This window comes from Cibotium barometz, chromosome 11 (assembly GCF_041138505.1).
Source record: "Cibotium barometz isolate CiBa-2024 chromosome 11, ASM4113850v1, whole genome shotgun sequence".
NCBI classification, from domain to species: domain Eukaryota; kingdom Viridiplantae; phylum Streptophyta; class Polypodiopsida; order Cyatheales; family Cibotiaceae; genus Cibotium; species Cibotium barometz.
This window is the reverse complement of record NC_141056.1, coordinates 49351398-49423486: the sequence shown is the minus strand read 5'-3', so window position 1 is coordinate 49423486 and position 72089 is coordinate 49351398. Positions and strand designations below refer to the sequence as shown.

General features: G+C 39.0%; 2 protein-coding genes across 3 annotated transcripts in view; both read right to left on the bottom strand.

Moving 5' to 3' along the window:
- LOC147634281 (uncharacterized) overlaps nucleotides 1–4154 on the bottom strand; it is a 5538-nt gene extending 1384 nt beyond the window's left edge. Inside the window, exons 1-2 of the mRNA XM_086805406.1 lie at nucleotides 3306–4154; nucleotides 2254–2462 (exon numbers count right to left, since the gene is read on the bottom strand). Of these exons, the coding sequence (XP_086661532.1) occupies nucleotides 2254–2462; nucleotides 3306–3618 (522 nt within the window). The 5' untranslated portion in view covers nucleotides 3619–4154. The remainder of the gene's footprint in view (nucleotides 1–2253; nucleotides 2463–3305) is intronic.
- Nucleotides 4155–29532: 25378 nt separating this feature from the next.
- On the bottom strand, nucleotides 29533–56870 carry LOC147634280 (uncharacterized). 2 transcript variants are annotated; one of them, XM_086804569.1, is made up of 4 exons: nucleotides 56537–56870; nucleotides 56138–56280; nucleotides 55639–55887; nucleotides 29533–29659 (listed from the first exon to the last, which is right to left on the bottom strand). In XM_086804569.1, exons 1-3 carry the CDS (start codon nucleotides 56658–56660, stop codon nucleotides 55660–55662), a joined length of 495 nt encoding a protein of 164 aa, XP_086660695.1. In that variant the 5' UTR covers nucleotides 56661–56870; the 3' UTR covers nucleotides 29533–29659; nucleotides 55639–55659. The 2 variants fall into 2 exon arrangements, with proteins under 2 accessions (XP_086660695.1, XP_086660694.1); XM_086804568.1 differs by lacking the exon at nucleotides 29533–29659 and having other exon boundaries at nucleotides 55557–55887.
- Nucleotides 56871–72089: the final 15219 nt, after the last annotated feature.

Below are 72089 nucleotides of genomic sequence, written 5' to 3'. Positions count from 1 at the left end.
TATATACACAGATGCAGGCATACATACATACATCCTGGCATCCTGCACATGCATGTTTGCACGCACATGGGAGGGGGGGGGGGTTGGGGGGGATTCACACCTTCATTATTTATTTGTATGCTTGAACACATGAATGTGAAAGAGTGCACAGAGCTGAAGCAGAGTGGCACTAGAATGTGCTGAACAGAGAGTGCAAGAGAGAGAGAGATATGGAGAAAACTATGATGAATATACTGAAGCAAAACAGTCCCAAGCAAGAGACACTACAAGTCTCATAAGTGAGTGAGAAAAATATGTACAAGATTGAATGAATAATGAGAGGCCAGCCCCACCTATTTATAGGTGAGGAGGGCTGGCCGACTGGAGCTGAATATGCTGGCCGACTGGAGCATATGAGCTGGCCGACTCTGGAAGTACCATTGTGCCGCCCCAGGCACGATCACGGACACACCTGATCACAATCCAAAATCCTCACACAGAGTAAGGGAAATAGGAACATTCACTGTACTAGTAACTGAAGTAGTAGTAGCCTCCTCAATAGCATTACACAGCGTAGAAGCAGGCTCCTCCATAGAAGGCAAAGGGACCAACAACACATCCTGGTCACTGGTTGACGAAGAAAGAGTCGGAGGCAAAGCAATAGGAGACAAATCCCCCTCATAAGTTGTGAGCAAAGATAACCCACTGTCCACATTACCAGAGATATCATCCTGGCAAGGAGAAGTATGCACAGAAACTGAAGGCAGGGCAACAAGAGAAACAAACTCCTCAGACGCAATGAGCAAAATTGACCCACTATCCTTCACTACAAGAACATCTCCAAAAAAAGTATCCATAAGATCACTGGCTGCAAAGCATCCAGAAGCAGAAAGCATCTGCTGATCATTGGCATCACCATACAGGTCACAAAGCAACTGCCACACATAGAAAGTAGAAGCATCATCAGGAGCATAGATGAAGTGTCGAAGAACCGAATCGTGACAATTCAAGAGGAGAAAGCCATAGATCTGTCCGTCAGTCTTCCTCCACCGACACATATCCTCCGCAGAGACAAGGTCCGGCAAGCACCGATTCTTATACGAGAGAAACTCCATCAAACAATACTCCCTGAGAATAGAAGTAACCTGCAACTTCCATGATTGAAAGTTACCACCATCCAACTTGTCTGCCTCATCAAGGAAATAACAAGAGAGTGGTACGGGAGCCAAATCTGAAGTTGTCATCATAGATCCAATCAATAGGACCAACCCTCAAAAGATAAAAACTATCCAAATTAGAAAACGCTGATATAGAGTCTTTCCTCCCACCAAAACGCAGCCCTAAGAGGCTGGATAGCACTCGAGAATATGTTGTAAGAGGGTGCAAGAGGGAAAGGCAACAACAAGGACAGTAGCTTGGGCTCTCTTCAAGAAAAACGCACAAACTCTGAAGAAGAAGTGTCCTCCATAGGTACCAAAAGTGCCACCAAAGCCTAAAATACCACAGACCCCCTCTGCAAAGGGGAAAGCCCACTGGAGAGGAAAACGCAGCACACAGAAGGCTGTTGTCTTGAAAAAACAGGCCGCCTATGTCCAATCTCCGCATGGAAAAGAAAACGCTGATCAAAGAGTACCTGATGGTTGTGTCAGTGAAGCCAAACTGTAGGAGAAAAGACCAGCAGGTGCTGTCCAAAAAACGCAGCAGCAAAGGACTGCAAATCTAAGAGAAAACGCAGAGGAGAGGGTGCTGAATCTGGGGCAGCAAAGAGGTTGCTAAACTGGGAGCTATGATACCATGAAAGAGTGCACAGAGCGGAAGTAGAGTGGCACTAGAATATGCTGAACAGAGAGTGCAAGAGAGAGAGAGAGAGAGAGAGAGAGAGAGAGAGATGGAGAAAACTATGCTGAATATATTGAAGCAAAACAGTCCCAAGCAAGAGACACTACAAGTCTCATAAGTGAGGGAGCAAAATATGTACAAGACTGAATGAATAATGAGAGGCCAGCCCCAGCTATTTATAGGTGAGGAGAGAGCTGGCCGACTGGAACTGAATATGCTGGCCGACTCAAGCATATGAGCTGGCCGACTGGTAAAACACCAATAGGGCTGGGAAAAATCCCAGAAAAATATGTAAAATAGGGGTGGCCCGCCCACAATCAAGGGCCATACAAATGGGACCAAAAAGACACCAAAAATGGGCAGAAACTGGGGATGAATGTGCCAGCAGAATGCAAATGTGTTGAAAGAAAAACCCTCCCAAATGAAAACATGTACCGTGTCGGGTGTGATATCAAAAAGACTGGACCTGCGCCTCCGTTTATTGAGATTGCTCCGCCTCAAGAAGTACTTCTGAGCATGACTGGCAACCTGAGTGGGTGTTCTCGAATTTACAAAATTCCGAGATATGCCTCTCCAATCACCTTTACCAAGATTTTGAAGCCCAAGTAGAAACAATTTATGCTCCTCCTCGGTCCAAGGTATTCCTGTTATCATGAATCAAACAACTTTGATTCACTATGAAACTTTAATACACATAGAAATTGCTTGCCCAAAGGTTAGAATGGTATGCCTTTTTTATTAAAATTTGGACCTTTACATATGCCTGGACATTGCTAAATGGACAAAAAAATTATTGAAAAAACATTTGAGAATGTCTTCTTTGATAGGAAATCAGCATTTTACAAGCAAGAGTAATAAAATGCAAGGACAGTTATAAGTAACAAGCATCTGGAAGATTCTTCAACTTCAAAAAATCCTACATGATGCAGAGGAGTCACAATTTCAATTGTAAGTTCTTTGCAGATAGACACAAATACAAGGTGAACACAGACAAACACACACACGCACACACATGTCTCATGAAATCAGTTAAAGTTCCGTCGATGCTTCACTCAAATTCCTGCTCTATCAACATTTGATGCTTCATACTCTATCAACATTTGATGGTAAAAATAAGGTTTGATTGAAGAGAGCAAGCCTGAGAAATGGCCACCACATCAGTAGACAGACAAGTTACCCAATTCCGATACCGAGAGGGTGCATGGACACTCACACACGGGGTTGCAGAAAGGCCCATGTTGCAAACTACATGTTAGGAGATCGCAAGGCACAAAACTCACAAGTGCGAAGACAACTGCAACTAAGATAATGGTACGGTAAAAATCAGACCTTTCTCATTCTACAGAGAGACACCTAGATTTGCACTTCTTTTTTTGATCCCTCTGCAGCTAGCATTCAATTTTGAAGCATTGCAACTTAAATTTCGATTTTCGATTTCGGTCTTTCAATTTCGAATTGTATTTCAATTAGGATTTGGATGGACTAACCTTTCTTTTTCTCACGGGAGCTACTGTTGGTGTGGACGAGATCATCGGAAGCGTATCCGTCAAGGGGTTCGCCCAGAAGGTCAGTGCGCTGCTCGTCTGCGGGGGGAGCAGAAGAAGAGGCCTCGCCATAGCTGGACAAGTTCCCCATGCTCATGCTCTTCCTCATCATCACAGAAGAAACAGCAAAAGAAGAACAAGAAGTCGAAGAAGAGGGCAGTTCTGACACACGAACCCCAAACAGCTTGAACCCCCTATCCACACACGTCCGCGCGTTGTGCCCATTATGGCCGCAATGCGAACACCGCCGGGACATGGCCTCCCAGGAACAAAACCAGGTGAGAAGCGAAATGGGCGTTCGCCAAATCAGAGTAAATCTTACTCTCCGTGTGGCTATGGCGTATCTGATGATGCAGGAGAAGAGAGGAAGACAAAGACGAGGGTTTTCTCACAGGATATGCATTTAGCATAACAGAAACGTTTTCGTGCACCCCTGGCCTTTAAATCCTTCTACTGTTTTTAATGCTCTTAAATCCAACCAGCATTATTAAATCTAGGCCTAATCCAGATTTTTTGTCCTTGATCTCTCTCTGTCCAAGTTAGCATTATTATATCTAATTATATCTAGATTCTAGGCCTAATCCAGATTTTAAAGTTTTGTCCTTGTTCCTGTATCTCTCTTCTCTCTCTATCCACTTTTCAAATGGTTTCAACTTTTAAGGCAAGAATGGGGTTAAGTGATATAGCGCCTAATAAGAATACCCATATTCAAAGGCATCTTTGTCAAGGGTTGGCTACCAATATCCCTTCAAGAAGGATCTCTCTCTCTCTCTCTCCCCTCCCCCCCTCCTCTCCTCCTCCTACCGACTCTATTATTATATAATGCATATGCCAACAAATGCCATCAACAAGTGAGGTAGATATTCTATGAGTGTGCATATTCACTTATTGTTGTGTATATGCATGTATAATAATGAGTGCATTAAAAAATTTAACTTTACAACTCAAGGTCCCCCAAACATTACAACTCAAGGGCCCCCAAACATTAAAAAATTAACCTTACAACTCAAAGTCCCCCATACATTACAACTCAAAGGTCCCTTGAACATTACAACTCAAGGGTCCCAAAAATATCCTCCACAACCTCTCTCACCCTAGCCTTCCTAACATTGTCCCCCCGCCCTTTTTGTTAGCAAGAGGTACATTGTCCCCATCCCTTTTTGTTGGCAAGAGATACATTGTCCCACCCCTTTTGTTAACAAACAGAGACATAAAAACATCATATATCACCCCCTACTTTCTCACGCTCCTTCTCCCTACAAAAAGAGGGACACACCTGTCATTGAATGTCAAAGCCAATGTGAGATCTCACAACTATCATTGAGATCCTAACATAGATTCAAATTTCCACAAATGCCCAGTACGATCCTCATTTACTTGATTATATGAGGCTAACTATATATAGTTAGCTTCACTAATTGTAATCTATATCTAAACTATAAAAGACTAGTTAGCTAAACTAGTTGCAATCTATATATAACCTATAAAAGACTAGTTAGCTAAACTAGTTGCAATCTATAGAACAACCTCTAGCCGACTATATTCCACTTGGTATGCTAATTCATAACCTTTAGTGTTGCATTATGTGACATACATTGTCCTCTATCCATTTCAACTCTAACCATACATCACATGTTGTCTAGCTCATTGGGATCCAACAAGTTGCCTCCCAAAAGTCCATGTACTCTTCATCATACATCTCATCCTTATCTTATCTAGACCATCTCTCTCTCTCTCTCTCTCTCTCTCTCTCTCTCTCTCTCTCTCTCTCTCTCTCTCTCTCTCTCTCTCTCTCTCTACTTGAAATCATAATGGCTCGAGTGGATAAAAGAAAATGATTAACTTCATATTAAAAGTCCATATAATTATAGAGTTATTAAGAAAGAGGCTTACCAATCTTGTTAATTAATAAGTTTATACTTATATTATCTTATAAAGGACGATCAGTACGTAGACGAGTTAGTAAGGGTTTTGAGCATGTTGGTGGATGTGCCGAGTTTGAACCTTGCTTGACACGACTGCTCACGTTACTGTGAAAGGGCGCGAGGTAGGGCTCGCATGTAGGTGTGTGTAACTCCACGTTTTAGAAAAAGGAGGCTTACCAAGATTGTAGTAAAGTGAGAACCCAACAAGTACATCCATTTAAGGAGCATAAATTACACACATGCTTTGTACACTCCATGTGACTAGCACACAACATGTGACCCCTTTACATCATCCATGACCTAATCGATCTTGACACCCTTTCATCTTTTCTCATCCATGACCTAATTAATCCTTTCATCTTTTCTCATCCGTTTATAAATAGCTCAAAAGGAGCATAAATTACATGTCTTAAATGAAAGATCTATCACTTTTACAAATACATCATTGTTCTTATAGTGAAGACGATACAACGATTTAAAGGTCCCCAATGAGTATATTTGACAACATTGAAAATAGTTTTGCATAAGTGGAAGTGTATGGTTGTTGTCAAATAATGAAGGGTCCCAAAATTATAAGTGAGTAGTAAAAATGAATTCCCACACTTTAGAAATCTATTTATAATGTCTAGATCCTCACATGCATGATTATTAGATCTTAACTACATCACATGCACTATGTCATGAGTTCGTAGAGTTAGTTATACAAGGGACTTATGAATGTAAAGCTCTCATACTATATTAAAATTATGGCATTGAAAGCCAAGTCAAATAGTGTAACAAAAAAGTGAAAGAATCCATTTTCTCAATATTAAAATCCTAATTACTCACATGCACTATGTCATGAGTTTGTAGAGTTAGTTATATAAGGGACTTATGAATGTAAATCTCTCATACTATATTAAAATTATGGCATTGAAAGCCAAGTCAAATAGCATAACAAAAAAGAGAAAGAATCCATTTTCTCAATATTAAATGATTATTAAATCCTAATTACTCACATACACTATGTCATGAGCTCGTAGATAGTTATACAAGGGACTTATGAATGTAAAGCTCTCATACTATATTAAAATTATGGCATTGAAAGCCAAGTCAAATAGCGTATCAAAAAAGAGAAAGAATCCATTTTCTCAATATTAAATGATTATTAAATCCTAATTACTCACATGCACTATGTCATGAGTTAATAGTTGGTTATAAATGTAAAAGCGCTTCTCTATCATAAATTATGGCACATGATGAAAGCTAAGTTAAATACCCCAACAAAAAGGGGGGGAGTCAAATTTTCTCAATTTAATTCAAAGAAATGTGTGTCTAAATGTTACGTTGGACTATGCCTCTTGTTCATGAGTAAAGCATTAATACAATTGTTCATGGTAAGTTCTTTGAGATATTATAGTACATGAATACATGTGCATATGCATATCTTTCCTCTCTCCCACACACAAACACCATATGCACATGCACACATGTGGGCACATACATAAACACACATGCATCTCTCTCTCTCTCTCTCTCTCTCTCTCTCTCTCTCTCTCTCTCTCTCTCTCTCTCTCGCTCGCTCTATGTGTGTGTGTGTGTGTGTGTGTGTGTTAAATATGTGCATGACTATCCCCTTCCATGGCTCTACTCGTCTATCATGTCCTACCCTTAGTTGCCCAAGTAGTACCATGACCCCTAGCTTAATTTACAGCAAAAGAGTATAATTAGAGAGGAAAAAATAAAATAATTGCAAAGTATTAATCACAAAGCATAGAATAGGAAATTACTCCACAGCACAAGATTGGGTCCAATTTGCCTCTACACAAGAGTGAGCCCATGCTTCCTTTTCGTGTATTTAAATATATTGCTTGAAATAACTTGTGGGGCTCAAAATAGTGTCCCACAAATATGTTAACAATCAAGTGCTTCCTCATCATATAGACACCCTTCAGCTCCGTCTGTTCAAAACAATCAAGTTCTTCCTCATCATGCAGCCATGGCAAAAAAAAGGGGGGCCCAAGAGCCCCCTAGACTTTGCGCTAAAACAGAGTTTATAAGGGCTCTCGGGCCCCCTTTTTTTGCCATGGTTGCACCACCATAGCCATGGATGACAGAAAGCTTCACAAGAAAACTTCAAAATCAAATGTTACATTCACAAAGATGAGAGAAATCTACCGTTTTTTGAGACTGCGGTGCAACTCACCTTCACAAAACACTCAACACTATTGTAGCTCGTCTCTTCACAAAACACTCAAAATCCAAAGCAAGATTTAATAAACTTCAACCTAAGCAATATTTAAATACCAAAAGAAATAAATTCTTGAGGACTAAATTGGAGCCTTTAGAAACATTTATAAAGCCTTACCGATATTGCTTCCCTAGTGTTATAAGAGAGTTTGTGCTCTATGGACCACAAAATTATAACATGGGCTAGTGGTTGGATTTTTCAAGAAAAGATAATCACTTCAACAAGGCCAACATATAGAGAAGAGTATTGCAATAATCATACACTTGAAGAGAATTTCATAACACATTTTAGAGTGTCACGTCATTACTTCAATGATCCTTACACTTGATGTGATGCAAAATATGGTCATTTATCACAAAAAATTGAGGCAAATTACAATGATTATTGCAAGGTTCTAGTGGCACGACGAGCTGCATAGATGAAGTGCACAAAGGTGGCTGCAAAACACTAACATAGTAGAGAGAGAGAGAGAGAGAGAGAGAGAGAGAGAGAGAGAGAGTGATAGGGCAACCTTCTCAGCTGCACGTTCTTCATCACCACAAGGGTTGCTGAGAGCTCCCTCTTCTCCACCCAACCATAGCTAAAAAATACTAAACCCTCTAATATTGGACCTAACCCTTTTATTATCTTATTGCTCTTCACATGTGCTCGACCACTCTCACTAGTGTCCGGCCACTCTTAGGTCAACACCTGGTCATTTTGGCTCCCCTAAACCCCACCCATGCCTTGCCCGTACAGTCGAGCTCTCTAGATTCCCACTAAATCCCATTGTCATGACATTACTCCCCCCTTAAAAGGAGTTTTGATCCTCGAAAATGAAATTCGGGAATGTCTTTTTGAGTGTGCTTACCTTTTCCTAGGTAGAAACTTCTGCTGGTCTATCCTTCCACTTGACTGAACACTCATGTCATACACAGTGTCGAGTTCTTTTCTCTTGGAAATCCAAGACTTTTTTTGGTTCATGTGGTAAGGATGGGGGTTCAATAAGTTCTACTAGGATCTCTTGACTAACGAGATTATCGTCATCACCAACTAACTTCTTTTTCAGTCTACTGACATGAAAAAATGGATGAACCTTAGAGCTTTCTAGTAAAGCTAACTTAGAAGTAACACTACCTACTATTATAAATGAACCATAATGTCTTGGAGATAGCTTTGGACTTCTCCCCGTTTTCAAAGATTTGGAGTGTGTGGGAACCTTTAAAAACACTTTATCACCTTCCTCAAAGATGATTTGTCTATGATCTTTGTCTGCATAATGTTTAGCACAGTCTTGTGCTCTCTTAACATTATCTTTCATAATTTTTGTCATCTTGTGGAGATCTTGAAGAAAATATTTAACCTTTTGTATCTTTTCTTTCTCGAGTCCAACGGCAATGAGAACTCTACATTGGACCCTCGTGTGTTGAATGTTGGTACAGTTTGTTAGCAAATCAATATGGGCAAATACACATCCAACTAGTTTGCTTCTTAATTATGCTCATAGCATATACTTTTGGATTTGATTGACTCTCTTGATTATATTCAATTTTAGCATAGTATCCAATATTTTGATCACAGTATGCCGAAACAACTATTAAACTTTATATCACTATCGCTTACTATATTGGAAACAATCATCCCACATATATGCGACCGATATACTCAATGAATAGCTGAACTAACTCTAGCATATTCACTGTCTTTTTGTTGGAATGAACCAACACCTTTTAGTCAACCAATTCCTGATTATCCAAACCAAATTGGCATGGTCTCTATTTGTTGTGGATAATCCCTTAGAACTCTCGAGTTCTACATCGTCTGACCATATACTTTACTTCCTTTGGTTAAATCTTTATATTTCAAGTGTAGACTAGCTTGAAATATCATTGGATGAGAAACTTCTCAACCAGGTACCGGTCAATCACTTTTTGATTACCCTACTAAGTGTCCCATACCACCTAGTAACAACAAGATACTTTTGGCAATCCGCTATTGCAACTAGACCCTCTTAAATGCGAACATCCTTTGGTCTAGCCAATAACTCCTTTTATATCTCATTAATTAAAGTGGGACAATGTCATCTTAGACATTCTTTTTATGGTAGTCTCATAAGCTTAACAATTCTGATTATCCAACATCATATCTACCATCTCTAGGGAATCATGTCACTTATCGGACACTACCCTCTTTATGAGACTTATGAGACTTACCGCACTAGTAGTTGTGCATGTCTCGACAATGGGGCCACTATACTTTAGGATGAGTACCATCTCATCACTATGGCACACCACACATGGGCATCATGCAGATCATCAACACACTACCCCTTATACAAGCAAGCACTCTTTTCTTTAACTCTTGACAACTCTGTTCAACGAGCCTTTCGACCTTTCAACTTCCTTTATCTAGATAGCCATTTGATACTCAAAAAACCAAAGGCTATTTCAAACGAGGTACCATACCAATGACACCATTGCCTTAACGTATGCACCATAGCATACGATTCTCTTTCATATTAAGTACTGTTCTTGGACCTTGTCCAACTTCTTGCGGAATAGGTTTACCATCTTACAAAGAATAGTTCCTATGCCATCATTAATCATATCTGTTTAGTTCCTATGCCATCATTAATCATATCTGTTTCCACCACAAAGGTTTAACTTGGATTGATCATGCTATAACAAAAGCTATCATAAGCTTCTAGAAACAGTAATATTGAGAACTTTACCCTTCCCTTAAAGTTGATATGTCCTTTGAAAAACTAACAGATAGAATTGCAAAGGAACATGCGATTAAAGCGGAACAACCAAAAGAAAGAAACCCACTCAAACTGCAAGAGTGAAAGTTTCCTAAATACATATAACCACATGGTTCTTTCCCTTCTCTTTGGTTTGTGAACCCTCACCCATCTCCAACAAACCAAGCTTAAGGTAGTGGGATTTATTATGTCCCTTGCCCATGCAATAGAAACCTAGATTCTCTTGCTTTGCTTTCTCATATTCCTCTGACCTTAAGAAACACATCGGTCCCTTAGTTTTTTTAGCTTGATTTCTCTTTTGCATAGGTATTTGTCGTTTCATGGGAGCTTGAAACATAGGACCGTGTGCCATCATAGATGACTTTTTTGCATCAACTGCACGCTTGCCTTTGCCAATCGTGTCGTCAATCGTGTCGTCAAATATTTGGGTAAACTTAATTGCCTCCTCAAGAATTTTGGGCTCGTTTTACTTTTCTTAATTCTTATAATCAACTTGAGAATGACTTTCCCTATAGTTGCTTATGTAATGAGTCAAAGTGATCTCATGCATCCCAATTTTGTTCCATCTCATTTTCTGGGAGGAACTCCTTTTTGAATAGATTCTCAAACCCACCCAAATCGTGGGGTGGGTCTTAGCCTCCGTGAGGCTCATCCACCATTTGTAAGCCTTTCCCCCCCAAGGGCGAGGCTTGATTTTAGGGCACAAAGGTGCCCTGGCATTTGATGTAAGCTATACAAATCCTACCACTTTCGCAAGAAGGTAGTCACCACATCTTTATTTCTTTCCTTCTCCATTGAATGTGGGAGGTTTTAAAGCCTTTAGAATGATGGTGGTGTCTCATGATAGAGACCCACTAACATTCACCTGGCCTCTAGGGGCAACAGGAACGTAAAACGTCCCTTCCTCACATGAGAAGAAACATTCAATGTACCTACCTTAGACATAAGTTGTGGGGATGATGCCCTCAAACTTTTCTGGATTTCTTCCAACATAAGAAGAATCCTATCATACTTAGCCTCTAGGCTAACCATACAAGACTCAAGAATTTTGAGTTGAGTTGTACAATAATTTACACATAGAATCCAGAGGAAGCCAGCATTGGGACTGCAAATAAAGGATGGCAACAATTGCATTGCTTGTCATTATTGTAAAAGCTAGCATATTGTGTGGGTACATGCAATTGCTGTGTTTATTATGCTATTCCCCATGACGTATCTTTAACAAGGTTGATGATACACATTGGTGCAAACATCTAGTGCAACCAGGGACTTTAAGGAGCAAGATAGACAAGACAAGAGAGTTGGTTGCAAATGTCTTGAGTGTAGATAAGAGTGCCCATCCAAGGAAGATTTTGATGACTGTAGCCAAGGAGTTAATCATGACTTCTTTGATGAAGGACTTTGAGGAAGACAATACAGAACAATTAGGCCAGCTTGGAGATGTGGGACTCACAAATTTTCTAGAGGAATTAATACCATTGGTTGAAAACTAGAGGTTTTTTGGATCGTTGTTTTATTATGTTAAGTGCATTTTTGACTTGATGTTTGATTGTGTTAAATGCACTTTTGTTAGATTTCGAAGACTAGTTTCACAAGAGAAAGAAGCAAAGATGCCTGCTGGTGAAGGATTTGATAGTTTGTTGCTTTTGAAGAAGCGATGCATGTACTCTTTTTTCCATGGAAGTCGGCTCCCAGGCCGCCAAGGTCACTCAAATGACAGATGTTTTATCTTTAAAATCTCCACCAAGGTATCCGCATCTAGCGTGGTTTAGTAAATGGCATGAGGCGTAATGGTGAGACGACGATTTGAAGTCATCTTGGGCGTAATTTGATCACACACATAGAGTAATAAATTGGTGTACCATGGTGGCTCACGTCTATGACCCAAGGAAGTAAATGGCATGAGGCGTAATGGTGAGACAACGATTTGAAGTCATCTTGGGTGTAATTTGATCACACACATAGAGTAATAAATTGACGACGATTTGAAGTCATCTTGGGTGTAATTTGATCATTCACATAGAGTAATAAATTGGTGTACCATGGTGGCTCACGTCTATGACCCAAGGTAGTAAGCTAAAAAGGGTTAATCGTGTCATTTATACTAAATATCAATGGAGAAAGATGTTTTAATATTGTTTTATGTATGCAGTGTGCAACTTGTGAGATGAGAGAAGAGGATACAACAAGTCAAATTCCATTTTGTGAGTTGTTAAATAGAACCATGGAGGAATGTGGCTATGAGCATGTTGATTTCCATGGCTTCATGGCAGATGAGGCAGGGGAAAATTGGACGGCCGTACGAACAGGCTACAATGGTGGGCCAAATAATAAAATGGAAGACTGAGGACACTCATGTCTATTTCATTGGAATCAATGCCTCCAATGACAAACTAAACTGTATGTTAATAAAGACTTGTAATAACAAGAGCACATAGCCATGTGTGAGAAGTGGCGGAATTGTAGAAATAAAGAAGAGGCTTTAGGACAAAGCCAATTGATAAGAAACTGGTGGTGGGAAGGAGCGGTCAAGGATTCTCAAATCCTTGCCATGGATATTTGGATGTCTCGGTGGGAGGTTTTGCATTGCACATTGGGGAAACTTAATGACTGTGGTATGATACACAATGTAATTTGACTTGGATTTGGAAATGTAATTGTTGGTTTTCTATTATTAGTTAATTAATAATGAGTTCTGGAATAAATGTTGTACCTTCAGGTCCAGAAGAGTCCAATAGAAGAGGAAAACATACCACGAACAAACCTGGCTGAAATCATGCATGGAAGCTGGTTAGCCAGTGAAGGCTATAAGCACAAAATAAACCTATACGATGCTTGTGTGTCAGACATGGCCAATGCACTGATGTAAAGTGCAAAATAATATGCAGACATGATTGGAAGACATGTGGGTGATGGGCCTAACTTGGAAACATTGCTCAACAGGGTTGTGGCTAGAAAATCACCATTGGCCGCTCAGGTGGCACATGTTATTCATACTACTGTTGTTGGCACTCCAATGTATGAGAAAGGTTGCCCATGGCATGGAGATAGAGAAACAATGCAATGAAAATCACATCAAAAGTGGAGTGATTGATGTAGAAGATGATGATTACCATTAACCAGGGTTTGTGATGGAAAATAGGGACCGAAAACAAAGGGGTCGCAAGAATCTTGACTTCTCTACTCCAGACCATGGGAAAAAGCAAGGGGTGTTCGAGAGATTGCTCTCATTACAATGCAATGGAAGCACCTACAAATAGCTCTCAAAATGAAGTTCCAAAGAGGATTTGTATTTTTGAACAACCCCTCAAGCATACATTTCTGGGCCATACGTCAAATCCCACCCAATTCTAGGTTGAAATGTCTTGGATGGACAACAGAGAAGTTCAAATGCATTCGTTATATTGAGAGCTCATCATCAGAAGGAGTAGTGGCTCCTTCATTTTATTCTAAGAGATGATATCCTAGTCGGGGTGGTGCAAAGGCACAATTTATATGGTTCTGCAATGATGATGTTACCCACACTTAGCATCCAGATCAAAATATAAATCATGTGCCCCCACTGCCTTCTATTTGGCCCTATTTGGCCTGTGCGAATTGGAACAAATATTACCCGTGCAGTAGAGATACAGATGATAGAAGTTTTCGGGTTTCAGTTGTAGAAAATAACTACTCCGATGCATGAGAGGCATGCAGCTCCAAACCAAGGTGAAGAAGTTTAAGAATAGTGTACAACAAATGCTGTAAGAAAGCCAAAGTAGAGACCGTTCATTTCAAAAGATGCCCACAAGAGAATAGAGACAGCTCGTCAAATGAACATTGTGCACATTGAAGATCAGATCATTGTTCCTTTGAATCATTCAATCTTCCATGTGACCACAAGTAGCTTTGAGATAACATATGAGGTCCATTTGACTAGCCAACCCAAGTGCAGTTGTCCAGATTTTCAAAAGAGGGAGAGTGTAAACAAGTCATATCTTGCTTGGTTGTTGCAAGCATATTTCTTACATCTTTTTGCATGTTCTAGGATTATCCCAGAATAAGAATATGTTTGTCCACCACCTATGTCTCTCTAGTACCAACCTAGAAACAACCCTAAGTCAGATTAGAACCTTTCCTTAAAGTAGAATCTTTGGCTCTTGCGGCCATCTTTGTTTACAAAGCTTGTCCTTGGATTTCTTTTGGGATTTTGGTTGTAATCATTTTTTTGCAGGCATGTTTAACTATTTTGCGTGACAGAATGAACGAGAATATGTTTGTCCACCAGCCATGTCACTCCAGTACTGACCTATATACACCCCTGAGTCGGATTAGAACCTTTGCTTAAAGCATAACCTTTGGGGAACTTCTTGTAGCCCTCTTTTTTTACAAAGCTTTTCCTTGGATTTCTTTTGGGATTTTGGTTGTAATCCCTTTTTTGTGGCCATGTTTAACTTTTTTGTGTGGCAAAATGATGTGATGATGTATTGTATTGTTTATTGATGCATATATATACTTTCAAATAATTCAAACTTTCCTTGAAGAAGCTCGTAAACATTAAAATTGTTGAAAAAAATCTTGATGTTAAAAGCTACCCGTCTTGATACTGCTATCATAGTTATAGCTTTGAACAAAATGATGATGAGGTTATAGTACGTGGTGCTTCCAATATTTATGGTAATAGAATTACCATAGTGCATACCTTGCCATTTTTAGGATTCTGTGATTGGAATGGCAAGGTGTGCACTATGGTAATTCTAGTTATAACTTGTAAGGGAAGCTATAACTTATAAGACCCCACTTGTAAGAGAAGTTATATAACAAGATAAGAAGATCTAAATAAAAATAAAAATCAAACAACTAATTTATCAGAACCATTGAATTTCAATAAACCCAAATAAATTCAATGGTTGGATTTTGGTCAAGTTGAACAAACACTCAAAATCCAAAATTTTCCCCCATCCTCACTATACCTTGCTTAGAGCAGGACTAATAAAGAGACTTCCTTCAACATTGAATTTATCTTCAAATTAAACAAAATGTAAAACAACAATCTTCATTTAAATTAGTGCTCAAATAACTTCTCAGTAGTAGTAAACTTTAAATATAACAAATTGAAACTATAATAAGCTAACAAAAACTTTGGCACTTCAAGCACAACACACACATCTCAGTAATCAAGAAGTATCATAATATATAATAGGGGTTAATTAGCTTCTTGATACTCTTTAATAATAATAATAATAATTAATATTATACTTAAAGAAAAATAATTATGGATATAGCAATACCGAAAATAACCTATCATGACTTTATGCCAATCATGATCAGATCCAACAGTTTAAGATGAAATCTAATAGTTTTTAAATGTGAAAAAATTAAATAATTACTCCTCTATCAACCTGATTAACATGGCGAATGTGCAAGACGTGAAGACGGAAAGGTGTTTCCAATATATTTACATTATTCTTGCCATATTGCGTAGCCTTCCATTGGAAATATAGAATATTGTCCCAAAATGTTTTGCAGTTACTCAAAAAAGCTTGCAAAATCCTAAAAAAGGCAAAAAAGCTCGCTAGGAAATGCTCGTGACGAAAAAAATCCCCCCAGCGCCTCCATTACTTAATCTAAGGATCTACACTTACATTAACTAATCCATTAATAAATTAATTCATTAAAAATACAAATAACCATACGAAAATCATAATAGCCAAATGATGTAACCAATACTCCTATGCATGTGCGGAGTCACCAGCATACACATAAAGTAAGCTACAATCACCTGGCGTCCTAATATAAACTCATCTAGGAGAATTCATAAATAATGAAAAACATGGGAATATAAATATTCCATGAATTCACTCCTCATAACATGCCCGGGGGGTGTTGGCAATGTGGTGCCAAGATGCTCAAGTTCTTGTACTAAGGGGGTTGTGAAGAGAGCATGTGAATCCACTCCTAGATGGTAGAGATGAGATATTATCAATGTGTGTGGAGGATAGAGATGATGAGGTTTTACCTTAAGGGTGCGTTCAGAAGTGAGGCAATGGACACCTTGGTTGCATGCCCCTAGTGCCTCCATTCTATTTGGCGGCACCATTGCACATTCACATGTGATCGCCATGTAAACACGTTTGGGCGTGAGGGCGAAACGATTTATGAAGAGCCGTCATCTAGTGGTGCACCTCCATACATTTACCCCAATGTGAATAGGCACCCCGAGCACACCCATGTATTTCCTTCTATAACCACGGATCTATTCCCACCCCCTACCCATGTGCCACCTCCCCTTGAGCCACAACTTGACATTCCAAGCTTAGTAGCACAAGCTCTAGGAAGGAGAGTGGCACAACAATTGCACCCACAGGCTTTACACACCACAACCCATGTGGGTGAAAATTTTCAAATTTATGCTAAAATTCCACAGAGTTGGAGACCTCGTATTCTACCTAGAGGTCTTTAACCAAATCTGCCAGGCATTTGAGATTTTTGATGAGATGCAACAAAAGTCCATGTCCTTGGACTCAGCCTTGAAGACAAGGTAGTGCAATGGTTCCGATCCTTGGACCCTTGGCACAAAGGAGATTTCAAAGCAGCGACGACGAGAGAGGCCTTCGTTCTTGGGTTTGCACCCTACAGGCCCAAATGGAGCCCTGTAATCCAACTATTCCAATTGGAACAAAAACCAAAGGAAACCTTAAAAGACTACATCGCACACATCACGTACGTTGTTGCAAAGAGAGGGAAAAATTAAGTTACAAGCACTTAATGGACCATTTCCTCTTGGGCTTGCACAATTCAAGGCAAGGCTTCACGACCACATGTTGGTCAAGGACAAGGACCCCTCCACCTTTGATCAAGCCTGTAAATGGGCGATCTTTCTTGATGACAACACGCGAGAAAGACATTCCACACAATTGGCCACTATGTCACAATGCCAACCCAAAGCTCATTTGTAACATTATCTTCCTCTCCTCCTGGGCTCCAAGCCTTACTAGTGGCACCACCCCCAACTAACTATTCACACATAGCGCCACCACGACCCTCTACAGTGCCCATCTTTCCATTCCAACTGTTGCCTCTTAAGGCAAACCTCAATGGAAAGATTTAAAATGGGTCCATTGATAAACCCTTGGAGCCCATGTGCTCCACCACCCTGTGGCACCCATACCACATCCTATTCCTTTGCCAGTGCCTCACATGGACCCTAAACCAATTGTGCACACCATCGGTGCACCCGTGGTGGCGGGGAAACCACCTCTCTAGTGTTTCCTCTGCCAAGGACCCCATAGAGTGGCTAAATTCCCTCAAAAGAAAAGCCTGCCAGTGACACCACAATGTCATGGCTATGGAATTGACCATTTCTTCAAGGATTTTCCCTTGTAATCAATTTCTCACTCCACAGTCGAAGACATGCCATCCCTCAATGTGTTAAGCGTTCAACATGAGAAGATATCTACTATCCCATTGAATGTCGAAGACATGCCATCCCTCAATGTGTTAAGCGTTCAACATGAGAAGATATCTACTATCCCATTGAATGTCGTCACATGGTTACATGCTAAACTCAAGAAGGCTAATAAACCCAAGCAATCCAACGCCTTAGCTCTGAATGTGTCCCATCTAAAAAGAAATAATGCTCGAAGAACACTGGCCAAGGTGACGATCGGGTTAGCATCTAGATTGGCTTAACAAAGACCACATCCTCCTCCTTCGAGAGTGATGATTGTGCCGAAATGCCACTCCCCCATGCAGCCCCCTAAAAACTCACCAAACGGTAAAAACATATGGCCGCATATCCCAATGCCATCCTCGAGAAGCAATGTTTGTAGGAGGCCCAAGCACTGGTAGAGCACTACTAGGCTTGACTTGAACCACTGGCCCATTTTTGTGACCTTTGACTCAGTACCTAAGTGTGCGTCGTCTCCCATACCTACTCAATGTATGGGAAAGGAACCTGAACTTCCGCACCAATTAGGCAAGAGCCCCTGCTTATGCTCAAGGCCAAGGAATATCCGTTTGCCACATGACATTGACAAACAAAGATCTTTCTCCACTTGTGCCTCCTAATCCTCCAGTGCCTATTCCACTGGTGGCCAAGCCCAAATCCTACATTCACAACATCAAACAATTGGATGTGATGCGAACAGTGACATAGATTCCCAAGAAGACTCATGAGATGTCCACATAAGATTTGTTGATGTCTTTTACCCTCCTACGGCACCCAAGTATCGACCTCCACCCCCATCAAGTAAGGACCAAATTGAACTTCCGTATACCATTGTGCTGGTCCACCCTATGAACCAGGCCCTGTACTTGAGGAAGCTCCTCATCAATGTGACCTTGTTGGCCTCTGAGCCTTTCTTTCTTCCCAAATCCAAATGCCTATTGGAACCTTATTAAAAGGAAATCCACATTTATGCAATGACCTCAGGGATTGGATGGAACAAAAACTGCAGGCTTCCATGGAGGAGAGAGCTAACTTAGATTCCTCGGATGAATCTAAGCCCCATTATCCTGAACTACTCCATCGCGCAACCCACAACCCAAAGGCGCACCAACAATTCGAGTAAATGCATTGGGCCACTACTTTGAAGGTGATGACACAAATGTAACCCTTCCCATTCCCTATAATGGACATGTGATCAAAGGCATCCTATGGAGGTGTTGGTGTAAGCATCCTCACAAAAATATGCTAGGAAAACTGGGGCCAACCACACCTTGATCCCACCACATTGCTAATAAAGCTTGTGGATGGCAAATCTACATGACCCCTTGGCATAGCGTGTGACCTCAAGATTAGAGTTAGTGACGACCTTCAGACTCACATTTGTAGTCATGGACTTTTCTCACGCGGCGACTATGATAGCATCTCGGAAGACCCTTCATGAGATGAACATGATTGGTTCATGACTGGGACACAAACCATGTCTACCTCCGTAAAGGGACCCAAATGCTCAAAGTAAATTTACATACCTGGCGCACATCCCATGGCTAAGAGGTGTTGAAATTCATGGATCAAGCTCCCTACTGACAATCAACTATCTAATTAACATGTGATTAGTGCTAAGCTAAGCTAGGGTGGGTGATACCTAATAACATGTGATTAGTGCTAAGCTAAGCTAGGGTGGGTGATACCTAATAACAAACATAATGAATGAACTAAGCTAATTCAGCTTAAGACACAAGCTCAATTAGGTTACAAGATTGAGACCTATACTCATAGAGAGGCTTGAGAGCTTGCTACATTTTACATTACTTGAAATGGTCCTCTAAGCTAAGCTAGGGTGGGTGATACCTAATAACAAACATAATGAATGAACTAAGCTAATTTAGCTTAAGACACAAGCTCAATTAGGTTACAAGATTGAAACCTATACTCATAGAGAGGCTTGAGAGCTTGCTACATTTTGCATTACTTGAAATGGTCCTCTTTTATATGAGGAGAGCACAACAAAGCTATGATAGCTCATGTGGGATAACTTGGCTAGGTGACTTGGCACTCTAGCATCACTCATTTCAACACCCTCCCTTGATGCTAGATTGGGTACAATTTTTAGTCTTTCACTCTTCCTCTCTCTCCCCTTGTACTAGGCTACTTTGGCCTTTATGCTACTTTGGCATTATAGCTACTTTGGCTATGAATTTCAGCTTGAGTGCATCATATGGCCTCAGAGGCTGATGACACCACACTTTTTGTAGAGACAAGAGGGGTGAAAAGTACAATGGTTCTTTATCTAGAAGAGCACGTCTTTAGGCTAGGACAGCTTTTTCTTCAATATAGTTTGCTTGCTTCTTTTTTTTGATAGCAATCTTCTTCTAAGTAACCAATTTTTTTGTAGTAATCATAAACAAGCTTTGGTTTATCTTTATTGTGATATTCAGTCTTGGTATGACCAAGTTTTCCACAGTGATAGCATCTGGAAGTTGAGATGTTGATTGATTTGTCCTTTGAAATCTCCCACCCTTTGTATATTGTGGTTGCTCACTTGAATGATTCTTTATCTTTGAATTTGGATTCTTGTTCAAGTAGAGATGATTGTACATCTTGAAGTTTAGTGTTGGGCACATTTTTAAGTGTAGAAACAATTGATTTATAAGGTTCTTTGTCAACACTTTTTAGCAATACATCAATAGATTCATCTTCCTCAATTACTTTCTTTGATGCACGAAGTTGTTGTTTGATACCTTTGAATTTACTGATGTGTTGTGCCATGGTCTCGGTCTCCTTCTTGTCGAGCTTGTAGAACTGCATGAGAAGGTTGATCTTTGAGCTCTTTGAGTCGGTGCCGAAAATCTTGTTGAGTTCCTGCCATGCCAACTTGGCATCCTTGATGCCAACAATGTGACTAATCACATCATCATCAAGATTTTGAGCCATGAGGCCCAATGCTTTGTTGTTTTGAAGTGACTCAACCTCCACTTCTTCATCCTCAATAAGGTGCCGAATCCCCTTCGCATGAGCAAGTACATGGTCTTGCTTTGCCATGTGAAAAACCATCACCATTAAATCTTGAGATGACTTCTACATGCTCCTTGATTGGAAGGGGGTCTTATCTCGAGCCTTTATTTTAGTTCTGAGGCAGTGTCTTACCCTTTTACAAGTGATTTGCAAACTAGAGATAAACCCAATGCGGTGAAAATTCACTTAATTTTGAGCAATACAAGTGGTTGAGATGAATTTTGATGCAACAAAGAGTTTTCCACAGTGGAATAGCACTCGAGTTTTTTAATTTTGACCTTGATTGAACTCAATTTCTGCTAAATGGCTGCTAGTGACAGTGATTAACAGAGCTAAAAAGTGGAGGATGAAATTGAGGAATTTGGTAGTGTTTTTGATGGGCCTTTTTTCTTTGCCTTATTCCCCTTTGTTAGTTATTTTGCTTAGAACTCAAAGGGGAGATTAATCGCCTCAAAAATCAATGAAAATCATCGTTTAGGTGTGTGGTTTTTTGGTCATCGTTTTCGTGAGCGCACCAGTGCATGGAAGAGGCTCAAACTTGGGTTGTAGATAGCTTGCCATTGCTAATCCATAGCCAAGAGGGCTTGCATTGATTTGAAGCAACAAGGCACAATGAGCAAAAAAACCAGTCAGCGCGCTGGTGTACAGAAATCGCGACTACAGTAGGCGTTTATTAACAAATTGATTTGGTGAGCTTAAATGCCTTGGGATGGAGAGTAATGGACAAGAAGGCTTTAGGAATGGTCAAGGGAGTGTGGAGAATGAGGCTTTGCAACCTTAGCCTCTCTCTGTTGAGATATCAAGCTCATCTAGTGAGGCGGTGGAAACTGATGACCCGCCTGGGGGATAGGCCCCACACTTACACCATTGGCATAGTTGGTGAGATCATGGGTAATATGCGGCCAGTGGGATGACAGGCTGTGTGGTGACAGCCATTCTAGAGACTGGCATAGTTATAGCGCTAGCTCATTTAGTTGGGTTCACACTATAGAGAACCCTAGTATGTATTTGGTTGAGTACCTTTCATATGGTGTGTACTCTTATCTTTGTATATGGTGTGTTGAGTGAAGAAGAAGAAGAAGATTTCAGCCTCTCACCTTGTGTGTTCTCTATTAGGGTTTTGTGAGTGTGTGTGTGCTTGCAAGAGCTCAAGCTCTCTTCTCCCCTGCATCTTTTCATGGTATCAGAGCCTGGTTCATGCTAAGGGCTGAGCTGCAAGCAAGAGAAGCACAGGAAGCGGTACGAGGGTAAGAGCTTCAACCACTCTTCCCTATTTGTGTTGGTGACTACACCCTATCGGGAGCTCTACAGGAGGCACTGGCAAACGATCTCTGATTGAGGAGCTTTCTTCGCGGGAGTAAAGCTATAGTCAACTATATTGTCCTATCGAACAAATTTTTGGGCCGAAAACGGTTTCAGGCACGCCAGGACATCCGTTCTTCAAAAAGCAGGTGATTTCGAGCACTGCGAGTAAGTCATCATTTCTCTGCAGAACTCTGTTTTAAGAACTGTAAGAAGACAGATTGGCTGTGCAGACACTGTGTGTGTTGTAAGGAGGTCAACAGTTGCCATTGGGGGTGTATGTATGCACATTGATGTCACTGGTTGTGACATTTGAATGTACTACAATACCACTGCATAACATACAACAGTTTGTGCAGGACAAACTAGAGTGCTGCTTCTGGTAAATTTGTGTGTCTGGCAAGATGTCAAATGATGACATAACCCAGATTGTTGTTGAGAAGCTTGATAAGAACAACTGATTCAGGCTGACAAATTTCCTGATGAGAAAGGGCTATTAGGACTATATAGAAGGTGAGCATGAAGAGGCACTGGAGATACCGGAGATCAATCCAACTGCTGCTGCAGATGTGAAAGAGTTCAAGGATTGGAACCAAGGAGCCAGAAAAGTTATGTATTGACTCTCTATCAGTATACAAGACACCATGATTGGGCACATACAGGATGCCAAGTCCCCCAAGGAGGCATGGGACACCTTGGTAAAACTCTATGAAACGAATACCAAGGCACGAAAGATACACTTGAAGAATGAACTTCATACTGTGGAGGAAAAGAGTATGTCTATGAATGACTATGCATTGAAGATAAAGGGTATTGTGGAATCCCTTACATCTATTGGTGTTTCAGTAGATGATGATGATAAGGTGGAAGTCTGTCTACGTGGTCTCGGGCCATAATATAAGGCGTTCCAGACGCTTATTCAAACTCGGGAAAACATTCCCAATTTTACAGACTTGGTGTCTATGTTGATTATAGAAGAGAAGAGCTTGGGTGAAGACCAACAGTCTTCACAAAACAAAAACAGTTCAGAGCAACAGGCCTTCTACACAAGTTCAGGAAGAGGACGATGTAGAGGAGGCCGTGGACGTGGCCAAGGAGGTGGCCAAACAGGTAAGCAGAATAATGGCCCATGTTCATAGGCCCATCCCCCATGTGCATGTGCAAGCCTAAAATCCTTTTATGGCCATCATGCTCTAATACCACATGTATAAATGCTCCTAAGCCCCATGTGCATGTGCAAGCCTAAAATCCCTTTGTTACAAAGACTCTCACATGGTCCTTATCCCTACATACATAAGGACTCTTTTGAGAGAGAGAGAGAGAGAGAGAGAGAGAGAGAACCTTTAACCACTTCTTTGGCTCCTTGTCTACTCCTTGTTCCTACAAGCATACCACATATATTTCAAGATTGAAAATACTTGTATCAATCCCCCTAGTAAAGTTTCACACCTACCCCTCAACATATTATTACACAAATTACTTTTGAGGCCTTGTCCTACTAACGGATGGCTGCCCTACTAAAACGGATGGCATGTCCTAAACCATACAGGTAATACATTATCTGACTTATGGTAAATTTTCCACAGAAAGAGCATATTATTTTGTTTCTAATTCACAAGCCACATCACTATCTCCAACTCATTCTTGACTCAGAAAACAAATCTTCTTGCTCAAGACAACCTCTAACCACTTCTTTTACTCCTTGTTTCTCCAAGCATACCACATATATTTCAAGCTTAAGTATAGATTAACATACATTTAATGAATCCCATTGTGCTTTTACATACAGCCCTCACTGTATATTCCCTATAGTTATCATACATGCTCTCATAATTACCTTTCAGACCTTGCCTAGCCTATGGCATGTCCTATCCATAAAGGTAAAACACATCCCTCACCCCCCTTACCTAGCCTATGGCATGTCCAGCTACTATAAAGGTAAAACTCTGATATATCCCTCACCCTATAGTTATCGTATTATGTATTCTCATACTTACCTTTGAGGCCTTTGCTAACCTATGGCATGTCCTAAACCATAAGATCCTTGGTAAACAAGCCTTGTTCCCCATCAAGTTTATGTACTAAAGCTGATAAAGGTGAAACCTTCATAGAATCTAGCCTTGTCTCCTCAACACATATTCCTCTTCCAACATGACTCCAGCTGCACCACAAACTAATTAATGAGACATCTTATATCATTAACATGAGAAGCTACCGAGGTCTTCTTATTTTTCTCCAATCTGTACAACTTCTTCCTAAGAAAAAGTCGAGTTGCTACATTTTCTTTCCCAAAGATAGACTGGAGCCTGAGCCAAGCTTTATTTGAGGAGAAAGCTCAACCCACATAGATTTATCAAAGTATCCCATGAGCATAGACACAATGACATGAGCATAGACATATCTCTGCTCATCACTTAGATTTATAAATTTATCCCATGAGCATAGACAATGACTGGAGAAACCTTTGAATAATAATAAAAACCCTTTATATATCTCGGGGTTGTTCAAAGAAAAGTGTCATCAAACACACTTAGTGTTTCTTCATCTCCATCACCATAGAGATCTAGGTTTTTACTAAGAAAATGTCCAAGTCCCCAAGCTCTTCTTCACTGTAATATGAAGGAACCTTAACCCTTTTGAGACTCTTTTTATTTTGGTTCTCTTAAGATTTTAAGCTTTAGGTTTAATGTGTTTAGGATTGCTTATACTTGATTCACAGGAGGAAGCCATGTGGAGCTTCTAACCACTAAGGTATGTGTGCAAATAAATGAGGTTGGGTTCTTTATACACTTAGGACATTACAAGGTTTGGATGTTACTCACAAATAGTGTTAAAAATAATTCTTAAAGTCCTTTTACACCAAGTAAAAGATGCACTTATGCCTTTGCCCAAAAATAGTACCTATATTATCTTCACCAAAGTTGTGAAGTCAAAAAGGGCACCCATGAGCTACAAATCAATTGGATTAGCTTGATTTTGTAGCAAATCACCCAAGAGATTTGTCATTTTCTAAATATTAGGGCTGGGCACACTTGCACACACCTCCACTCCATTGATTGTCTCCAAATTTGAGCTCAATGGTGAGCTATAATTTATTGAGACCTTTGCTCACTACAGAGAGTAGTGCAACCAGTATACTGCACCAAATATTGCAAGAAGTATACTGCACCAAATGAGTTGATTCCTTGCTAAAAAATCTGACTCACAGGCACATTTCCCCCAAGTGGAATTTAATGAAGAAAAGGTGGAGAAGCCACTGTCTTAGGTTGGTCTTTGAGCCTATGCTTTGTCATGAGCATAGAATGCTTCTTTCAATCATCTCCTTTGGTCACTGTGCTTACACCATTAACGCTTCCCATCAAGTCAGGGCCCTTTCAAAGAGCTTTCTTTTAATCAAGAAATCTCCCCAAATGATACACTATAGTCTCTGCTACATTCTCTGCAACAAAAAGGTTTTCTACAAGTAGCTCTTGGATTAGGATTATAGTCTCTTAATAATGTTGTCTATAAGCCCTCTCTCACATATCGTGTGAATGCCTTACAAGATTCTCTCTCAAGATTGAAGTTTCAATTTCCCTCTCTTCTCTAATGAATGAATTCCTCAAATCTACTCAATGGCAAGGTTAATGACACCCTCTCTCTCTTCTAATAAAAAATGTTGATGCCAATGGTTAGCTCAAGCAACATCAATGTTTCTTGCTCTGAACTCAATGTGCCACTCATGGGTTAAGAGAAGTGGACACTCAGCTCTCAAATACTTAAAAAAGTACTTCACTCCTTATGTGCCACTGATGTAGAAATGAAGATTCAACAAGACATGGACTAAGCTCTTCAAATCTCTTTTGTTTAGCCTTGAAGAAACATTAACCCTAGTTTGAGCCACTCAAGAAAGGATTAGTGTTAATGAAAAATAGCTTCTCACAAAGAGATAAAATTTTCACTCTCTTCTCTAGAGAATAAGATGACATGAACAACTCAATGAGATTAATACAATAAACACACACACAAATTTTCTCTCTCGCACACTAAGAAAAGAAACACTCCCAAGAGGGGAGCTCTGATACCATATTGGAATCTAGATTCGAAGTAGAGCTAACATATATTCAAGTTAAAGAGCCAACCACAAAGTAGAGCTAAGTAGATTCAAGTTATGTAGAGCTAACATAGATTCAAGTAGAGCTAACATAGATTCAAGTTAAAGAGTTAAACACAAAGCAAAACTCAAGCATAGTCAACTAATGATTAGTAAAGATTAAACAAGTTTATGAGCTAATCTAGAGAGCTTACCATAAGACCCAACATCTAAATCAAGAAACAAGATGAAAGAATGAGACAATGCAAGAGTATGTTCCACAAAGGACCACCACAATTGTACTCCACTAAGGACCATAGACCACCAAGGTTACAACAACAAGTAGTGTACACCCACTTTAGGTGAGATGAGTTATAAAGGCTCTCTTGAAGAAGGCACCCCTCTCCACTTGCATAGCCCACTAGCCTTGTGTAAATATGCCCCTCCACCCACTAGAGGAGGTGCCTTGTGAATGCTAGGGTAACCATACATCATCTATGGTTTAACTAGACAGTAGTACCTTAGCCTAGAGACTAAATCATCTATGGTTTAACTAGACAGTAGTACCTTAGCCTAGAGACTAAATCATCTTAAATGAGGATATGTGACCTTAACCCACTAATGTAGATCACATTTCCAATAAAAAAATGAAGAGAAGGTTCACAACTAGTGTGGCTCTTGTCTCTTAAAAAATGTCCTTTGAAAAATTACAAAATATCAATTGGTCTTCCTTTGGAAAATATTTTTAGATGTTACATTCCAATTTCTAAATAATGAAGCTACACTTCAAAAAACAATTATTATAATTTTGGTTGGTGGAAATCCTTATCAAAAGATGCAGAACAAAGACATATTTAAGATAACCTTATATATTGATGTGTGCATGTCTCGGGGGGTGCACTACTAGAAAACCCTAGGTATCACGTGTGTTCAAGAGGTATTAAAAAAACCCCTTAACTAAAAATTTTCCCCCAATAAAACAACCCCTCTTTACTTATGAACTAAATGATTTTTTTCTAAAGTTCAATTAAAAAACCCCTCCTATTTGTTGAACTCACGTGATACACTAACATTTTTTTAGGTGAACCCCTCGAGGTGCATGTGCATGTGTATCCATGTGTTTCCTACAAAGTTAAGAGTAAAGAACATATAATTACTTGGATCTAAGGAGGATCAAACGAAATAAATGAGTTCATGACTTATGTGTATACATGTGTTTCCTACAATGTTAAGAGTACATAACATATAATTACTTGGATCTAAGGAGGATAAAAATAAATAAAGGAGTTCATGACTAATGTGATAAAGATAAGACTTAATTACAAAGAAGTTAATAATAAGATAATAAAGGAGTCCATGACTAATGTGATAAAGATAAGACTTAATTACAAATAAGTTAATAAAGCTAAAAATCTCATCAATCTATTCCTAATTCCTTACAAATGAGTGCTAATTGCATGCTTATAGCTCACGTGTAGACATTCCACTAACCTAGGGTGGATTAAAGAAAATGATGAAATTCATAATTACAAGGTTTAGATTCTAAAGATTGATTAAGAGAGGCTTAACAATGGCATAATAGTTTAGATTTCTAAAAATGATTGATTAAGAGAGGCTTAACAATGGCACACTAATTAAGGTGGTACAATCATAAAACACCATATAAAAGAGAGGCTTAACAATGGCACAATCATAAAACACCACAAAAAAGATGTGGCACAATCATAAAACACCACAAAAAAGGTGGCACAATCATAAAACACCACAAAAAAGATGTGGCACCTACTAGGATGCTAAATGTGTGGCTTTCCATGCATCCACAACCCCTCATCTCCTTCATAACCTTTTTCATTCATTTTGGAGTGTTAGTTTTAAAACAAGCTTAGAGCATATAACCATTCAAAATTGCATATACTAACCATAACAAATCTATAACATAACATTGCAATTTTAACACCCTCCATATAGAGTCAAGGTTAATTCAACACTTTGCTACAAGCATATATGTACCCGATTTGCATGGATACTTTGTAGATTACACTAAAAGCATATATGTACGTGATCTGCATGAATACTTTGCTACAAGCATATATGTAATCAATTTGCATGGATACTTTGTAGGTTATACTACATCGTCATTGCGACCATGAATCTTTAGAATAAGGAAGTTCCATCATTACCAAAATGTTCAAGGAGCACACCCATATTTTTCTAACAATGGGGAGTTGCAGCTAAAACTTGATGTTTTTATTTATGATTATGAAGGTCTTGGTGATGATGTAAAGGTTGGTGAGGGATTAAATATTGATGATGAGTGTGTGGATGATGGTGTCACTCTCAAAATAAAGGTTAAGAAAAACATGTAAAGTTCTCCTTTAAAAAAATGTTATGTCTTTCTACACTCTTATTTTCACTTGTGTATTTACAAAACCTTAGTGTATAAATCAAGAGGCTAAAAAGATAAGGTCATGAAATTGTGTGGACTCTATCAGCCCACCATCAATTCATGGAAGACGATGTTGTGCAAAGAGGCTATTGAATCTTCTTTTTCTCTTTGTATTAGCTACAAGGGATACTATTCACTTGAAATTAAGAGGGCTAGGGCTATTCAATCAAGTGAAATACATGATTAAGATGAGATAGTGATGCTCTAATCACAATTAATGACACAATAATTTGCATTAAACAAGACTCTAAAATCATTCTAAATCCATACTAAAGTGACTCTTATTTTCACTTATGCATTTACAAAACCTTAAAATACTTTAGGGTCTTAACCTTAAGGCTTTACTCTAAATTGAGAGGCTAAAAAAGATAAGGTCATGAAATTGAGAGGCCAAAAGAAGATAAGGTCATGAAATTGTGTGGACTCTATCAACCATTAGGGTCTCAACCTTAAGGTTCTAACTTTAGGGTCACAACCTTAAGGTTTTAACTCTAAATTGAGAGGCTAAAAAAGATAAGGTCATGAAATTATGTGGACTCAACCTTAAGGTTTTAACTCTAAATTGAGAGCCTGAAAAAGAAAAGGTTATGAAATTGTGTGGACTCAACCTTAAGTTTAGCTCTAAATTAAGAAACTAAAAAAGATAAGGTCATGGAATTGTGTGGAGTCTATCATCCATTAGATAATAAGCCATAGTGGAGGAGGATGTTGTGTAGAGAGGCTATTAAAACTTCTTATTCTATTTGCTATTAGCTACTACAAGGGATACTATCACTTGAGATTAAGAGGGCTAGTGGGGGAGGATGTTGTGTAGAGAGGCTATTGAATATTCTTATTCTCTTTGATATTAGCTACAAGGGATATCATTCACTTAAATTAAGACGGTTAGGGTTGTTCATAGCAAGTAATCAAATCCATGATTAAGATAAGATAATGATGCTCTAATCATAATCAATGACATAAAATAATTTTCATAAAACAAGACTCTAATACCATCCATAATAAAGTGACCTTGGGGATACATTAATTTATATCTCGTGTGAGGAGCATCTAGATCCACAATCATCTCCCCAGGTACCTCCATCAAATCACCATGAATCTCTCTAACATCCCTTGATTCTTTCAATCATCCAATATAGCCCTAGGACATCATCAAAACAAGAACATATCATCTACTAGTAGCTACCCTTTTACATTCACCTCTCTGGGCTCAAAATTTGAAGATTCTAAGTAGAAATGACTCATTTAATAAAATCATTGATTTTTATACCATAAAAACTCATAAATTTATCTATTACATGGCATTTCTTTATTAGTGAAGATGGGTATGTTACATCCCCTCCCTTAAAGAAATTGAGATGTCCTCATCTCGTCACATGAATTGGGGATAATCCTTTAAGAGTGTAGCTTCATCTTCCCAAGTTGCATCCTCTTCAGGGTAATCTTTCCACTGTACTAGATGTTCTACAAGAGTTCTATTTCGGAGTTGCCTTTCCCTAGAATCAATGATGCTACTGGGCTATAATTCAAGGACTCCTTGAGTAGGGATTACAACTTTTCATCATAAAGAATATGATCGAGACTGGGTACATAAGGTTTTAACAAACTTACATGAAATACGTTGTGGACTTTGATATGGGTTGGGAGTTGGATTTTATAGGCACTTTTACCTAGACACTTGATAACTATATAGGGACCACAATACCTAGGGCTGAGCTTCTTATATTTCCCAAGTGATAGAGAACTTTTTTTGGGTCACACTCATAGAAGAACTTTGTCTCCTTCCTTGAAGATCCTCTCAGACCTCTTGGTGTCAGCATAATGCTTTTGTCGATCTTGGGTAGCTTTAATATCCTTTTGGATTGCCTTGGTTTGTTTCTCCATCTCTTCGAGCATTTTCTTAGATGCCTCAACTCTTATGGTTAGATCAGAGAAATTTAGAGGACACAAGCATTCTTGCCCATAGAGTGCTTTGAATGGTGACATTCCTATGCTCTGATGATAAGATGCATTGTAGGTAAATTCTACTAGAGGAAGGTATTGAATCCACCTTCTTGGTTCCCGTCCACAATATGCTCTGAGAATGTCTTCAATTACTTGATTGACTCTCTTAGTCTCTAGCCATCGGTCTCTGGATGATAAACTATGCTAAAGCAAAGTTGAGTTCCTAGGGCTTGAAATAAGGACTGCCAGAACTTTGAAGTGAAGTCAGAATCCTAGTCACTTACTATCCTTTTTGGGAGACTATGAAGTTTGAGAACTTCCTTGATGAATATTCGAGCAACATCAGAAGCTTTGAAGGTCTTCTTTGCTGGTATAAGGTGAGCTACTTTGGTAAGTAAGTCCACTACTACCAGAATGGAGTCATATCCTCCTTGAACAATGGGGAGACTTGTGACAAAATCCATACTAATGCACTCCCACTTCATTTGGGGAATATCCAAGGGTTGAAGTTTCCCAAGCATCTTGACCCTTTCAGCTTTGATCCTTTGGCATGAGAGACATTGCTTCAAGTACTGAAGGACATCATTTTTCAAGCTTGCCCAATGAAATCTCCTTCTTACGGCATTTAATGTTTTTGCATAGCCTCCTGGGTGTCCTGCCATCAGGACTATCATGAGCTTCATGGAGGATTAGTTTCTTTAAAGCAGGATCCTTAGGGATACATAGCCTGTGATTGAAGTAGAGGCTTCCTTCATGAGTTGAGTATCCCTTGATTAGACTCTTCTCTTTCTCTGAATTTCTCCCTTCTTCTACTAACTTCATCATCCTCTGATAATCTAGATCATGAGATGAGACTTCTTCCACCTTGACTAGTATGGGATTATTTGGCATTGAAATTGCACTTAAGAAAGATTTGCGGTTAAGTGCATCTACTACCACATTATCTTTCCCAGGGTGGAATTTGATGTCGAAGTCGTATTCTTGTAGAATTTCAATCCATCTCCTTTGCCGCATGTTGAGGTTAGGCTGGGTGAAGATCCACTTCAGACTTTGTCCCACAAGAGATAATGTCTCCATAATTTGAGGCAATGAACAACTGCTAAGAGCTCCAAATCATGGGTGGCATAATTTGCTTCATATTACTTCATATTGCTTCAGCTTGCAGGAAGTATAAGCGACTGATCTTCCTTCTTGGCCTAAGACACCACCAAGTGCTAGACTACTGGCATCAGTAAAACCACTTCAAATTCCTTGGTGAAATCAGGAAGTTTCAGGACTGAGGCAGAAGTAATAATAACCTTGAGCTGATCAAAACTGTTTTGATGGATTGGTAGAGCCACACTATTTTGCAATCCTTCTTAAGAAGATCCGTCAAAGGTGCAGCTACCAAGGCATAATCTTTGATAAAAATCCTATACCATCCCGTGATTCCCAGAAACCCACGAACTTCACGAACTGATTTAGGAGGTGGCCACTCCAGAATATCTTTGACCTTGGCGGGGTCTACTGAAATGCCATCTTTGGAAACGATGAACCCAAGATACTCAATTTGATGAGTAAAGAAGGTACATTTGCTCTTCTTGGCATAGAGTTTGTGTCTGCGCAATAATTGCAGAACTCTATGCACATGCTCCTCATGCTCTTCCATTGATTTGGAGTAGATTAACATGTCATAAAAAAAAACAAGCACAAATTCATCCAAGTAAGGATGGAATATATCTTGCATTAGGCGGTTGAAGGTTGCAGGAGCATTGGTTAACCCGAATGACATTACAGTAAACTCATAGTGGCCATAACGGGTATTGAAGGCTATCTTGGGTATATCTACTTCCTTGACTTTGATCTGATAGTAACCAGACCTCAAATCTATTTTTGAGAAGACTTTGGCCCCATGAAGCCTATCAAGAAGTTCGTCGATGTGAGGGATAGGATACTTATTCTTGACAGTGACTTGATTTAGCCCTCGATAATCTATGCAGAGGGGGAGAGTTCCGTCCTTCTTTTTTTGGAAAAGAACAGGTGCCCCCAAGGAGAGCTACTGGGGCATACGAATCCTTGCTCAATGAGTTGGGAAAGTTGCTCTTTAAGTTCAATGGCTTCAGGAAGGGACATTTTATAGGGCATTTTTGAGACGGATTGAGCTCTAGGGATCACCTCGATTTCATGTGATCGACTTCTCGAGGAGGTGGTAGCCTTGTAAGCTTGTCAGGGAAGATGTCAGAGAATTCTTGGAGCCAATTCACGGGGAAAGGTACGGTGTCGGTTTAACAGGGAAAGGAGTGGTACGCATGTACCTTATCTGGTCAGGGGCAGCATGGGTGTCCACGTAGCAGTACGTGTGGACCACACAGTGGGCGGTCGTCCTTTGGTTCTTATACAGCCATCGTACGGGCACCTCGGTAAGTGTGTACGGTCTAAATTTTTGGGACGGGGTTCCCAAATTTGGGGCACCGACCTCGATTTGCGTGTCGGATCGCTCGGGGGTAAATTTTTTTTTGTTCGGGATATTCTCCTGGTCGTTGGGGTGTAGACCATTCATCAATCGGACGCCCGGTCGTGCATTTATTAAGGTTTAAAGGTCGTCGCTTTTTAAGTAAAAATGATTAAAATTTACGTATAAGCTTGATCCAGTGTCCATTTTGGATGCTATAGAATCCTATATTAGGGTAAAATCGCACGCAGATTCTAAATTTGGACTCAGAATTTGAAGGTTCTAAGTAGAAATGACTCATTTAATAAAATCATTGATTTTTATACCATAAAAACTCATAAATTTATCTATTACATGGACATTTCTTTATTAGTGAAGATGGGTATGCTACATCTTTCTATTGTTGGACATTCTGGCCAGCCTCACACATGAGCACTACACTTAGCTTTCAGCATTGGATTTCGGTATCCGCCAAGTTTTGCTATTTCAACTACTATTGCTAATGCTGTCTGAGTATCAGCATTCCTTTCGGCATTGGACTTTGGAGTCCATCAACCTATTTTTCCTGGTCAGCCCATTAAGTTGCATCCATTAGCTTGGCATGGTCAATAGATTAGTCTTTGGTTTTTCTCATCACTTTAGCATTCAACTTTAGCTTCAATTTTACTTGATGATTGATTAGCCATTCAGCTTCTTCCATCGGTATTTCCCTGTTAATAATTGAACCTTTGACTTCTAGCTTTCGGCATCGGACTTTCTTGTCCAACAGCTATTTCACTCGGCTTTGCCTAGTCAGTCGTTTAGCATTTGGCTTTCCTCATTTAGCCATTCTGTTTCAAGCATTCCGCATTAAAGCATTCGTCTTTAGCATTCAGCCATTGTCATTTGGCTTCAACATTCAGCCATTGTCATTTGGCTTCAGCATTCAGCCACCATTGTCATTTGGCTTCAGCATTCAGCCATTGTCATTTGGCTTCAGCATTCAGCCACCATTGTCATTTGGCTTCAGGCATTTTGCATTAAAGCATTTAGCTTTAGCATTCAACCATTGTCATTTAGCTTCAGGCTTTCCATATTTTATCCTTTTGGCATTTGATTATGGCCTCCGTGTCAATAGCTTAGCAATCAGCTTTCAACGCTTAGCGTTCAGCATTCAACATTCAGCATTCAACTCATCAATGTTCAACATTTGATTTTAGCTTCTACATCAGCAATAGCAGACAATTGTCAGTCCTTCCTACTATATTAGCATTCAACAGTTGGTCGTCAGGATTACTCCATTGACCATGTTTATCTTCTTGGCTAGGTTTACTCATCAGTAGTAAATCGCTTTTCTACTTTGGTACTCTACTTTTGGCATCTGGATTTCGGATATCTGAAGCCTTCAACATTCGGCATTCGACTTTCAGCTTTCGTCGGTTGATTCAGTCAGTCGATTCATTTGACTTCCAGCTTTTGTCAGTTGATTCAGTGAGTCGATTGATTCAGTTAGTCGATTCATTTGACTTTTAGCTGATTCAGTCAGCCAATTTAGCATCTGTCCATCAGCAGAGCGGATTCAGATTCTGTCCATTTGAATCTAGGTCAGCATCAGATCTGTTGATTCCATGTCAGCTTTTGACCTATTGATGCCACATCATCTTTTAACCTCATGCTGACCTATTGATGCCATGTCAGCTTCCTACCTACTAACCTACTGACTCCACATCAGCTTTTGACCTTCTGATGCCACGTTAGCTCTGATGACCTGCTGACTCCACATCAATAGATTTTGACCTAAAGATTTTACAACCGCATGCAGCTTTTGACCTGTAGAGACTGATGATTCTGTTATGTGTCACTTGCCTTGGTTACCCTAAATTCACCTCTCTTATGTGGTTACCGTGTCAATTTAGGGTTCAGGAGTTGCCACCTATGCAGCTCCCACACAAGCTCCTGACATTGCAGACCGATTAAAGAGGGGAATGCTTCTCACACGCATGATTGTCAATTGTTGGTTTATCTAATGTAGAATTTCATGATGCTACTATGCTTGTATGTTAGCCACACTGGGGTTAAAATTATTTTGAAGTGCGGTTACGCTCCATGTAATTCATTTTTATGTAAATTACACTAAACACTTCATGTAAAAGATATATGGGATGACCGAGCTTATGACTTGTGTAATGCCGAGCCATGAGCATAACCGTAGATGTGCACAGAGCTAGAAGAACCAATTTTGGGCCCACAATTGTAGAATGGGTGGCCAGCCATTGTAAAAAGAGAGCTCATGTATATAAGCGACTTATGAAATATGAAAAGGTGCAATCCCATTATCACAGTTGAGTTTCCCTCTCTCCCTCTCTCTCTCTCTCTCTCTCTCTCTCACACACACACACACACACACACACACACTCACTCACCCTCTTGTGGCTATGGTGGTAAGCTTGTGTGCATCCATGCTTGCTTGCTTGATTGTGTGTGTGTGTGCATGTAGATGAGGTTCTCATTTCTTGCCTCTTCTTTCTCTACTTGCTCTCTCTCTTTCTCATCTTCACTCTTGTACACATGAAGGTATTGATTGAGTAGGAGTTGAGCTCTCCATAGATACTTCTTTAATTTTTCCTCACCTAGCTTGTGGAAAGCTCCACTTGAATGACACAAGTGGTGGTGGAGTGAGTTCCTAGTAGCCATACATCGAGGATTTAACCCTCATTAGGGTTGGCTAAATGCTAGTTCTTGAACTAATCCTTGTAATGTCTTCTTTCTCTTCTCTTCTCTTCTCTTCTCTTCTCTTCTCTCTCTCTCTCTCTCTCTCTCTCTCGTGCAAGGAAGCATGTTCATTTTGGTGAACATCTTTGGTGTCACTACCGGGGATTGCATTTAGCTTAGGGTCCTCCACATCCTATCCTATAGCTAGATTCTTGATTTGCCCAGTTGGAATGCAAATCCACTGGTAGGAGTATGTTTGAGATGTAGGTTTGATTGGTTTGATAGCTTCATAGATGTATGGCCATACCTGAGCCCAAAAAAGAAAAAAGAAAAAAAGAAAAACTTGTCTAGAGCTTGATCTTGTACGGTCATGACACATTCATGCACCTACGTTCAGGGAAATTGGTGCAAAACAATCCTTTGTTTGATGACATTGAGCCATTAAATGCACAATCACTTGTGAGATCTAATCCTTTGGTCAACACAGAGCGGAGCCAAACAGTGTTAGTCCTTGATAGCACCAACAAAAGTAAAGAGAATCCAAGCACACGATGCACTGCCCCTAACCGAGGCAAGAGGATCGGCTACCTAGTGCATGGACAAACCACCGATTTTCTAGCAAGATCCATGATCTCCTACACATTTGCAAAGAAGCTTCACTTTGAGACTAAGAAAATTTATCATGGGAAACACTCAATCAAAAGAGCCTCATCCAGGGACTCAAGCATGGAACGTTAGCCAGAGAGAACCATTTGCTAGACCCTAGACCAAAGGTAGAGCAAAGTTCTAATAACCTAGTCTAGACTAATCCAACAGTCGGAAGAGCCATGCCATTGGAAAAACAATTGGCAGATTCATACCCTGATCGTAGGTGAGCACCAAACCTAGGTCAGAAGCCAACTCACCAAGGTCCAGGGATCTCTTACCAAAGAGAACAAGCCCACCCAAAATATTTCAACCCACACATGGCATAAATGTACAACCACTACCTGCCTCGTGGAGTATATCCCAGATACCAAGTGGATCCCTATGAAGCACATGCTGGAGGCAAGGGCCACAGATGGGATACTATCCTCCAGGCCTAGCTCCCCTAGCTATCATGCCCCAACTTGCACCAGCTCTAGCCTTGGTAGGATTTATACTAGAAATGTTGAGGAAAGCCATGGAAATAGGATGGGGGTAGCTTCAGGAATTGCTTCACAAGCACTGACTTGGTGCAAGGGCCTAGATAGGACAGCAATAAACTAGCCCACATCTCCAATATGATCACTAAGTTTAATGGGGCTGGAGACCCCATACCTCATCTGGACATGTTCAACCAGACTTGTGAGGCATTTGGCCATGTGGATGATTAGGCTAAGGCGAGTGCCTTTGGTCTCACCCTAGATGGAAAAGCAAGAAAATGGTTTTAATCACTAAAAGTGGAAGACAAGGCGACCTTTGATGCCTTGAAAGAGGCTTTAAAAGTGGGATATTTAAGACAAGGAACTTGATGGAGTCCAATCGAACAATTACACAATGTAAGACAAAAGGATGGAGTATCCATTTTGGACTACATCAATCGGGTGAGATATCTCCACTCTCACTATGATGATAGAGACAAGTTCTCTGATGAGACTGATCGCATGATTCCTAGAGGGCCTTGAAGATATAGCCTTGCACAACTCCCTGTACGCTCTAGCCCACACTTCCTTTGAGCAATGTTGCGAGAGTGCCATGGATTTTGAGGATAATTTCAAGGGAACTTGTTCTTGAGAATTACACGAGGGCACTTTTGAAGCTTCCTTCAAAACTACGAGCATAAAATATGAAGGAAAGGGAAAAGAGTCCTCTTTAAGACCCTAAGTGGAGCAGTTAGCAGTTGCACTAATGCAGCAAATGATCCAACACTGGAGAAGAGGCCAAGGTCATGAGTGACCAAGTTGGGTAACCCCATCTTTACCCAAAGAGAGAACTGGTATGGTGCTCGATTTGTCGAGATAACCACACTAGTACGGAGTGTCCATGTTTGAGACCCTAACCCACTCTCTATTGTGCTTATTGCCAAAGGTGGGGCAATCACAAAACCTCCGATTATTACCACCAGAGAGCTGCTCAAGCAAGGGCTCTACCCTAGGCCTTACCACCAAACCCTAGACAACAACTAGCCTTGCCAGCCCTATCGCAACACAATGCATTTGTAAGATTCCTCCCTAGCCTCTCAAGATGTCCAGTTTCTTCCCCTGTAATCAATCCCCTTTTCAGAAATATAAAAGATCTTGTTTTTGAGAGAAAATATTCTAGAGAGAGGTAATTTAGTTTTTAGATATCTTTGGATGGAAAAATATCTCTTCGTATTAAAATAAACTCCCCCGAAACAGAAGTTTAAAAAGAAATTCCTAAGGTGCATTAGAAATAAATTATAATGTGCACAAAAGACCTTAGCCTAAGGGTCAAGATTTTTTAGAAATTTTGGATTAAGGTTCCTATGGACCAATAAGATTAATCCAAATGTAGGGAGGAGATAAAATGAAGAATAAAAGAACCCCCCTCCCCCCAAAATGAGTAAACGCTCACATAAGATGAAGAGTGGACTAAGGACCAAAGAAAACAATTAAAAAACTGAATTTTGACACCTCAGAGTGGGGATCTCCGCTCATGAAGTAGGTGGACTAAGGACCAAAGAAAACAATTAAAAAACTGAATTTTGACACCTCAGAGTAGGGATCTCCGCTCATGAAGTAGGTGCCTTTTCTCATCATTACCCCCAATTTTAAATCAATAAAATGAGATATTTTCATCTCTCATGTTTCAAAACTAGATCCAAAAAGTAAGCTGAACTGACCCAAAAATGGTCAAAAATTGACCAAACTGATCTGAAAAATTCTAGAACCAGTTTGCTTGGTTTGAGGCTCACTTTTTCCTATAAATAGAAGCCTCTCCCTTTGTAAAAGCTTAATGGTGTTTATGCAATGTTACTCTACTCTTGTCTTGAGCCATCTACATTGAATTTCTTAATAATTCAATTGTTTTTGGCCTAATCCTCTCCAAAGTGAATTGGTGGCCTAATCCTCTGCAAAGTGAATTGGTGGCCACTCTTGCTTCAAACAATAGTAGAATCCTCAATCCCTCAAGCCAAAGGAGAGCTTATAAGCTCCATGTAAGCTAATTTTCTTGCTTATTTACAAATTTTAAATCTATGGTTTTCTTGATTTTTATGTTTTACAGTTGATTGAATTAAATTCAAATGCTATGCCTTTGAGGAAAAGGCCCACCCCTTCTCTTCTTTACATTCCAGCCTTTCTTAATCTTAGAAAGATTAACTAAGGGATTAATTAAACTCTTCTTATTGTTTACTCTCTTGAATTTAGAAAATTGTGTAGATTAGAGTTCTGTGAATCTAATTTGGGTTAATTTAAGTTAAATAAAGAATGATAAAAATGAGAAATGGTCAGCCATACAAAGGAGGTTATGGCAAAATTTTCCAGAATTATGTGGAAAAGAAAGTTTGTTTTTATGTTATTCCAAAAGAGTAATTCCCACCATTTTTGCATCTAAAAGAAATATTCTAATTACTCCATGTACATATTCATCTATGAATATGCATGGATATCACTGATATTAATTATTAAAATTGATTTCTATGCATAGAAAGATGCATAAAGGAAATTTTTTTATTATTAAAGTTTTATTCTCATCAAATTTGATTTTTATGCATAGAAAGATGCATAAAGGAATTTTTCTATTATAAAAGTGTTATTCTCATTTAATTTGATTTTTATGTATAGAAAGATGCATAAAGGAATTTTTTATTATAAAAGTGTTATTCTTATTAAATTTGATTTTTATGCATAGAAAGATGCATAAAGGATTTTTTTTAATTATAAAAGTGTTGTTCTCATTAAATTTGATTTTTATGCATAGAAAGATGTATAAAGGAATTTTTTTATAAAAGTGTTATTCTCATTAAATTTGATTTTTATGCATATAGAAAGATGCATAAAGGAAATTTTTTTATTATAAAAGTGTTATTCTCATTAAATTTGATTTTTATGCATAGAAAGATGCATAAAGGAATTTTTTTAAATTATAAAAGTGTTATTCTCATTAAATTTGATTTTTATGCATAGAAAGATGCATAAAGGAGTTTTTATATTATAAAAGTGTTATTCTTATTAAATTTTATTTTTATGTATAAATAGATGCATAAAGAAATTCTTTTTATTTTAAAAGTGTTATTCCTATTAAATTTGATTTTATGCATAAATGGATGCATAAAAGGATTTTTTAAAAAAATGTTATTCCCATTGAACTTGATTTTTATGCATAAATTAGATGCATAAAGAATTTTTATATAAAAATTAGAATTTTCTTAAATTCTATGAGTATTTGATAAATGAATAATTAAATACTCTAAGAGAGAAACTTCTATCGTTTTATATTCACACGGATTGTAAAAAGAAAATCTATCGAGATCGAAATATTCAGATAAATGATTAATTTATTTCTCATTGGAATTCATAACTAAATTAGAAATGAGTTAAGTGAATATTCAAAGAAAGAAATTTGGTAAAATAGTAACTGAATTATCAAACCTTTTTGAGAAAGATAGTTCAAGAAAAATCTTATCAGACTCAAAACTTGAATTAGACTATGACCAAGACCAAACTCTTTCGTCAGTTTTGAGGAAAGAAGATGTGACCAGTTTAGAAAAATACACTCAAAACTCCTGCCAAATCTGAAACTAAGTTTGAGACCCTTCAAATTGATCTGAGGTCAAGGTTATAGAATTTGAGAAATTTTGGTATGAAATTCAGAATTTCGTTCAAGAAGTTTTGGGGATACTGATTCAAGAAATACTCCTTGTATTCAAAAGAAATACTCCTTGTATTCAAAAGAAAATCAAACTGAAAACTTGCATAGAAACCCTATTTTCTTAAAGGACTATCTTATGCCAGAATGCTAGAGGGAGAATTTGGTATATGTTTTTCTAAGGGAAGTTCGGCTGCAAACAGCTAGCGGGGAGTGTTCAAAAAGTACGGCTCACGCGACAAAGCCTGCTCAGGTCTTGACCAGCCTCGGTATGGTTAAAAAATGGTGTGCTTCTGGTACGATGGGCGAGGGCCGATGAAGCGGTCCCTGAGTGAAGTGCCAGGATACCTAAGGAGGATCCTGGAGGGTTCTGACCAGGCGTTCTAACCAGGCGATGCACGGGCTCGCGGTGCCTAGGACACCCATGTGTATGTCGTGGAAGATACGTATGATGGACGAAATGATTATTGTAATTTGTTATTGGATCTCGTTGTTTACTGACCAACTAGTCTCAATGGAGAGTCCAGAGTGATACTATTTTTTGAGAAACAAGGGACTGGATGGAATTTTTGAGTTAAGACATCTGTAACCAATAACTGTTTGTCAATGGATTATTTTATATGTTAAAGTTTTAAAGAGGAGTGTGTACGTATCTGTATTCGAAAGCAAAAGTTAAGAAAGGCATTCAATTATGGGTGGGTGAGTAATTGTCTGGTTCTACCGATTCCAGTGGTTGGGTGGTGGCTAACCCATGGGCCGGATGGGGTTAGGCTGGAATCAGTGGAGTTTTAATAATTAAATTGAAATAATAGGAATACGCTTAGAATTCGAGTAGCTAAATAAAACCTTGAAGAATTTCTCAAATGAGTAGATCATCGATTGTGCCTGATTTCGGTTAGGAAAAAAGCGTTGATTTCCTCACATGATTAGATCAAAGGCTGTGGTGCCTGATTTCGGTTAGGAAAAAGCGTTGATTTCTTCAAATTAAGTCAGTGATAGTTTTCTTTCTATCTGGTTTAATCAGGTGAAGGATAGTTTAATCTCTTGAACCCGTTAGAAAATTCGTTTAAGAAAATCAAAAAGGTGGAATCGTCCCCGTTTTTCGGGCAAGGCAAATTTTCCCGGTTTCGGTTTCGGAATGACCACTAGATTAGTCTTGTGTCCAGACATTCGAGGGCGAGGCCCCAAGTGGGAAACCCTGCCCCACGCAAGAGGAAGCTACTTCCGCTGCTACTAGAGCAACCAGGAATCCGGTGCACGGAGGGGGCAGAGGGGTCTCATAGCATCTCAACTAGGCCATGAAGTGGCCTTGAGAGGAATTCTAAGGGTGCTTGAGGTACCCTTACCACCCCCATTTCTTCCGCCGCAACCACCATTACCTCGAGTGTTCCCTGTTCTCACCAGTTAACCCTTAACAAAGATATTTGAAGAAGGTGAGGAGGGAGAAGCCATTAACAGTACCACCTTTGAACCTATTGAGGTAGGCAGTCCACCCTCATAGATCCTGTCATTAACGGGATGGAGTGTGAGCACATGTACCCCGTGTACCTAGCAGCCCTAACCCCGTGGGGACAAGACTTGAATAATATGTCTAAACAAACACCTATGCAATGCTATCATTGTGTAGGAACTCATCAAATAGTTGAGTATCCGATTAAGAAATGGATGGCTAGTGCTCTTATGAGTAATTTTGGCTTAACTTCTTTATGCACAAGATGTGGGATAGACCATATATACAAGGATTGTCTGAGAATGGGTACACTTGGAAAGGGAACTGAAGCAAAAACTAGCACCAACCTTAACTAGCTGATTGTACGAGATGGCTTCATACACATTGTACCTCTATATAGGATTACTACAATGCAAAATAGTAGGAGAGTCGTAGCTCATGCTGCTACCAAAGTGTCTAAAATGCAAAACCAGGAGACCCCATGACGTGCAAGGAGTTAATCTCCTAAAGAATTCCCTGAACAAGCATGCACAACTAGGCACTCACGAAAGAAAATTGCCACAAAGATCGGCAAAGGGGATATCCATGTGGTCATAAAGAGTGGGTTCAATGAGGTGACAACCACCAATGTGTCATCTTCCTCATCTAATGAGGAGAAGATGCTACCATCATCCCCTCAAGTACGACGCCAAATAGATCCCAAGAGGCTACCCCAAAAGTCAGCCAAATATACAAATCCCATTGAAGAGAAGGAAAGGCTAAAGGCTGCTTAGGAGATGGTTAGGAAGTGTTAAACTCAATTGGAGGAGACACCTCAAGCAACACATGCTGTGAAGGTTCCCCTTTGTCAAACTTACAACCAACTAAGGAAAACTAAGAGCTTGACAGAGGTCTTGTAACCAAGCACTTCCTGAGACACTTCCTTGAAAGATATAACCAAAAGCCATGGGAGCCCTGCACCAGGTAGACCCTGTTGCTGAGTATCTCAAAAATGTGAGGGAAGATCACCCAAAAAGAACTAACATAGAAGCTCATTTCTCGGTAGCCTACACCCTGAAGAGCCTAAGCATAAATAGGGATAATCTGATTCAAGGACCCACACCCACCATTCCAAGAGACATTGCAGGTCTTTCCTCCTTCCTCTCTTCACAAGTTTAGATTCCCATTCCAAGAGACATTGCAGGTCTTTCCTCTCTTCACAAGTTTAGATTCCCATTGGAACCTTACTTCAAGGAACCATGAGTCTATGGAAAGATTTGAAAGATTGGATGGAAGGACTGCTTTGAGTAGGAATGGAAGAACGATGGAACTAGGGAGTTTCAACGAGACGGATAAGGATGGATTCATAGAACCAAATGGAATCAGCGACGTTCCCATAGTCTGATTAAACAAGCTAGGGTGGTACTTTGAAGGAGATGAACATAATGCAGCACTACTCTTAACGTTGATGACCTTCAAGTCACCACCATCCTAGATGGTGGGGCCGGAGTAAGCATTGTTACCAAGCTGGGAAAAGTGGGGGAAACCTCCCATGGATGACCTTGCGTTAATTATGAAACTTGCTGACGGAGCCACTGCGAGTGAAGCCCATAGATCTTATGTACGATTTGAGGGGATTAAGCTTCTCAGAACCAACTTCTGACACACCTTTGTGGGGTGATGAACTTTGGCTAACATCTTGTTTCTTACAATTTCATCCTGGGACATCCCTTCATAAGAGAAACCAAAATGATCCATGACTAGGACAATGATCATATCTACAGTCTAAAGAAAGAAACCTACTCACTTGGAAGATCCATCCTATGAGTGGGAGACCCTTTGCAAAGGATTCAATATAGATCCACGACAGTCCATTTGTGTCAAACATGCCACAAATGTTGGATGAGGAATGAGATAATGTGGAATTTGCATCCCTCGCAAAGCCGCCGAAAGACTCTAAGAACTGGATGCATATCCTTGCTACCCTGGACATACTTCCAAAATGCATGGACGTACTTCCAAAATGCATGGACACCAGATTTGCCATAGCTAATGGGTTGGAAATCACATCCCTCTAGATGCTAGCATCACATGCATGCTCAATGCTAAAAGCCATGAACCAGAGAGGAAAGATTGTTATACAAGAAAACCACCCTTGTAAAACTTATAAATCCAACGGCTTCATAGGAAAAGAGGGATCTTGTCGATAGAGTTGAAAGAACATTGACTGAGATACGTCAAAGCTGTTGACACACATTCCTACTTCTACCAAGTCTGGCAAAGGATCTCGATGAGTTTCTCATTTTGGTTAACACCATAACCACAAAACTGGAAGAAACATCCGATTCTGATCCCGAACCACACAAGCTTTTCCGCTCTGTGTGCAAAGCACGAAACAAAAAACTGGTGCTAGCTCAAAAAGAAGCCAAAAAGCTAATGGAGAAAGAAAGTACTAAAGCTGAGGAGACTAAACAAGTCCTAAACACTTTAGGACCTACAAGGTAGGAGACCATTTTGTACAATACGAGAAGGCCCAAAGAACCTATGATGGGAAGCCTGGAACATCTTATGATGGTCTAGCCAAGGTCAAAGAAATTAACCTAGCAAGCCCACGGAACAATCCAAAACCCATCTACATAGGGGAAGACCTCTTTGGGGAAGAAGAGAAAGACCTTATTGCTCCTCTCACATAATTCCAAGATTGCTTTGCATGGAAGTATATGGATATAAAGGGTGTGCCTCCCAAAGTGGTCAAACACACCATTCCCATGGTTGAGGAAACAAGACTGGTAAAGCAGAGAGCCTACCTTATGAACCCCAAATACTCCAAGATGGCTGTGAAGAAATCAAACAACTTATAAATGTCGGATTCATCTACAAGATAGAGCGCACAAAATGAGTCTCACCCATAGTGATAGTGCCCAAAATTAATGGTAAAGTGAGAGTGTGCATAGACATCAAAAAGGTCAATGCCACCACAATACGAGACCACTATCCATTGCCCTTCACAAACATGTGCTCAAGTGGGTCACAAGAAAGGAAGCCTATAGCTTCCTTGACTGGTATTTTGGTTATAAATCAGGTGCTAAATTAACCTAAAAGACATACATAAAATGTCTTTCGCCACCGCCGAATGGGGCACATATGTATATCGAGTCATGCCTTTTGGGCTGACCAATGCCCCAAGCACATTCCAATGCCTAATATGCATAGCCTATAAGGAATATATGTGAAAACTCCTCGCATGTCTGGTGTTTGAGGAAAGTTTTAGAGAGATGCTGCCTTTACAAGATCTCTCTCAACCCTCTAAAATGCCAATTCTGGGTTAGGCATGGGGTGATCCTAGGACAAATTGTCTTAGAATATGGAATCTCCACCATTGATGATAGCAAGGTATAACTCATTCTTGAGCTGCCAGTTCCGACCAACTTCAAAGAAGCCCAACGATTCATGGGACATGTTGGTTATTACCGACGTATCATCTTCATGTATCCTGACATTGCTTGTCCCCTTTATGGACTCCTTGTGATTTTTGAGTGGACAGAGGTGTGCCAACAAGCATATGACACCCTAAAAAAGGCACTAGCAAGCTCTCCCATCTTGAGATCCCCCAATTGGGAAATCATATTCCATGTCCACATAGATGCCTCTGCCTTCGCAATTGATTGTGGTGCTGGCTCAACCCAAGAAACACAATAGGGATTTCCCTACTAGCTTTGCTAGTCACCAATTAAATGAACCAGAACAAAACTATACCACCACGAAAAGTCAGGGGTTGGCCATGGTCTATATAGCCAAGAAGTTTTGCCATTGCCTTTTGGTGACCAAATTCATTTTCTTTGTAGACCATCAAGCTCTTTTCTATCTAGTAAACAAACCTTGTACCGTTGGTGGCAGAATCAGTAGATGGCTCCTAATTCTACTAGAATTTGACTTTACCATCACGGTATAAAAAGGCTCATAACATGTATTGGCCGACCATATGTCGTGCATTCTGAATGGAGAGCCATCGGTGGGTGTGATGATGACCTACTAGATGCCTTGTTTCCAGCTATGTTTGATTCTTGAGTGGGGAGAAGAATTTGCACATTTCCTAGCTAATGGCCCATCCACCAAAGCACCAATCAACAAGGACTCAGCAAGGCACATCATAAAAAAAGCTACCACCTATGCTGATTATTGCAAGGTAACTCTACAAGAAAGGAAAAGACAGAATCATGAGACAATGTATCCGTGATGAATATGTCTCTATTTTGGAGCAAGCCCACCTTGGAATCATATGAGGACACTTTGCAGAGCAGATATCACTACTCAGAAAATCCTACTAGCAGGATTGTGGTGGCCCACCTTATTTGGCAAACGTTGCTGAATATGTCAAACGATGCGATGAATGCCAATAGGTAGCCATTCCATACAATAAGGACATAATGACCCTAAACCCTGTCATGACCTTACATCCATTTGAGAAATGCGGTATCAATTTTGTGGGGCCCATTAGTCTATTACACAAAATGGGTCAAAGCTAGGGCCACCAGAAAAGCCGATTCAAGGTCTACGACAAAATTCCTTTATGAGTGCATGATCACTCGCTTTGGGTGCCCTCTTGAGCTAGTGAGTCACAATGGAACACACTTCATTAATGAAGTTATACAATTCTTGTTACAAGAGTTCTTGGTCACACACTGAAAATCCTCTCCTCCCTACTACCCCCAAGCTAATGGCCAAGCTAAAAGCATAAATAAGACCCTATGCGCTATCCTGACCAAAACTCTACAGGCAAAATCGAAATGTTATCGGCTACACTCTGGGCTTAATACATTACATATAAAGTGGCCATTAAGATGACACCCTTTAGCTTAACCTATGGCACTAAAAGCAGTTATGCCCATGGAATTCTTGTTGCTAAGCTTAAGAGTGGTTGTACGAGAAAAAATCACTGGGAATGTTCTGAGTGCAAACCACCTGACGTACCATGAAGAGCATGAAATTGTGAGGACAAGTAGAATACTTTGCCAACATCACTTGTTGATAATCTCTTGCAATACTTGAGCATCCCATTGTTACCATCTCTCACATACTAAATAAATGAGGGCAAGTCTTTGAAAGTTGGTGGGTATCGCGTAGAAGGGTCCACTGGGTATAGATTTCCATCAACCCCCACAGATCCACATTCGTGTGATCACCTTGTCTCCGTGCAATCTTCTCTTGTTCTGTGAGATGTCCCTTACCCAAAGATGCATATTCAAACATGCAAATCCACCTTACGTCGTTTGCGATGGCACATTCACATCATTGGTGATTTCATGCAAGGCCATGATTCTACATAGGTGACAAGTCGCACAACCGAACGAGCTCCAAGTGGAGAAAAGAACTAATAGACTAAGTAATGTTGGATTAACGGCTCTATGTTGATGTTAATCCATGAAAGCATAGTAGAGAGAGTGTGACAATGGCATAAAAGCACAATATAGAGAGAGAGTGTGTGACAATGGCATGAAAGCACAATATAGAGAAAGAGAGAGAGAGGGAGAGATAGAAAGTGAGTATCCAGGCCATAAGCTCACAGTAGAGAGAGAGAGAGAGAGAGAGAGAGAGAGAGAGAGAGAGAGAGAGAGAGAGAGGGAGTTGATAGTATAGAGAGGGACTATGTGTATGTAGGCCATCAGCTCATTTGCTTTGTAGCACTCCACACTACCGTCCGGTTTACATTTAAGATTATAAACCCATTTCGTGCCAACGGCCTTCTTGCCATGAGGCAAATTAGACAACTCCCAAGTATCATTTTTGAGTAAAGCATTATATTTAGATTACATAGCACTCATCCATTGTTTTGATTCCTTTGCTTCATCAAAGGAGATAGGCTCCTCTTCATTACATAAACTAGTAATAAGAGCATGACCAACATCAACATGAGATGCGTGATGAGAACATATTATATGTGTGAGGGAAAAAGAGACCAAAGGACCAAATATATAAAAGATCAGAGTAAAACACACAACATGCAATGGTGATGTGAATATAAAGGATGAAGTCCAGTACCGGAGCTCTATGTGAGACTCTGAATAAGCAGAAAGAGCTACTATCCCATAAAACACAATTAGCAGAGCTAGAGTGACCCTGATGAAAGCGTTGATATAAGCCTGATGCAAGACAACCTGATTAGATGATGAAGTCAGCCTGATGTAGGCGATGTAACTATTGTTGAGGAGGTGTATCTCCAGATGGTGTCACGCTAATGGCACACTCTTTAGCCTCTAGGCATTTTTGGGATTTATAGCATTCATTTCCATTTTTTCCTATTTACACATTTTTGGGTGGAGGAACTTTTCTAGAGATCCGTTCATCTTGTGCCTATATATATGAGGCATTGTAGTTCATTTCTAATCAAGTTGGCTAGTGGTTCATTGGATGAGTTCTTGAGTACATTGTCTCTTCTCTCATCTCTTCTTTCTCACAGTTTTTTGGCGAAAGCAAGAGGGGAGCCTCATATTTATATGAGGTTTTTGGTCGGCCAGCATGGGAGTCAGCCAACATAGAAGTTGGTCCTTTTTGGGCTAGGTAAATACTTGATTTAGGTATATTTTCACACACCCCCTCTCAGACCAAAAAGGGATCATGAGAGAAGATGAGGGGGAAAATATTTGGTTGCCTCGAAGATGAGGATTTTTGTGATTGACCAGAGTATAGGCATTTGGGTTTTGAGAAGTACTGGAAGAATGCCACAATGCAAGAGGTTTTCACATGCATGAATGCCCATTTTTGGGTTTTCCTTCATACATGCGCCCCAAACACACAAAACAGAATGCTGTGCATAGGGTGCAGGATGGAAAAAAAATGCAATGCAGTGGGTTTTCACAGGAGCCGTGCCCTCATGGGGTTTTCACTGACTCATGTGCCCGATAAAAAAATGGTAAAAAATGCAGGGAGAGGCAGATCCCCCTCTCAATGAGCAGAGGGTGATGGTGGACCGATGCCAATCCGATTGCGAAGACGCTCGAGAATGGGGTGGTTGATGGAATTTGTAAGGATGTCTGCTTGTGGTTGTCTGCCGTGGAAATATACTGGAGTCGGATGGTACCAAGCTCAACATGTTCCCTGTTAAAGTGAAAATGGACACCCACATGCTTGGTACAGTTAGAAAAAATAGGGTTGCCAGCAAGGGCAATCGCACTCTGACTGTCAACCAAGATGGTAGAGGCGGTGTCAATGGGAACGCATGGGAACGCACATGTCAGAAAGATGTTGATGAAGATACATAACCTCAGTGGTGGCATTATAGAGGGCCCGGTATTTAGCCTTTGCTCTGATGAAGAACCTGCAAAACGACAACGATGTCCTGCTTTTTGCTAGACCAAGAGAAAGGGGCAGATCCGAGGGAGAACAAATAACTGCCATGAGAACGTCAGGAATCGAGATCACCAGCCCAGTCGGAGTTCGTGTAACCAGGCAAGGTGATCTCGCGACTATAGTGAAGTCCATACAAATAGGTACCTGCGAACAACCCTCATCGCTGAACCAATGTGGCTCCTTGGGAGCATTGAAATACTGACTTAAAATGGATGTGCAATATAGGAGATATCAGGACGAGACTTTGTGAGCCAAATAAGTTTCCCAACCACTTATCGGTAGGCTTGCTCTTCATGTGGAGGTGAGTCCACTTCCTTTGACAGTTTAATGGTGGGATCCAATGGAGTGGCCACAGGAATAGCACCATCAAGAAAATAGGAAGTAATGAGTTGTAGATAGTATTTCTGTTGAGACACAAAAATACCATTAGGATTGATGTTGGATCACCTCCATGCCAAGGAAATATGAGAGAAGACTGAGTAGCCTCCCAATGGTTGGCTGATGACTTCAGGAGGAGGTACTAGAGAAGGGTGGGGTTTTGGTTCAAGGCCCTTTACTAGGTTCCAGGAACCTTGGGAAGTTAGGAGATGTAGCCACTGCTATGAGCCTGATGTAGGCAATGAATTCCAATAGGCGGCCTAACCAACAATAGTTAACACTACGAATGAACTTGCTGTAGACGGCGACAGTAATGATGTGAGCCGTCCGTGTCTTGTTGACCCCAGTAGGAGATGGCGATGCACTCTATGATGTGCAGTCCACGAGGTAGCCAACCCACGCTGAAACGCAGAAAGGGAAAAATGCCCAGCGCCAAGACCACATAGGTTGATGGTTTTTTGGCGAAAGCAAGAGGGGAGCCTCATATTCATATGAGGTTTTTGGTCGGCCAGCATCGAAGTCGGCCCTTTTTGGGCTGGGTAAATACCTGATTTAGGTATATTTTCACACAATATGTGTTCTACAGGCAAAGCCATACCCCATCAGTACCCCACAAAAATACATTTAACAGCCTTATCGTCAAGCTTGCTATGAATTTTCTTAGGCACAAGTATATAAGCAAGATAACCAAAAATGTGTAAGTGAGCCACAGAGGGCTTTCTACCATTCCAAGCTTCAAAAGGCGTAATTGTATGCAAAGCCTTTGTAGGACACCTGTTCAAAACATATGTTATGCATGTGACTGCTTCTAGCCAAAAACCATGAGGTAATGAGAGACCTGTTTTTGTGTTCAGCTATACTATTTTGCTTTGGTGTATAGGGCACAATACATTGGTGTTTTATCACTATGTAGAAGCTATAATTTTTGGATAGCTCTAGTTGAACCATCTTTGGGAAACATTTTCCACTACATTTTTCCAAGAATACAACCCTCACACATATTTGATAGGGGGCTTCAAGATGTGGCAGCTCAAATGCCATGTCATGCTTATGTAAACATAGTAAACTACCAAAGTTCAAGTGACCAAAGCATGGATGCCACAACTTAGCATCACCCTGTCTTTGTGGCAAAAACTGTACATACATCATGCTTTTGTCTTTCATGTGCATCTAGCATGTAAAAGTCATGAGACAAAGTACCAAAAGAATTGCATTGCCAATCACTGCGACATGAACAATACATCTATCATCCACAAACTAAACTACTTAGCTAGTCTTAATAATGGTAGAGATAGATAACAAGTTCTTCTTAATCCCTGACACATATAATACATCTAAGAGTGTGATTGTTCCACCATTTGTAGCATTGAGAATAATTTTACCAACTTCTTTTACATGATTTGAGGAGTTGTTTGCACATGTGATAGTATTTCCATGTAGAGCAGATTCAAGTAATGATCGTTCAAACTATGATGAGAAGTAATGTGATTACTAGCACCACTGTCCAAATACTAGACATGTACATCTGTAACGTCCAAGCGTACATCCTTATGCGAAGAGTCAAAATTGCATTGCATAATAAAGCCCAATCATCATGTGCATAGTTTGTGGATTTGTTGTTTTTTACAGTAGACGTTGATGCATCAGAAGCTATACTTAAGTCTTTCTTTTTCCAAGTAGTAGTCATGCATGATTGAATGTGAGGAATGATACTTCTCTTGACTAACAAAGCAAGCAACACATGTGCTTGCACATCCCTTTCATCCCACTTTTTTTGTTCCTATGTGTAGGAGGTATGCTATCCTCTGGTAACGTACACGTGAAACTGAGTCCGTGTTTGCAGGTGTCTCTTCTACATCATGTTCATTAGAGGAACCATGACATTTCTCAGTACCAACCACAACATTCCATAGCCCTTTGGCTACCAATGCATGCCACATCATATAGGACCATAATAAGTACTTGGTCTCGTCAAGTAAATAAAAACCATTACTAAAATGTAGCTATGTATTAATCTTATTCTTGTGAGGGTAACTAGAAACATAAGACTACTCTTTTAAGAATTCAACTATTCAACAACCAAGACTCCACAAAGAGCTACTAAGAAATTTAAGGATGAATTTAGCAAGGAGAAGGAGATATAAACCTAAGATTCATTTGTATATACACTACATATGTATTCATTTGTAGTTATCAAGAGGATAGATATTATGCATGTCGTGTTTGAGAGTGTGAGAGCTTTTTTTAGTACTACCTAGTTTGACTCACAACGCGCTCTCTTTTTCATAGGTGATATAAATTACAAACATTAATGTGGAAACCAATTTGCCTTTCCCTTCTTTGATGAAGCAAGGCATCAAGAGATCCTAGTTTTTTCTCATAACTATTTCTCATGATATTGAGTAACCAATTTTAAGTCTAGAGAAAATAGATTTTGGAGAAATAAAAGAATTTACACTCAAATTTCAAGTTTTGGTGGAGGAAAGGAGATTGAGATGGCTTCAAGATCACTATGAGACATTCACTACTTTGATGATTATTTACCGACGTTTTAAAGTAGATAGTTGTATTGTGGGAGAAAAAGGTATGGGGATCAAAGATTTTGGGGAAAAAAGTTACAAGTGTCAAGTATAAGCATCGAGGGGACTGACACACTTATACCAATGCTTCATATATCAATGTTGTTAAAATTTAAAATCCAAAACCTACTATTATTTCACATTTCTATTGTGAAAGCTTTGCCACCTAGTTTTAGAGAGAACTCTCTACTCTCTTGCTCTCCCCCTCCCCTCTCCCTCTTTCTCTCTCCCCTCTCTCTCTCTCTTTATTATTCCTCTACTACTCCACTCCGGAGATCTTCCATATTTCTCCTATATATTTGTAGGGTGAGTACTTTCTTACCCAATTATTTTTTTTAAATCTCATTTTTGGCTTGTGATTTTGGATTTTTTGCAAGCTACGGTTCCACTCTAACATCCTCTATCTCTCTCTAATAGATCTGTGGGGTGAGTATTTTCTTACTCTTCTCTTTTTTTTCTCTCTATATTTTTATGTTTTTTATTTTATTTTTCTAATATTTAGCTTGTGATTTTGGCTATTTTGCAGGCTAGGGTTCCACTCCTCTACTCCATCCCAAATCCTATAATTATATTCTCTCCATAGATTTGTGGGGTAAGGTCCTTATCTTTTACTCTCATTTTGTTCTCTCTCCCCCCTCCCTAATCCACAAAAATTCATCATTAATTTTGGGATTTTTTAACAAGCTAGGGTTTTAAAGACTTCAATAGAAGCTACTCCAACAAAAAATTTTTCCTTTTTTAAAGGTTGAAAATCTCATGGTTTTACAATTTTGTTTTTGCATAGCGCCCTCGAGCACCTTGGTAATTTTATAAAGTATTTTTCCATTTTTTAAACGATTATCCTTGCATAAATTGCTATGCATAAAAGAACATGTGTTAGGCTAAGTAATGGCTCTATGCAACAAGTGAGGAAGGTTTTGAAGATGAGATCTTCATGGCCTTTCTCACTTTCTTCTTACACGGCTCATAGTGCATGCTCAATGTAGTAAGCTACAAAACTTGTCATGATCATTTGTGTACTCTTCCTTTGCCTCTTCTTGTTCCTATTAAGATAATTTTTGGATGATTGAGCCCACTATAGGAAATTACAAAAGACCACTAAAAAGATAATTTTTGGATGATTGAGCCCACTATAGGAAATTACAAAAGACCACTAAAGTGAAGATCACTAAAAAGATTTATACATAAGGATCTTTTGATGCAAGAGAGCTATGTATGTATAAAGAGACCATAAGATGCTATGCATATAGAGAACTCTCAAGCATGCTTCTCTATTATGCTCTCTCATGAATAGATAGCTCTCAAGTATGCATCTAAGAGATGAATATGAGAGTCTTCGATGCATGCTTCTCTCTTATGAATAGAGAGCTCTCAAGCATGCTTCTCTTTTTTTCTCTCTCTTATAAATAGAGATCTCTCAAGCATACACCTAAGAGTCTTGTGTATAGAATCTATGCATAAAGGCTATGCCTAATTAGAGATGCTACGTTACTATAGTTTATTGAGGCTCCACTTTTTGCATTCATATTACTAGGTTTATTGAGGCTAAGAGATGTTACCATGGTTTATTGAGGCTCCATGTTTTTGCATTCACTTGTCCATGGGTTTTCCTTACATGTGCATTAAGCAGTGTTAAACCCCAACTCTAAAAATAAAAACAAAATCTATATACGGCTTATGTATAAAGCTTTAAGCATAACTTTACTCATGCGTAAGCCTTGTGCATAAAATCTATATATAAGAGATGCTACATTACTATGGTTTATTGAGGCTCCATGTTTTTGCATTCACGTTTCCATGTTAAAAACCAAAATAAACATAAGGCTATACATAAGGCTTATGTATATATCCTTATGCAAAAAGCTTTAAGCATAACTTTACGCATGCATAAGCGACGATGCAAAGGCTTATACGCGCATAGACTGCATACATGAAGTGATGCATAAGATGCAAGCATAAGGCTTATGCATGGCCCTATACACACATGGCTAGGATTATGCATGCATAGCTAATCTTATGCATAAGGCGGCTCGCTCTTTGTATTATAGTAAAATAATGTCATATTCGCAGCAATGGGAAGCTGCATGGATCCACCTTGAAGGAGTAGGGCCCTCTCATCTCGTAAGTGCTTATTTTCTAAGTATGTTTAACTTGTATTGGTAGAATCAAAACTATTTCAATAGAGTTGGTATAGCCATTGGGATAAGTGTTGATCTTCACTGCATATATCAATGATTATACTGACGCTTATACCATCGATGATTCTATATAGACGTTTATCCCGACGTCTATACCAAAGATGGGTAATTTTTCTAAGTAGGTATAGTCAAAAAAAAAAAGCTTTGATATAAGGTTGATTCCTTATAGTGGATGTCCTTAAAATGAAAAAAAAAAAATGTGTGCAAGGTTTTTTCTATAGCCCACCGGCTACATATCCCACGACCTCTAATGTTGTCTCCTTCATAGGAGCATGGGCTAGAGTATATTGCTTTGAATCCTGATGGAATATATATGGTCCCTAAACCACTCACATCAGATGTCATCAATAAAGAAAAATTCTTTCAATCTATGTTTAGATTCTTCATGCTTTTTTTGAAAGGCACCTCAGCTCTGCTTCATTGGATCCTTCTTGATGCTAGTGTTTCTACATTGTTGTTAAGATGTGCTTATATGACGCAAACTCTCATGGTTTCATGCTTCTTTTGAAAGGCACCTTAGCTTTTCTTCATTGGCTCCTTCTTGGTGATTGTGTTTCTTCATTCTTGTTAAGATATGGCTATATGACACAATACCTTCATGCATCATGGCTTGAGATTGTTGGATGCAGACCGATTACTTTACATGGCACTCATTCTCTTGGGTATTAACCAAGCAAAAGCTAGCACGCATTTGGAAGGGTGGTTGAACAAAAGAAAATACCGAAGGTCTTTGTAAGGGTGGCACCTCTTGAAGAAAATATTATATTAGAAGTTTCACAAGCTTTGGAAGCTTCTTAGGAGCATTTAGGTGCATGAAGAGGAGTCAGCCTCATAAGTGACATGCCACAACTCATTATAGTTATAGTTCATATCATTGTTCGAAATTCGGTAAGACTCTTTCCAACTTTGGGTTTATAGGATTCATAGTTTGATTATGATAAGACACTTTGGGTTTATAGGGTCTATAGTTTGATTATGATAAGAAGACAACTCAAACAGGGATACCTTCTAAAAGAAGAGCATCTTTGTGCAATTCATGGAAACACACGGTCGTTCTCACTCCAACAGAGGCTAGCATGCAGAAGTCGTGGTACATAAAAATCACAGACTCTGGTCGAAAAGGATGTCATTATGTCAAAACATGACATATTTATTGATCATGAAAGAGTGTGATTAACCAAGTAATGATCATCACAGTATTATAAGATACATGATTGATCATGAAAGAGTGTGATTAACCAAGTAATAATCATTACAATACAGTATTATAAGATACATGATTGTAGATTAATCAGGATCATGAGCGGAGGGTTACGATGATGGAAAGTTTACCTTGTGTAGTAAATTGCTGCATTATGCTGACCCGGGCATGTACAGCTTGTTTTTGCATTTGCATCTCCAGGCCTCTGGGTAATACTCCATCAGCCCTATGCGTTTGCGGCCGGGCTGGATGGGCACGTGAACCGGCTCGCAAGGTGTGCAGCTCCCACATCTCATTACGCAGCTTGGTGGCATTGATCCTAGCCTCGACAATAATACCCTTCGTTTACTGTATATCCTCTCAATGCTATCTGATTTCCCCTGCAATATTAATCACGTCTTAATACCTTGCCTTTTCCCAAATTACAAAGCCTAGTCTTATTAAACTATGTATTCTTCTGAAGTTAATCAACCAACAATTATCAAATTACTCCAAATCCTTCTCATTCATTACTTACTCCAAATATAGGTCCACCACCTTACTTATAGGCCAGGCAGCAGATAATTATGATGATATAATCTTCTTTTTAAAAGAATGAAATAAGTGCAGTTTAATGCTACAAATTCTTACCTTATAGGATTCAAATCCCTGAAGAGCAAGGCCTTGTGTTGGTTGGTTTGAAGGCGAGGATGCTTGTGACACATAATTTGGTTGCACTATATGAGGATGGTCTAAGGATTCGTTGAGTAATTGTGGGTTCTCCATTTGACAACCTGCAAGAAAATAGTGGACATTAAGTTTTTATGCTAATTAGCTACAACTGTTTAGTGGGGAAATACAAATTGCCAATATACGATAGCATTTATGTTAATTACTTCTCTTGTTTAGTGGGGAAATATATATGCAACATAATATTACTTGCTTTCTAAACTTGCAACCCTAAATCAGAGCCTTACACATCCCTGCTACTGTGCCGAACATAATAGGGCAGAATCATGAGAAGGAATAATATGGAAAGGTCGCACTTACCAGCAAGGACAGGCGTAGCATTTGCCGTATTCAGACATGAGAGTATGAAGGTGCAGCTGGTGAGTAAGAAGGCCAGAGCAAAGCAAGCCAAGGAATTGCTGAAAAGGTGTTTAGGGAGCTCCATGCTTTGTTCAAGTTGTCTCCTTAGGTGAGGAGAAGTGAGCCTCCAGCCATGGCAGCCTACAAGTCGTAGCTACCTTACTCTCTCACGGGATCATGAAGCTGCAAGGCAGTTCGCAAAGTCAGCTGATTAATGATTGCAACACTAAGTAACTGACCTACTAGGGCGCCTTGTGATCAAGAAGCTTGGTTATCCATGGTAGCTAGAGTACGGCTAAGGTAAAGTGTGAGATGGAGAACTAGGGATAGAAGCTAAGCTAGTATTATTATCATGAGCAAGAAGAACAAGTTAAGTTGATGCTAGAGAATAGCATGTGAGAGAAAACACACACACCCTCTCTCTCTCTCTCTCTCTTCCCCCCACTTGGTTGGGGGGATCACACACACGTGACACACTCTCTCTCTCCCCCTCTCTCCACTTGGCATCCCCCTAAAGCACCCCAACGGAACGGAATGTACCCTCCAAAATCTTATCATTGGGAAGCGCATTCAAAGTTGACAGCCCTCAAAATGTCCACAGTACCTTATCAATATTATCATGACTCAAAACCATGATCATCATATTGAATTTGGTAGTTTTTGTCTCCTTTCTCTCTTCTTTTGCAAGGCCATAGCTCTCAAGTTTGTTGGTGAAAGTGCATAGCACCTACCATCTCGGTGTTTAGAAACCTAATTTTTAGAAAACATATACATTTCCTCTTTATATCTTTCCCGAACACTACCTCTACCACGGGTTGATTTTGAAGAATGACAATCAATGATATTCTTCAATAGCCTAGCCTAGTATGCTTGCCAAACCCCAAAACACAAAATCTGAAAAAGATGATCAAATATGAGTTGCTTGGATTGGCCTAAATTTGATAATCCTTACTAAATTCCCTTTTAGTTTATCATTTGAATTACACGAGAAATAAAACAGGGCCAATATACCTTTTGCAAGGATTTTAACTCACCTGCAATTTGAGGAAGATGCTTGATTCGTGTAGATTATAGGTTCGATATTTCATTTCTTATTTTAAAAACACACTATTCTTGAATACTTAAGATCTTATTTGATGCTCGAGGAGCACAAGAGGCATTTACATGTTTTTAGATCTAGTAGATAAATTTGTTTATTGATAAAAACAAAAGAAAAAATACTTGCAACTCTGTCTTGAGAAGCATTTTGTTTTTAAACTTTTTTCTACTTTGCAGATTTTGCAAATACCAACACACAAATATACTATTTCTCACCATAATGCTTCTTTGTTGCATGTGGTTACTTTAATTCTTGTTCTAATGGGCTCAATGGTAGATACACTATAATAGAATGTCCATCATATAGCACATGCTTTCAAAGGGGTATACAAGAAGTGCACAATTCTCTAGAACTTAAGATGTATTGAATACATTCCTTTAGTGATTTTGAAGCTAGTAAGAGTCCCTTCGTTTTCTTTTTTAGTTCACTAAGTGTTTTTTTCTAGCTCAATGAAATTTAAAAGAAACCCTCCCTTAGTTTAATCCTTATGCTATTCTCATAAGTTTTTGATGGAATCGTGATGAATACCAACAAGCCCCCCTCACACTGTCGATGTCCACCATCACAGAAAAGTGTGTCATACATGCGAACAAGCATGCACACACACACACATGCACGCATGCACGCACGCATGCACATAACATCATGCATACATGCACACACACGCTACTTGGAATGGACCTATTTTTGTAAATTGTGACACCTGGATCCACAGAAAGTCCTCTTGTTGCTTAGAATCGCAATGCATGTTGGGGACCATATGGAGACGCTTTGCATGAGAGAAGAATGGCATCATGTACTCTTTGAGCAATAGGTTGCAACAGTAAGCAACTTTATTTGCAAAAACAATCGACTTGTCACTTTGTGGTGTTAGTAGTTAGAGTCAGTTGTGAAAATGGTAGGTATTGTGTCCTCTCACCAATTGCATCTGGAATAAGAGAGAGGCTTTGAAACACCAAAAGACATGTTAATGCACACCTTCTAGTACCTCTGCTATAATATAATGAGAGGTCAGTTTGGTTCATGCTTGATATTTGCAATATTGTGAATCCCATCGGCAATACAGCGCATGGATGTGTATTATGGATTTAAGGCTTGCAATCTTTGATAGTTATTTTGCAAGCTTGAAATGTATAATTCCATGTGATTTGTTTAACTCTTGTAGAGTGTATGTTAATGCTATGTATTGTTGGCAATCATGGTGAACATTGCAGCGCCAAGGGTCTATAAATGCATGCAAGGTTTCTTTTTGACGGGTGTCATGTCCGTTTTTGGGCATTTTGGTCATAAAATAAAGCCACTTATTTTGAGTGACCATCACAACTAAGGTCAATTGTGAAAAAAACACACATTATTTCTGTTGAATCCGTCATTTTGAAGGGCGACCCAGCCCGTCGAAAATTATCCTTGAATGCATGGGTAGAGATTGGGTGTAGTTTCCAAGAATTTGACCATGAGAGGTGACAAAATGGGTAGCCAGGTGTTTGGCTTGCTACATGGTGGGTTAATTCCACCAAATCACCGGAGAGGCCTACAAGCAGCTTCAGGTAATAAGGTCACATTACATCTTGCCAAATTGACCTCGAATTATGGGGGACCCCACATGGTGTGGTTTTTGACCACTAGTAGCACCCAAATACCTTGAATTTGCTACCTAGTGTGAATAGCTATTGAAGGGGCATCATGCCCGTTTTTTTTTTTTGAGGCTTTTTGATGGTCGTCAAAAATGACTAGCTTGACTAAGGCTTAATAAATCAGCCTCGTGCCAAGTGGGGGTTGTTTTGCACAGTGGTACGTAAGCATGGCGCTGTCCACGTCACGAGGTTACCGTGCCGTACAAATCATTGCGGTTGCTGCCTTAGGCTAAGACACGAATTAGACAGATTGATTTCTCCAGCATTAGTGCTCCGGTAGTTTTAGTTTTTAGTGATCCGTTGGGGCTCTTCGTTTGTGTGTGGGGCCTCGATGTGTACGGGGGGAGAGAGAGAGAGACTGTGTACGAGAGAGGATTGTGCGTGTGAGAGTGAGAGACCGTGTGTGCGAGAAAGTTTGATTTGTGTGTTGTGTGTATATCTAGATATATTAGAGAGACAAAGAGTGTGTGGGAGAGAGAGAGAAAGAGTGTGTGTATATCTAGATATATTAGAGAGAGAAAGAGTGTGTGGGAGAGAGAGAGATTAGAGAGTGAGGGGCAGAGAGAGAGAGAGAGAGAGAGAGAGAGAGAGAGAGAGTGTGTGTGTGTTTGTGTAAGAGGGATTGATTGATTGATTGTGTGCATGCTTGTGTGTGTGAGACTCAAAGTGATAAAAAGAGAGAGAGAGAGATTGATTGATTGATTGTATGCCTATGAGGTTGTAAGAGGTAGAGAGTCTCATGGCTTGAAATTCAAAAATCTGGATTGGAATTGGAAGTTGTCTTTAATTTTTCAGGGATAAAATTTGCAGGTTTTAGTTTTCAAGTTTAAATCTCAATTAAACTTAAGCATTGTCTTTAATTTTAAGGGTTAAATAAAAAATATTTTAGAGAGAGCCTCCAAAGACATTTTATATCTGGGGTCATACTCAGTGCTAACATAAACTCGGTTTGTAGTACATAAACTCGGTTTGTAGTGTAATTTTTTTAGCTAAAATTTAAAAATTTCAGTTGAAATTCGATGTTGCCTTTAATTTTAAGGGTTGAAATTTGCACATTTTAATTATAAATCCCGATATTTATACGATTTTCTTTTAGTGATTTTCAAGTTCGAATCCCAATTAACCCCATCATTGCTTTTAATTTCAATAGTTGAAAAAAACATTTTTTTTCGAAGAGTGCACGTTTAGCTTGGAAGATGGACCAAGCCTCATTGGCCCCGTATAGGTCTTCAGACATTCTTCAGCGTACTGTTAAGGAGTCCTTGTACTCACGACAAAGCCCGGTACGTGCTACTCAGTGCTCACGTTCACCTTCACCCTGGGGAGGTGCCTCAGCCCCTATTTGCTTTCTTGTGTTGCCTTCTTCTTCTTAACACCATGGAATTGTCATGATTAGCACCACCATACTCTCTGTGTCACAGCTCACACAGCCTTTTCATTTCCTCTTTTTGATTTACGTCTAGGCGCAAGACCTAAATTTCGCTTTCTATGCCGTTCTCTCTCTCTCTCTACTCCTCTCCCTCTCTCTCTCTCTCACACACACACACACAAAATACCCGGTTGTCATGCACGATCCATTCTTCCTGCACCGTCCACACATGCGCGCATCACAGTTAACATTATAACCAGTCACCTTCGTAATTCTTTGCTCTGCCTAATGATTGTAAGTATTTTAATCCTTACTTAACGCCCGTTCCAATCAGGCAGCATACGACACATATATAATATATATATATATATATATACACCCTTACACGTTACACATTGCGCACACGCTATCTTCTCCACGCTGTTCAAACGACGTATGCCTTGTCCCCTTGTGGGTGCAGAATTGGTGCGGATAAAAGCTGAGAGCCTCAGACCTCATCAGGCAAGATTCTCCTCGAAAAAAGATGGGCATAAAAGACGTACCTTTTCAAATAACGGCGAAGACTTTTCATATGTCATCAGTACATTAATCGTGTAAAATTTCCCTCTTGTTTGTGGGAGCCCCCTCTCATCATTTCATATGTATTAGCTGTACATCATTAATCATGTGGAATGATCGTCTCTCTCTTCAAGGAATTATCATATTTGATTGGGAGTGCGTCTCTACCAAAAAAAAGCTTGGGAAATTCTCATACCATGAAAAGAAATATGAATAATGTGGAAACTACGGATCACCAAGCTCATACACAAAGATATGAAGCTTGCACACAATGCGGATCCAAAATACCAAAAATATATTTTTGATATATATGACATTCACAAAAAGAGGAATCATATCCTCAACCATGTGTTCAAATTAATAAAAAAAAACAATCCTAGAGCACTCTATTTATCTTCATCCTCAAGCTTATCTTCATCATCATTATCGTCACCATGATGCTCCTCACCTTCATCATCTTATACAAATAGAAAAAGAGAAAAAAAACATATAGAACAATAATCTTGTTATAAAAGATAAAAGAGAATATGCACATGTAGAGAGCCCTATACATGCATAGAGCACTCTATGCATAGATAGAGAGCCCTATATATGTATAGAGAGCTCTACCTATTATATAGAGCTCACACTATAAGAGGATGAGGGCATAGCCACATGATATAGTTGTGTTGCTAGTGAGAGAATTTAATGAGAGAGTCGCAATTGCAGTAGTAAGTGCATGCTATAGGAGCGTCGAATTGTAGCATGCCGCTATGCATGCGACTATATCCACGAGTATATCTACATACTGAGATAAAGTTCCAAAGGCATACCCACGAGTAGAAATTTCAGTCATCTAGAGAGAAAATGTGTGTTGATATAATATAAATATCCAAGAGAGACCATTTATCGCGCTAATGTGTGTTGTTTTATGTTGGGAGGTAATATAGTATCCAAAAGAGACCAATCGCAGTGCATCTTCATTTTCAAGGAGGACCTAGATCGATAGGATCATATTTAGAAAGAAGAACTCACATGAAAAATATGAAATTAAGATTGCTAATTGAGAAATTGAATAATGTATAGGGTAATCTTGGCCCAACATTGGTAGTATCTTCAATTAAATTCATACATACTAATTGGTCTATCTCAAGATCCATATCTCCACCCATTGTAAGATCAATAAAATATTCATGAGCTCTTCAGCATCCGCCTCTTGAAAAATACTCTTTGAAACAAGAAGTAACTTCTATGATATACCACCAATTCTTATTATGCAGGTCTAGTTAAAACACAACATAATACAAAAGAACACACAACATGTTAATTAAACATGCATAAGGAACTAGGTAATAAAAGCTAATGGCTAGGTTTTACTAGTTCACAATGTTAAGGTAGCACAAATGTGTCTTTCTGTATTTAGCAAAACTTTATAGAGTCAATCACCATAAATCCATTTGGATGCTTTTTCACAATTACTAGTTCACAATGTTAAGGTAGCACAAATATGTTTTTTTGTGTTTACCAAAACTTTAGAGAGTCAATCACCATAAATCCATTTGGATGCTTTTTCACGGTTGCTTCAAGGCCTCGACACATCACATCCTTGAACCATTTCAAATCCAAAATATAAATGTAGAATGTCCTCAATCCAACCTTTAGAATGTTTCAAACCATGCCATAATAATCAAGCATTGCTCCACTCTCTTGTTCAAAACTTACCATAACTCCACAATCTCGTGTGTTTCTCTTTGTATCTATATGTTGGATGCAAAAGTGCCTTCCTTTGGTCCACATGGCATTGTAAACCTTATATTATGACCAATACTAAATAAATTATATATATGAAAATGAATAACCATATAATGTTATTCTATTGGGGTTAGATAAGAGATACAGAGGCACAATTACTTAAGGCTCCCATCCTCTTGCACTACAATAGAATGAGGATATAGCAGCATTTTTATAACTACAAGTCTTGGAAAAGTCGAGGCTATTTTTCTACTATGAATGTTAGTATTTCTGTTGTAAAATAGGATTACTGCTGTAAGTAGTTTGATTATATATCACTGCCTAGTAACAAAATTTTGTTGCTGAGCAGCGATTATAGTAGTAAAATATTGTTTCCCAACAACAAAATTACGCTGCTCACAGCAATGACAAGAAGCCTACAAAAAAGAAAAGCTAGGGCAGACTGCGGAGTCATCAAACTCCCGAGTTTTTCTCCTAACTTTTTTTAAGAATATAGAAGAGACAATAACATAGTAAAACTTGAAAACATAAAAGAAAGAAGTAAGACTCGGGAGTCATTAGACTCCCGAGCTTTTCCTAACATTTTTTTTAAGAATACAGAAGAGATTTTAATATAGTAAAACTTGAAAACATAAAAGAAAGAAGTGAATACAAAATGGTTTTATTCATCGATAAATTGGAAGATTTATACACAAGGCCTTTGGCCATATACAAAATAAAGCATAAAGCAAAAAGGATGACTAATCATCATCCTCATTAAAATCCTCCAGCTCATCTTTATCTTCATCTTTATCTTAACTTTGCTTCGCAGTCTTCTTGTGCATAGTCTAGATCTTCATCTTCTTCTTCATCCTACATACATCCATACAAGACTAAGATAACTATAAAATAATAAAAGAAAACATATAGACAAGAAAAGGGCATAATGCCCTTACCTATCGGCTTGTTGATCAATTAGGCAGCAGCATACGACACATATATAATATATATATACACCCTTACAAGTTACACATTGCGCACACGCTATCTTCTCCACGCTGTCCAAACGACATATGCCTTGTCCCCTTGTGGGTGCAGAATTGGTGCGGATAAAAGCTGAGAGCCTAAGACCTCACCATGCAAGATTCTCCTAAAAAAAAGATGGGCATAAAAGACATACCTTTTCAAATAATGGAGAAGACCCCATTCATCTTTTCATATGTCATTATAATCGTGTGAAATTTCCCTCTTATCATCTCCCTGTTTAGATGTTTATCTCATTAGTTTTTGGGAGCCTCACACCCCTCTCATCATCTCAAATGTATGAGTACATTAATCATGTGAAATGATCGTCTCTCTCTTCAAAGAATTATCATATTTGATTGGGAGTGTGTCTCTACTAGAGCTCAACACCAAAAAAGCATGCGAAGCTAATCTGATACCATGAAAAGAAATATGAATAATGTGCAAGCTACATCGTATCACCAAGTTCATACACAAAGATATGAAGCTTCAAACAATGAGGAATTAACAAATGACAATTGCATGAACACAATGTAAACTTTAAAGAGATTGTATGAGGCAAAGCTTGAAAGATGTATTAATCAGATGAAAACATGATTTTGGGATAACATGGGCATGAGAGGGAACTTCAAAATAGAGCTAATTGTTAGAAATAAACGTCTAAAGCTACAAGAATTAGAGTTCTATCTACAAAAGAATCAAAGGATCTAGAGAGAGAAAACATCATATTTCATGGTTATAATGCGGTTGACAACATGACTAAGTAGTTCACAGCTAGCATTATAGCCACTTTTATAACCACCAAATGAAAAAAAATGACAAAATGGGAGAGATTATTCTCCTCATTTTTTAAAAATTAAATTTCAATACACACCATCAAGAGCAAGAACACATTAAGAAGATAAAGAATCTCATGATAATTAAGAGGATATTAGAAAGACATTACATTTAATATCCAAAATACCAAAAATATATTTATGATATATATGATATATACAAAAAGAGGAATCATATCCTCAACCATGTGTTCAATTTTATAAAAAAAAACCTATCCTAGAGAACTCTATTTACCTTCATCCTCAAGCTCATCTTCATCATCATTATCATCACCATGATGGTCCTTACCTTCATAATCCTATACAAATAGAAAAAAAGAAAAAAAAATAGAAAAATAATCTTATTATAAAAGATAAAGGAGAATATGCACATGTAGAGAGCCCTATGCATGCATAGAGCACTCTATGCATAGATAGAGAGCCATATACATGTATAGAGAGCTCTACCTATTACATACAGCTCACACTATAAGAGGATGAGGGCATAGCCACATGATGTAGTTGTGTCGCTAGTGAGAGAATTTAATGAGAGAGTCACAGTTGCAGTAGTGAGTGCATGCTATAGGAGTGTCAAATTGTAGCATGCGGTTATACATGTGACTATGCATGCGACTGTATCCACGAGTATAGCTACATACTGAGATAGAATTCCAAAGGCATACCCACAAGTAGAATTTTCAGTCATCTAGAGAGAAAATGTGTGTTGGTTTGTGGTGGAATATAATATAAATGTCCAAGAGAGACCATTTATCATGCTAATGTGTGTTGTTTTATGTTGGGAGGTAATATAGTACCCAAGAGAGACCAATCATGGTGCATCTTTATTTTCGAGGAGGACCCAGATTGATAGGATCATATTTAGAAAGAAGAACTCATATGAAAAATATGAAATTAAGATTGCTAACTGAGAAATTGAATAATGTATAGGGTGATCATTAGAACATTTCTGAGGTCATTTAGAAGGCCTTTTAGAAGAGAGAGAAAATAGAAGCTCACCAATCAGCAAGAGGCCAACGTAATGTTGGAAAATAGCTAAATGCATATAAAAATACATTAAATTTTTTTATATTATATTCAAAAACCACCGTATTCATCTAAAAAATAATACCTTTTTGGAGAGAATGACTTCCAATGGCATTGAAGATGCCTGACAAAGTACAAGGCATATCTTACAGAGCATATCTTCTCTAATATTATAGAGGGGGGAAAAAATTGAATGCTCTCCCGCTTTTTTTATCTGCTTCTTCACGTTTGCTCTACTCATCAACCTGTTCTTCTTCTCTCTCTGATCTATTTTTTCAGAAATGGGTACAACCCATCGCTTTGTATCATATCGGGCTTATCTTGCATCTGAGGATATTGATGAAATAGCTCAAAGGCCGAGGAGACCTAGAACAACAATGCATTCAATAATTGTCTCCAATATAGTCAATGAGAAAAAACAATGGATTCAACTTCAAATAAGTAAAGGAATTACCTAGTTGCTTATGCAACCAAGAAGTAGAAAGCTTTCAAACACCAATAATATTTACATTACATCATGAAAGGGTAGAATCAAGGACTTCAAGATAGAGCCTGGGAAAACAAATATAAAGGAGGTTCTTGTGCATCATGTCTACCAAGCACAAGGAGTTTGTGCTTGGTAGAGATGATACTTCATCCTTACCCCCACATAGATTAAATTGTAAGCCACTGACCTTCTATTTAATGCAATCTTGTTCTTTGTTATGTTTGCATTCTCTCATTCAAGTGTTCAATGTTTTGTATGTGCAGATGTGTATCCCTCCTCCTATGAAGAGTGGCAACCAATTAAGTGCATCATTGGGATCATGAATGTGTTTCATGCACACATTGGGTAGCTATGCAAGATGAGGGGAGAAGTTCAAGAAGCCTTGCTGAGACATTTTTTTTTAATGACCACTTCTACTCTCTGTTGGATAGAAACAACACCATTGGGCATTTGGAGAAGCTGCCTCTTGACGGAGAATGTAGCTACATAGATTGGCCCATTCCTGATTCTTCTATTATAGATTCTATTAAGAGCAAGCTTTACAAAGATGCGCAGCGGTCACTACAAGGTAGTATACCCACATGGATAGTGAAAATTTTCTTGTACATGCCAATAACTATTTTGTGGAGCTATTCAATGTTTGTTGGGTAAGAATTACAGAAACAATGCTTGTTTGTAGAATGGTTTCTTGGTTAAACTACTTGATGAGAGCTAGGATAAGAAAGTACATGTAGAAGTTCATTGTGAGATCGCATTAGACATAGTAAATATTAAGTACATGATAGCAACACAGACATTTATTATGTCATTTTGGTATAAATGGTCTCGTTACATTAAAGGAGAACTAGCTCCAATGGATCAAGAAGCTACAAGTTTGGAGCACAACAAGGTGATAGATATTGAAGTTTATGATGAGGCCTCAATCTTGTTGACAGTCATTTCACTACGAGAGCTATGTAATCTACTACAAATGAGGAAGGATATTACAAATGAATGTATACATGAGCTCCCACCAGAATATCTTTTCTTTCACAAAAACGGAAGAAAAGTGCAAAGAAGAGAGAACACATTTTTGTGTAAAGATCTGCGCAAAACAAAGTGAACATCATTCCTCTCTAACTATAATAACCTTTGTAATTTTGAGCAATAGACAATGACTACCTTTTCAATAATAGATCATTAATGTCAAGGATGATCAATCTCTGAAATTGGAAAAACACTTCAATTAGTTTTTCCAAAACTGGTACAGATCTTACCTATTTCAATAAGTGTACATACTAAAATAATCTCCCTTTCTCAGAAAGAGTACAAATATTTTCTATTGGCTTACATCAATTTCTTTGTGTAAGGGTCAGTACTGTGTGAGGGGAGCTCTTCCTCAGTGTCTTTGTGACCTATAGGTATAGATCTATCTAGTTCTCTTTGTGTGGATTAGTAGTCTCTACTTTGTTTATGTAAGGTTTGACCATCTCCCTAAGGCACATGTTGGTGGTGTTTAATAATTTATGGGTGTGTGTGTGTGTGTGTGTGTGTGTGTGTGTGTGTGTGTGTGTGTAGGTTTATCTCTCTCACATATTGTGCATATATGTTTCACTCTAAGATACTCTCTTTCTCTCTAACTAAATGTTTTTTTATGTTTTTTTTTGTTTCAGCAACAACAACAATAAGGATTTCTAAAGTCAAGAAGCAACCTTCCTTGCGTAGTCTTAAGGCTATTCAAGCTTTACATTGCACATGATAGTTGAGTGCATAGAGGAAAGGATTTCTAAAGATTTCATTCCCTCAACTTGTAGATGTTTGTTTTGTTTTTATGCCTATAATATAATACTCTCTATGTACATACTTACTTTGTCATGTTTGTTGGAATCTTGAGTATTTTTATATTACATTACTAGTTAAGGATGGGCAGGTTCTTGAATGACCGAAGTGTATGTTGGAGTGGATTTTTCACAGTAGGTTGCTACACATCATGGCGTTACATTTGCTTTAATGCCCCCTTGATGAAGACCAAATTGAAAGTCCTGCGAATGTGAAGAAGCAAGCCATAAAGAAGCAAAGCGTAGTGATCCAAAACCTACTTCAATGGATCCCCCCAATAAGCACAAACAAATATTTTCGATCAAGTTCTAGTGTCCCCAAGCCAAATGTTGTAAAGTGATTGTAGTGTGGCTACCATCTTATAGTATATTTTTATAAATTTAAGACCAATTTCCATCTTGATCAAATTCTAAATGCTTTTCAAATCATTGTTCCAACAACCATCAAATTTATGAAGTTGAAAAATCATACAAAAACTAACTCGTCTTTTGTATATGAAAACTCACTCGTTTGTATATTCGAAAAAGTGATTTACAACAAAGTTACATTTCAATAATCTTCAAAGGGGGTTGTGTGGTAGACTGGGAGGTGGGAGATCGAGTGGGATCTTCTGGAGGAGATTGCAAAGAGGGCGCTTAAAATGTGGGAGATTGAGGGGGGCTTCAGATTGTTATGCCGATGGTGGAATGGGAGGAATCGGAGCCCCGAGAACTCAGGAGGAATGGCACGTTGTAACAAGGCAATCAATTACCTCTGCCAAAAATTGCCTAACATCAAAACTTGTATACGATCCCATCGGTGGACTCTATAGGAACAATATAAAGTTGGATAAGCATTTAATGCAAAATATACAATAAAACAAATACTAATTTAATAGAGCCTACATTGTCTTGTAGTTGAAAAGTCCTCTGCAGGAGCAATTTTGCATTTAGAAAAACCCTCAATCCACATGAGTGGGAGTCGGGTTGTATTGGAACTTCTACTGTACTCATTTGTATATCCAAAAAATTATCTTGAGTCAAAGCCTCCCAGGCATTCAACATTTTCTTAACAAACGTGAAAAATAAGCTCATTAAATATTCCTTAAGTTTTAAAGGGTTGGAGTTGCCAATGTTTCTAACAGAGACACTTACATTTTGACATATCCGTGGTAGCCTACTGTCGAGTTGGCTAAATAATAGACTTTGGTGCGAAGGTAAAAAAGACCAAGCTCCAATGGTTTTTGCAAAAACCTTAAAGGCTTACAAAATCAAAGATCATTAATGATTTTATCATGTATTAAATTTATAACGGTACTTACATTTCGCACGGTAAGAAAACAAAACCACATGGAAGGGATCCATGTCAACAGGGAACCAATTCACATTAGGGAAAAAGGGAGCTCATTTTGGGGCCCTGTAAGAAATTCACTATTTATTTATTTATTTCTCTCCTAAAAGATCTCAAAAATAATAAAATATGGAAACGTGGCTCAGAACTGTCAGTAAGGACTACTGAACTGTCAGTTCAGAAAAGAATAAGATAATCTTTTGTCTAACTAACACGATTTTGCATTAAATATCTCCTTAATTTTTTTGTTTCTCGAAGATTCCGCATCTCTTTTGACGACGTGTGCAGGCCTCTCATAAAGAATCCATCACTGAACTTAATGATTGTATGGATACCGCCACACTTCCACAATTCATGTTACAAAAAGACTATGAGATTGACAAGCAAACTTTGCAACCTCAGAAGCACAAAAAATGGCCGATACTAGCCTAGTGAGTTACAATCTAAGAAGAAGCAATTACACCATCTTCACATCGACTTAGAAGAACAATATGCTCCAGCACAAAAAAGACGAAAGAATACGGTGCTGAATGCTCAACAACGGGAAAATATGAGAAGAGAAGGGCTCCAACATATTGACTTATGGTGTGATGGAAGTATATATCCAAAATGTCTAGTAAAAAACTCTACACCTCCATTTGTCAATCCAACCACACTACTCAGGTTTGCGGGCGATGGACAAAATGGACTTCTTGGTTATATTTCAGCACGGTCTGCATTTGCAGAAACATATAAAACAATGTACCTACAAGAAAAGGGGGCCAGGATTCAAGAGATAGCTATTCGTGCAAAATTGGAGCAGCAGTTGCAGAATGAAATTGAGGAGCATTCAAAGAGTAAAAAAGAGTTGACAAGATCAAGAAGGAAGAGAACCGTGCTTGGAGACAGACAACGAAGCAGGAAGATTAAAAACATTGCAAATTTGAAGGCTGGGACTGGTGGATGCAAGCGAAGAATTCAGGAAGCAAGGTTAGTTTGTATTTTTTTATTTTTTATACTAAAAAATGCTCTCAAATGACTATATCTATTTTGTCCATTAACGCAAAACAAGATTGGAAGTGTTGAATAATATAGGCATATTGTGTTGTTACTATAGGAAACTATTGGAGCCTGCAAAAGAAAATATGGATCCCAACCTTCTTCCAGTTAAACAAATGAAAGGATTGCTTTCTTGTGGTGTAGCAAAAGGTTTGATTGAAGAAAAAAAATACAAAACAATCAAACGCAATATTGTAGAGGACTTTATATCCAATAATCAAGTTGATGGTACTACAATCCAAGAGGCTCTTGATGTTAGTGGAGTTAGCAGGAAGGGATATAGTTCGATTTTCCATGCGATATCCTCAACTTTGAGAGAGCAAAGGATTAAACGAGTTTTACTGCCAAATCCAGCAACAGTGTGGAAGATAAGAGGTCATTTGAATGAAAGTATAGATGAGTTTATTGGACAATATATCCATATTGAAGAAATATTTCATGGTGGTAAAGGAACCACTGTGTATGACCCTTGGAACAATATATTTGTAGATCTACAACAACTTCAAAGAAGAATGGTCGAGTTTTATGGAATAACATTTGAAGAGTGCAAAGGCATTTTGAAATTTGTTATCAAACTGGATGACTGTGAGGTTGTAAAGGAAAAGAAAATGGATGAATGGAGCACTTGATACATCATTGACTGAAGCGAGTTCGAAGTATTTTAGTGTGCAGTCGGAGAAACACATATGGTGGTTGGGCTCGTTCCAGGTATGATCATTTTTTATTTCGTACTTGATTTTAGTCAATGTTTTCAAATCTTTTATAGTAAGACTTTTGTTTTGTATAATCACAGGTAAAGACAGAAGACCATGAAACACTAGATTGGGTGTTTCACCACACGGAAATACCAAGAATAATTAAAAGACAAGTGCAAGGAGAGAATCTCCATGTTGCAGGAAAAGGTGATTTTCAGGTAGAGTGGCACATGGCGGGGGATCTTAAAACACTTAAGTGCATGTATAACGTTAGTAAAGGAGGTAGCTCAAAGTCTCCTTGTCTTTACTGCAAAGAATCAGCTCAAGTAATGGATTCCAAATGGTGGAAGAGAGCACCTAATAGAGATAAAGTTGACCCTGACTTCAAGGCCATTCTTGACATTCCACTATGTAATGTTCACATATGCACATTGCATGCTCTATGTCGAATTATTGAGAAATTGGTATTTTTGTATATTGGATTTGCTTGGAAACTCCGTCCCAAAAGAAATAGAAAGGATGCTCTTCATGCATTGGAAAAACTGTTATCCGATATAGGTCTGCATGGAGGTGATGTTCATATCACAAAGGATTTTAAAAAGTCTACCAATGGCAAGGAGATACCAATCAAGCCCTCTATTGGTGGTGTTAAGGCAAGAAGATTCTTGTCTCGACCCAAACACAGTAGTAAGCAAGTAAGGCAAGGTAGAACAGTTTCAAGGATTAGTTATGGATTGTGGAAGCAAGTCCATAATGCCGTGAAAGATCATGAGGCAGATGGGGAAGCACGAAATGTGAAGGCAGAGGTGTGGAGGTCTCTTGATCAACTCTTCATGTTCTGTGACAATGTAACATGGACAAAGAGTGATTACAAGAACTTTGAAGAGGCAATTAA

Coding starts and splice junctions, on each gene's coding strand:
- LOC147634280 (XM_086804569.1), bottom strand. CDS start 56,660: ATGGAGCTCCCTAAACACCTTTTCAGCAATTCCTTGGCTTGCTTTGCT. Junction 56,281..56,536: donor TGCTACGCCTGTCCTTGCTG/GTAAGTGCGACC, acceptor ATTTTCTTGCAG/GTTGTCAAATGGAGAACCCA. Junction 55,888..56,137: donor AGGGATTTGAATCCTATAAG/GTAAGAATTTGT, acceptor TTAATATTGCAG/GGGAAATCAGATAGCATTGA.